Source organism: Daucus carota, chromosome 2, assembly GCF_001625215.2.
Source record: "Daucus carota subsp. sativus chromosome 2, DH1 v3.0, whole genome shotgun sequence".
NCBI classification, from domain to species: Eukaryota; Viridiplantae; Streptophyta; class Magnoliopsida; order Apiales; family Apiaceae; genus Daucus; species Daucus carota.
This window is the reverse complement of record NC_030382.2, coordinates 26,042,520-26,114,608: the sequence shown is the minus strand read 5'-3', so window position 1 is coordinate 26,114,608 and position 72,089 is coordinate 26,042,520. Positions and strand designations below refer to the sequence as shown.

Genomic DNA, 72,089 nt, shown 5'->3' with positions numbered 1-72,089 from the left:
CAAGGTGGTACCTAACAATGACACTTGGAGGAGAACATGAACAATCCCTGCTTCGGCCATTTTCAGTCTCTGCATCGAGCTCTGGTGTGCTAATACCATCAGAATATAAATAGACAACTCTTGGCTTTTCGGCTTATCTTCCCATGTCATAATCTCAATTAAGTTTTCGGGGACCAAAAGATTACTTTCTAAAGCCTTTTTCCCCATTAAGGTCACTACCAAGTTCCCTAGAGTCGCCAGGGCTTTTTCTGATGTTTCTTTGACAGAGGAGTATCTTAGGAGATTGTTTATTACGCCATTCGACACCAAAGTTCCTGCATTGTTTAGCATAGTGGAAAGATTGTACAATGTACCTAAACAGAGTTGTTTTGTTGCAAAATTCGAATCTGATTCAATAATGGAGATCACAAGTGGGACAATCTTCGACAAGTTTATCGGGACTTGGCTGTTGTGTAGGGAAGAGATAGACAAGACTAGTTGTGCAAATTCATGCCTTGTTTGCTCCTCTAAAACACCGATGTTTTCGGGTAGTTTGGATAAGATTCCGGACTCAACCATGAGAGCTTTGTTCCTGGAAAAACAACAAGACAGAAGAGAAATATCTTTAACAATGCCATTCATGTGATTCATAATTTTCCAGTTCTTTGCACAGAATTCTTGAGAATAATAGAAAAAAGAATGAGACATGCAGGTTTATTTTCATGTGGGGTGTTTCCAATTATGTACAAAATGAACTTCTTTATAGCAACTCAGCAGGATTCTTGAAAACAGATTACAGATGTGTTGGAGAATAATACTTTCAAGGTCAACTATTGTACTTATTTGTGAATTGTTTAAAGATTTAGGAGATTTGAACAAGTAGACTAAATCTAATGAAGTCATTACACAAATATTAATTATATTATTTAGTAATTAAGCTGTCTGTTAACTAGTTGTATGCCACCTAAAATTCCTCCTACCCCCATGGAGTTTAGTGGAGCTTGGGGGCATTTTAAAAGTAAGGGTTTGTCTCTACTCATGGTTATGTTCAATTAATATGTGTTTCACATTTCAAATATCAAAATGACATGTTTCACATTTCAAATAACCATATTATCGAGATAATTAAATTTCTGTCTGATTTGATACCCTGGATATTCTACTACTCAAAAAAGAGAGAGGACATATTGCAAAATGATGTAAGAAGTACTAGAAAGGTCATGTTGCACTTATAAGTTATAAGCATTATAGCATGATAATCTTCACATGTTATTGGACCTTCTCCACTTAAAGATGTTCCGCTCTTGAATTTGCTCAAAGTCCCGAGTAGTATAATTATATATAGGGAATTGATAAATAAGCTCCATATCTTACTATTTAAACTCCAATTTCAAAATTTGTACCATATTTATCCATACTTTGTGCGCATGTTTCCATCATATTGTAGGTGTTAATGCAGGAAATTATACAATTGGAGCTTAAATAGTAAAGTTTGGAGCTTATTTATCAATTCCCTTTATATATATAAAAATTATGTTTGCAAGCAGACAATGATGCAAGCTTCACTTCCATAATTTTACCATAAATCTAATTTGCGAAAAATTACATATTACATCAACCAAGTATTTTCTGTGTCGAAAATAAGTTAAGCCAAACGCGACGGAGTTGAGGAGGAAGAACAGATCAGATAAGCAAGTTAAGGACTTAAAAATCTAGTTGCCTGAATGTTTAATGTAATAGCAGATCATATTAATTTTCAGAAAATTTTTTTGCAGGAATATGCAATTTCATTATTATAACATTCGAAATCCATATCAATATTTAAAATTCGTTGCTTCTATTAAAATCCTGAACATGGTAAAGTAAAATAACTTGCTCATTCGAAAAAAATAATAAAAAATAGAATAACATGCACTCACGTGTAAGTCCCATTAGCAAGCTCGATGAGCGCTCGAACCGCCAAGCTTCTTCTTGTCAGCACCTCCGAACCGACCATTTCCACCAACGGCGGAATAACTCCGAGCTCCGCCATCATTTTCCGACGTCTCAAATTGTCTCGTGCCAGTCGAATAATATCCTCCGCCGCCCCCTCCTTCTCTTCGAAATTTCCGAAATGAAGCCTCTTCACTGACCTCTGCAACACTCCACAGCCACCTTCCTCTGCCACCTTCACTACTATCATCGATTCATTTTGTTTTATCGGATCGTGATCGGACGGGGCGGATTGCTTGGGGGAACTTCTCGGCTGCATGAAGCGTCGGATCTTGTTGAAGAATTTCAGCTTTGAGGACCAAGTCGAAGATTGGTGAGACATGTTTGGGAGCTTTTGTTTTGTGGGATATATTTGAGAGAGATGAGCAGCGAGATTTTTATATATAGGGAGGGGGAGAGAGAACAGAGAGCGCACATGTAGCGATTTATGTCAACACATACTCAGTTATTGCATGTTACATGTAAAATACGATGTAAATTCGGTATGGACTTGAGGTTTGAATCTAAACGAGTGTTTTGCCCATACGGACCATGTTTTGTCTTTAGGACAAGTTTTATTGTGCAGAGAAGAAACGAATACTACTCCGTACTCCTACACGTCCGGTTTAATTTTTTGGACGTTAAATTATTCAACTGATATTTATTTATATATATACGTAAAATTGTATAAAATAAAATAATTATACTAATATATGATGTAATTTTCAATTTTTACGTAGAATAAAAGGGTATATTTTAATTTTTCATGGAAAATTAGTCAATTTAATCTTTAAAAATTAAATAAGATAATTAATAAGAAATGTGAGAGTAGAGATAAATTGAATAGAGAATAATTGAAAGATATTTTTTAAAATCATCCAATAGTTAGATTTTTTTTTTTACGTAGGAACCCGCAGCCGCTACACAAATTCTGCTCTCTTCGGGAGTCAAACTTGTGACCAAGACGATACAAATCCTTTCGGGTTAGTTTTATTTAGGGGTTAGATTTTATTTAGGGGTCGTTTGTTTCAGGTTTTCCTAGTATGAGATATGAGTTTTGTTCATTTCAAATCCATACCTAAGGATTGGTTGAGAATTTCATTTCATCAAACAAATTCCTCAAACCCACAAAGTATGAAAAATTCATATTCAAAGAGGAAGGTGGGTATAAAACGTGGGTTTCAAAAATCAAAATTGTTTTCTTTTATTTTCATTATTGTTTATATTATTTCTCGTAAATTTTTAACACAAAATGAAATTAATGACTCAAAAATATATATAAATATTAATTTAATGATTTTTTAAATTAATTAAAATTAATAACTCATAAATATTATAATTCAACCATATTCATTCTACCACTCAACCAAACACCTGACATCAGAAATGATATCTCAACCTCATACCAGCTTAGCCAGATTTCTTATTCAATCTCATACCTCTTTTCCAACCAAACGACGTACCCATGGCTTTCTCTCAAGAGAAAATCGTAAATCGATAGAATACATTGCTAATTCCTGTTCATGTACAGAATTGTAATTATTTTTTTGAGTTAATTATCTAGTGGTCACTGAAGTAGGCCTAATGTATTCACTGACTAAAAACGGTATCAATATGGTCACTAAAGTCACCATAAATATCAAACAAGTATCTCGAAATATAAGTTGAAGTAGTAAAAATATTATTTATAGAGTTTTACACATTATTTTTAAATGTTACTACAACCAACTAAAAAGTTATGACTTCTATTATTGATTGTGATAATATATTTAGATTTTATCAAGTTTATTTATTATTTATTTTTAATTATATACTTATTTTATATGTTTTAATTTGAAACAAATAATAAATAAACTTGATAAAATTTTAATATATTATCATGAATACCGGAAGTCATAACCTTTTACTTGTTACCGGTAACATTCAAGAATTATGTGTAAAACTCTTTAAATAATATTTTTACAACTTCAACTCATATTTCGAGGTATTTGTTTGATATTAATAGTGACTTCAGTGACCAACTTGATATCATTTTCAGTTCAATGACCAACTTGATACATTAATACCACTTCAGTGACCAACTTGATAATTAACTCTTATTTTTTATAGTAATTTCTTTCTTAATACTATCGATTATTCTAAACGTGCCGTTTTAAATTATGATAGATATCATATTATCATCGTTCTATATAGCTTGTCGTCATTGTCTTTAAATTTTATTCAATCACCAGTGTCTGTATATAAATTACTAAATTACCTCTGAATGAAGTGATAAAGCTATTTTAAATATAAAAAAAAGGCACTTGAAAGAGAATCAAGCGACTAATATATTGAAAGAATATCTATTCTTGGTTGTTCACGAACCGACATGTTCGCGAACAATAGCTCGAACTCAACTCGATAAAAATTCGGTTTGGGTTGGTTCGTTAAGAACTTAGCTCGAGCTTTTACTGTTTTCGGCACGAGCTCGGCTCGAACTCGTTCGGCTCGAGTTTAGCTCGTTAAAATTCAAAAAAATATAATATTTTCAGGATATTTTTGTAATATATACATGTTATTGAACTCAGAATTCAACGTATAATATATCAAATCGATTAAGAGTATATTAACCATAATATGGTACCATAAAAACACATTAAAGTTATGTAACCAAAGTTTCACAAAATATTAATTTTATTTATTTACGTTAATAGTCAAGTAGAGGTTTAACTAGTACCTTTAACTAATGTTTAATCGAGTGATGACATAAACACTATTACATTCGATCTTTTTTTCTCTCTGGTATCTCAGAGTTAGTCTTGTTCATGTGACAAGTTATTTTTTCTTTATTTCATCTTTACTTTGAACACATCTAAGAAGGTATATTATGGCGTATGATAAAACAAATCTGGAGAAACTCTATGAAAAGTTAACAATTGATGATGAAGAATCGGAGGGTGTTATTGTTGCGGCTGAAGCAGGTCAGGAACGAAAGGAAAGCTTTGTCCTTGTGGGCAGGTTTTTGACGGAGAAAAATATAAATTTCCAGGCAATGCAAAATGTGTTGGCATCATTGTGGAGGCCTAAGGAGGGGATGGAGATTCATGATATAGGCGGATACAGATACTCATTTGTGTTTTATCAAATCATGGATTTACGGAAAGTCCTTGACGGTGGACCATGGTCTTTTGAGCAAAACATGTTGGTTTATCACCAGATGCTGGATACAGAGGATGCACACCAAGTAATATTGAATGATATAGATATTTGGGTCCAAGTTCATGATATCCCAAAAGGTTTTATTTCTGAAACAGTGTTAAAAAGTATTGGAGATTTCATTGGACAGCATGTTAAATCGGATCCTGTTAACTTTGATGGCACTTGGAAGTCTTTCGTAAGGATTCGAGTTAGGATGAACATCCGGAAACCATTGAAACGCCGAATGAAGATCAAACGTGAAGGGGGAAATTGGAGTTGGGTGAACTTTAAGTATGAAAGACTGGGTAGCTTTTGTTTTGTCTGCGGAATTATAGGTCATACAGAGAGGGAGTGCAATGTTGTTTATGCACATCCTGATAAAGAAGTTGAACGTGCATATGGAGTTTGGCTCAGAGCACCAGGGCGGAGTAGTAAACAATATGTGGGTGCAAGATGGCTGAGGAATGCTGAAGGTGGGGGGAGATGGACGGAATATGGTGGTGGTGTGAAGCGGCAAACGGAGGAAAGTGGTAGCACGGGAGATGTGGCGAGATTCAAGGAACTGAATGGAGTGGTTAGAGAAAATAGCGGAGATAAAGGCGCAATCTTTGTTACTCCAAGAAATCAGGAAGATAAAGAGGAGGGAAATATTTTGAATTTGGAAGACTCTCAAGATCATATAGATGTTATATTAGACTAGTATATCTGGCCCGTGCTTCGCACACGGGAATATTATTTTATTTAATTATATTTGTTTATTTTTTAAATTAGTTTATTTTTATGTTCGTGTTTCTTCTAAATTTTAATATGCGTCCTTTTGTTATAAAAATTATTATAATTATGTACTCAAATATAGTATTATTATTGTTGTTGTTGTTCGAAAAGCTTGAGTTTTACAAAGGAAACAAATTAGAGATGAGGTAAAATGGTTGAAGAAAAAAGTAATGAAAAGTTTAAGACGAAGAATTTCTTAAAAGCTAACACAAAGTTAAAAATAAAATATATATGATTAAAAATAATCCTGACACTAACAAAATATAAAATAAAACAAAATTAATATAATCTAATACAATTAATTTAATGTAAAAACAAAACATAGATATTATGTAGAAATATAATAATTTAAAAATATGATACTCTATTTTCTAAATATTTAAATGGTATTTTTAATTAGATAAAATAAGTTCATATTGGACTTTTAATATTATTAATGTAGTTATAAGTTATTATTAATTACTTATTATTTTATTAATTTATTAAGAATAAGTCAATTTTATATTTTTCTAGTCACGTGTACACTTAGTAAACAAAACAATTTTTTATATTATTTATAAAAAAATGAGCGAAATCTTTATCATTCTAAACACCTTATTTTTCATTTTAAAAAAAAAAAATAGGTAAAAGTATTACATCCATCCATATCAAGAGCATCTCCAAGAGAACAAAATCCTTAGCTAAAATGTCTACATGGCACTTAGGTGTCAATTTTTAGAGAATATGTAAAAGTTTTGGACTCCAACCATATTCCCCTTAGCAAATATTAGCAAATATTATAGATAACCATATTTTGATTGGCTATATTTGTTGAACCAACAAATCTTTTAGGTATAATTTTAGCTATCATATTATACGTAATACCACCATTGGAGTGTCTACCCTTCTTCTTAGGTAAAAATTTACATAATCATTATTTTATTATATTTTAGCTAACAGTTTTTGTTATCACCCAGGTAAAAATTTACATAATCATTATTTTATTATATTTTAGCTAACAGTTTTTGTTATCACCCTTGGAGATGCTCTAAGCCCCTCTGCTAAGATTTAATCATTATATTCTGAAAGACGATTTCATACGGACAACAAAGTTTCTACAAAAAAGTCATGGGAGGATCACTATATTATTATTATTCTATATTGGCAACATAGAGTTGGGTTCAGTGTGGAACAATATAAATCGTAGACTTCGAAGACCATTCTCTACACCCTTAGATCTAAAATAGAATGGACGTCTGTGATTGTTCCGTATATTACAACAGTTTTTTTTAAAAAAAAACAGATATATACGTATCATAGTGCGAGGTACACGGAAGAAGTATCCCGTTGAAGACTCTCCACCCAAAACAGTTACACTTTCAAAATCCTTCCATTAACACCCGAAGATCACTCAAGCTAGCACGATTCTAGCAGAACGACATACATACATTGTATAAACGACTTTGATTGCAGAACAGTAGATCAGCACAAACTTCATCGACATGTTCAGAGGTAATTTGCTGGACCCTCTTTTGTTCAATTGGCTTTGTGAGGAACTAGGGTTTGCTTAACAGTTGAGCATTTTACATTGTATTCAAATCTTGCAACAGTGCCGAATTTGAATTAAAGTTTTCATTCGTACAATGCAGGCCATGTATACGACCCTGTTTTGGGAATTACAGTTGATCGAACCATTAATTTAAGTTGCATGTTGTTCTTTTAAGCTTAATTGTGTTCTGCAATCACTGAAGTTCATTAAAATTAGTCTATTAAGGTCGACTTGTGAGTATAATTGGGGTTTCTTGGCTTGATGATTGATGGGGCTAATTTTAAAATATATATGGTGTAGGTGTTGTTGTTTCTGGGAATTAATGGTTTTAAAATTGGATGTAGTGTACAATGTGTTAAGATTAATTTGGTGAGGATCGATCGTATTTACTTGTGTGAAGGTTAACTTTGTTCTGCAATTCATGTGTTGCTTGTTAATTAGTCTGTTTACTTTCTTTATTTGTCGTAGCTAATGTTTTGTTGTGCTTGTGTAGTATGTTTAAACTGCGTGGAATAAGTGTTTTAGAAAATAGATATAGTGAACCATGTGTTTAGTTTAAGTTTGCGAGGATCAATGGTATGGTATTGTTTGAAGGCTGACATTGTTCTGCAATCCATGTGGTGCTTGTCTATTAGTGTGTTAATTTTGTTTATTTGTCGCGGATAATGACATGTGTTGAATAAGTGTTGTTGTTGCCGGGAATAATTTTATTTTAAAACAGAATTAGGGAACAATCCATGTGTTGTTGTCGTGGCTAATGTTGTTGTACTAGGGAATAATTTAGATTGTGAGGACTAATGTTATGCTATTTTTTGGTTGGATATCTTGAATCTGTGAGGAACAATGTTTTTGTTTCTTTATTAAGGATTTGTTCTTTGTAGTGTTCTGTATAATAATGTTTTGTCTCCTATTCATGTATGCTATGTGAAGTTCATGCGGGCTGATTTTTTTACAGGTCTGAGGCGTAGTAGTAGGCTAATTGACAGTCCATGGCTATATAATTGGGCCAAGAAACCACCTGGATATGTAGATTTAGAGCAAGGGGAGGAAATTGTGGTTGTTAAAGAAATTGATAAACGTAACGAGTTTGAGATAGTGAAGAATATAGAGAAATCAGCTTCTGGGGAAGATGATGCTGAATTTGAGACTCCTGCTGAATGCTTCTCAGAAGGTAGAAGTGGTAGAACCAAGCAGCGAACAAAGGGTGGTTCACTGAGACAAAAAAGTAGAACAAACAGCGGGAAAAAGTTGTTCTGCTCAGGGAATAGAGGTTCACGCAGCATTATACAAATTAGTTCAACAAGTGGAAGGAGGGCACACAATAGGAGGGTATAAATCTTGTTCTGTTGACACATAGTTAAACAATAATGCCTTAAAATAATTATTGTGGTGTTGCTCTTGTGAACAGGTACCCGTGTCAAGGAAACAAATGCTTCGTACTGCAAGCCAAGTGAAAAGCCCAAAAAATCCAGTAAAGAGACGGAGGGAAGTTGGTGGAGGCAATACGGAAAGGGTGAAAGTTCCAATGAAGAGGCCGTATAGGAAAATGGCAGAGCAAGAGGGAAATGGTAATGGAGTAAATCAGGCGAAGGTGAAAAAGCGAAGGACATATGAGAATTACATTCAAAGGAAATTGTCGCCAGGAATTATGACCGATGTACTGTCAAGCCTGTCCAACGAACAAAGAAAATGGGTTTCTCAGACAGGGTTTACAGATATTTTAGATTTTAGAATGGGTGTTTATACACACAACCTTGGGTACAATGTTGTACAGGCATTTGACAATGAGAATTGCTCTTTACATTTGCAAGCAGGGAAAATAGAAATTAATGATAGGACTGTGAGGTGTGTTTTAGGCTTTCCAATGGGAGACAAGTTGATTCAGCGCGGTAAAGACCTTGAACCAATTACATACTGGGGAAAGCAGTTTGAAGGTGCAGGCTGTGAGGTGACAGCAGCGATGGTCAGCAAGCTAATACTTGAAAGCGTGGAAGCTGATAGGAAATTCAAGCTAAATTTCCTCGTCTTGATGTACAACTTTTTCATCGAGGGACAGCAAAATAATTCTCTTAATCGGGATATACTTAAATGTTCCATGGACATCGATAACTGCTGGAGGTATAATTGGTGTCGGTTACTTTTGGAAAAGCTAAGGAAAGCTCATGCATATTGGTCAGCTGAACCAAAACGCTATTTCACTGGATCCTTGCCATTCCTCATTGTAAGTTACGCAGCATATTGAAATTACTTCTTATACAGGCTATTGTAAGATTGTCATATTAAACCATCACTTTGTCAAATGTATTGTAGTATCTATACGTGAGCAAGGTGTGTAGTGATGGGACAACATATATTGCTCCCACATATCCCGCTTATAGAGGGTGGTCGGATCGACTGGTGCGTGAGAGGCAAAAATATGACGCAACAAATGGCAGCTTTGGACTTGGGAAACTAGTAGATTTGAAAGATAAAACAGAGGTGACGGATAACACTAGTCGAACCTAATTAAAATATAGTTTCATATTATGTGCTTGGTCCATACCATTACAAATACAAGTATGTTGAACCGCACATAATCTGGTTACAAAACATGTGCAGGGAAAGAGTGATGATGTGCCTGAACATAATAATTTTGCAATTCAGGGCACTGGAGAGGGCGATACAGAGATGGAAGCACAAGGAGATTGTCAGAATGACAATAATATATTGAATGAGGTATATTCTAAAACCAAACCAAAACGAGTTGTACTGTGAAGTTATATAACTTGAATTTTGTTTTAGGTTGACGAGCAAGACAACAATGCAAGTAGTGATGAAGTAATTGTCGAGGACTCTCTCTGTATGGACGAAGAGGTTGGGAATGATTTGGGTGTGAGCCCGGAAGCAGGAGTATGCGCTGTAAGTGATACAGCAAGAGTGATAAATAGGATTTTTTTTATGTATGTATGTGAATGCTCTAACTGCTAAGCTGTTCTGCAGCCTTGTTTTTCACGTTATAAAGGACATAAATACTAAAAGTACATTTACGTGCAACCTAATCACAGATATACATTTTGAGAAGGGTTTGAGAACATAATTTAAAAGATAGCAGAATCTTAATAAGCTGAAGAACAAGATTGTAATATAACAGGAATATGATTGGTGGCTATACAGAGCATGTGTGAATCGGTTGGATTACTCGATGATCTGGCTGGCTTGTGTTTATTTCAGGCCATCTGTTAGCCTTAGTTTGCGGAATTAGGCTTGCAGGTTCATACATTAACACGAGAATTGATTTACTATTATGATATCTGGTCTGAACTTGTTGTGTAGTCTATAACTCTAAAAGCAAAACAAGTTCTTACATGCAAAAAACCGTAACTCTAAACATTTTTTCTCGGTATTTAAGATCACACAATAATACCAGTCGACTGCTTAAACATGGGGTGGCTGGAAAATGCAAAAATTACGGAACATCATGACATTCTGAAAAGAACTATAAAATGAGTTCCCTGACTTGTGCTATGTATCTGTTCCAAGCATACATAATTCAAATTGTTTATAGTCAATTGTTCTTATCCTGGTGATTATATCAGAAGTTATTCTATTAAAATGACCTACTTTTTGTGTACCTTCCTCCATTCATATACGTACGATAGTATAATGAATTATATTACAAGGCCTAGGATATTTACATTATATTTGACTTGAAAGGAGTCGAAGTGGAGGAACGAACGTGGGTCTTTGAGACTAGATGGTTCCTTGGATGATCAGAACAATGTTGGAGAGAAAGATGTGAGTATGTTTTGCATTGTAGGAAAGCTGAACTTCATTCTGCAATATTTATTTTACATTTTACTGATTAGTCCTTTTTCAATCTGTGCTAAACAGGTAGGTGACCAAAGCGCAAAGATTATATTGGAAGGAGAGCCACGATCAAGACTTGATAATGGTGACACTGGTGTTTCTTTACAGACTCCAGACAACAACGTTCTGCTTCCAAAGGTACTTCTGGATATAAATTCATTTACACACATACCAAATAAAAGATAAAACTACACAACTCTACTAAAATCCTCGAATTGCCATAAAAGATAACAAGTCATTTGGTTGTGTTCCTCTGTAAAGTGTATTGGAAAAGGGAAAAATGCATTGAAGGACACTCAAGCAGTGGTGGACGCAGTAATTGAGGAACATTTTGATGAACATGTAAGGCTTAAGCTAGAGTCCTCTAATTATATGGCTTGTTGCTGTTTTTTGGGTTTCTGGCAAGTAACTTTTTGCAAAAAATAAATGTGTTGCAGACATACGTGCATACCTTCAAAAAAAAATGGAGCAGCTACGCAGCTTGTACGGGGACTGTTTGGATAGTTTTGAAGTGTGCTTTGCTTTATACCCAAACAATGATGTACTACAAGACATGAAGAACGATTTCAACTACTTCTTCAAGCAGTTTCATGATACGAGTCCCCTGTCAAAGAAGCTATTTAAAGCAAAGATAGTGGAAAAGAGCACCAAAAATTCTCCAAACACAAAAGCCACAGATTTCGCTCCAAGCTTCTCCTTAGGACTCTCACAGATGACTCCAAAAAAACTAGTAAATGAGATGGATAACTTGGGAAGTAGGGGGTTAGAGTCCAATAAAGTATGCATGACCACATGTGGATCATCAGTACAAAACCCTTTGGTTAGCACACTTACCAATTTACAAATGATGAGACCACGACGAGAAACGAAAACAACAATGGTGTGTAGGTCACCATATGTAAGCCGAGTCACGGATGTAGCTGCTCACATTGTCGGCGCAGAGGAGAGGAGGATATGGGAATGGCTATTCTCAAACCGAAAAAATAAGAAGTAAGCCATTTAAAACGATTGTACTTCATGTTTAAAATATGTCCTTTGGTTGATAAATTTGAGTAATTTTCCGTACAGAGAAATCATATTTGAATGGAACGGGAGGATGTGTTCAAAAGCACATTTCCAGTCCTTGGAATACAACAAGATGGTGGAAACCACTGTAATTGATGCTTGGACTTATCTGCTCAATTCAAACGAGAGACTGAGGGCTGATTCATCACCACTGAGACTGTTCCTTACTACGGAAACCTCGGTGAGATAATCCAAAATTTTTATTCTACTATTCCTCTAAATTACTATATTGCCTATATTATGTAATCGCCCCGTTACAAACCTCTTTATACTGTGGACAGTACGGGCCCTTGAATATGGAGGTGAACAATGACGATGAACTGAACAAGCGTCATTCAGTGTTCGCTGAAAACATGGACGTAGTGTTAGAAATGGTGAATGGAGTCCACAATAGAATTGTTGATGTTAAGGAGTTTGACATGGTATTTCTGAACTTGTCTTACTATACCATGTGTACTTTGTCATTGTCTAGGACACTACTAATATTTTCTTCTCGAATATTGCAGTTTGTATTTCCAGTTTATAATGCAAGCCATCATTACATTATTTGCTACAACATGAAAAAACCTAGCTGGGAGATAATAGACAATAGGGTGCACAGTGAAAGCTTTGCTAACATGTTTGGGGATCTCCCAAATGATTTGGTAAAATTCTATATCAATGCAGCACGATTTGTTGCTTCATATATATTAATCACCGTTGTTTTAAAATCTATGGATGAATGCAGCACGATTCTTTAAAATTACAAATTGTAGACTCATATATATATATTGTTCCACAATGCTGCAGCACGATTGCTTCTGTGACTGGATCAAGATGTACAATCTCCCAAAGGGTGCAGAAATACCACAGTTGGAGCCGATTGTTGTTAGATTGGGTTGGCAAACAGTAGATAATTGGCTTGATTGTGGTGTCTTTGTAATGAGGCATTTGGAGACATACATGGGCACCTTGCACGGGTGGAGTGCCGGGTTGCGCTCACATCCGGTAAACACTATAAATGCACATATACTATGTAGTATGTTATATCCACTTAGTACTTAGTGTTTAATTGATATAAAAAATGCAGGCTAGAATAAAGGAGTTGTTGAGGAAGCTGAGATTAGTTTACTGCCACAAGATTCTAACATGGAACGGAAACAAGAACCGTCCGATGATTATGAAGAATGTTGCAGCATACACAAAAGGAAAGAGAACTGCCTCAGTTTTTCAGAAAGTTTGAAGTTATGAAGCAACAATATTTCTCATTGTTCAGTAGATTGTCGTAGGCTTTATGGATTTGTGGCTTTTCATGGGTTTTCTGCACATTTGCCTAATTTATATATTGGAATGTGTCTAGTCTAGTACTTAGTAGCGTCTTACTGTTCAGGGCATCTTTGTGGATTTATGGATTTGTGACTTTTAATCAATTTTCTGCGACATTATTAGTCTAATAAAAGTATATCCTATGCCACTATGTTCTCTAATTCTTCCATGTATATCAGTTTCTAATTTCACCTGACTCCTTGATAAAGGCATGCAGTAGTCTACAGTACAATATAAATAAATTGAGTTTTTCAGTATCTATTTTTTCAGATTTGTTCTTCAGTATATGTGTCATACCAGTACATTTCTTTTTTTGTTTGTTGCTACTTGGTGTTCGTTTCTTAACGAAGCACATGCACACTTTACCTAGTGCATAAATTTTAAATGAGGCACTGGATCACAAAGTGAATTATGCATGATAATTGCACTGCCAAGATGGTTGATACCTGCCTCAGTATCCTATTAGTAGGATGACTAAATAAGGAAACAGAACACATCCAAAAGGTCTCAAGAAACAATTCAAGGTTATAAACATCCAACTGTGGAATAACAATGTCACATTTCATAAACCAGCCTTATACATATGAATAAACACATTTCCATTTAAAAGATAGTACTTTCAGAAGAATAGAATCTAAATTAAACAGAACCGTTCTTAATAGGCTCTGGACATGTACGAACATTGTGGCGCACTAACTTATTACAATTCCCACATTTCCTCTTTTTTCTATCTTGAGCAGCTATTTCACGGCTACTCTTCAAACGACTTCCGCAACCTTTGTTCCGACTAACATGTGGATTCTGCACAGAAATTTCTTTATCCGATACTGGTCCATAGAACTTGTCAACTCTATGAGCCTTACCAGCGGAGTCAGATGACCCTAAACCTTCTGACAGTGAAGAGTTGACTGACTCTAAGGCTTGTAAAACCGAGTCCAGCTTACCCTCATCATCACCAGCAAGATTGAGACAATTGTTGAAATCAAACCATGCCCTGGTCCTCTTAAGTTTTGTTCTATCATCTTTGTTGCTCTGATCATTAACATCAGATGAACCTAAAAAAGAAAAATTCTTTAAGGCATCTTTGGTCCATCTTGGCTTCACAAACTCGCGAGGTATTTCTTTTACGCCACAATGATGCAACGCTGCAAATGCGTGTCTACAAAGATAACCTTTACGGAAATAGAAGTTACAGCTACATGTTACATGCTTGTCACTGTGGATCACCATAACCTAGGAACATATATCAAATATTAACAAAGTGCGGAACATATCTATGAAGATGATACTGCTACCAGTTCTAGGAACATGTCTAATTTTATGTCTTGGTATATGTCTGCCCAGCATTACTCACTGAATATAGCATAACTTAAAAAAACAGGTACTATATGACCAGAAATATATATTTAAATGTGGATTACACCTAAGAAATTAAAATGTATTACCTCGAAAATTTTATCATTCAGCAGCATATCTTTGATTTTAAAAGCTGAAAAATCTAGTTCTTTTGTTCTGTCTTCAACAATGCAATGGCAACACCCTGATCTTATTTCCTCCCGCACAAGATAATAAATTTCTAAAGTGTAGATCTTGGAAGCATCTATTTCAATTTGCATTGGCGAATCAGACAATGGAATTTCTTGGGATCTCCTATCATCAGTATCATTTATTAAACGTTGCTTATCCATTGCGCTTTCAAAACTTGAATAGAATTCTACAAGAGTATCCCCGCTCTCATGATAATGTTGGAAAAAAAAGTTAGAACTCTCAGAACGAGAAGTTGTTCTGAGTAAACCAGCCATCTCAATACCAGAGAAATAGGCTGGAATCCATTGATCGCGGATAGCAAACATTTCAGACAACCACGTATTGTCCTCTAATTTGAATTCCTCTATCACCTCTTTCCATTCGGTTTCAAACTCAGTAGGTGCGAGATGATCGGCATATACCACCCCCTTTAGTCTACCAACAAATTTCTTATCCGAGGCCAGTTTTGGACCAACTGTAAGTCTAAATGTAAAGACAACCCTATCTGTTACATAGGGATGATAACTCAACAGTGGACAAGTAAATAACACTACGCCTGCACCGAAATCGGAAGATACGAAGACAAAGGTTGAAGAAGCCATCTACAGTCTTGAAGGAATAAGTTCACTGGAAGAAGTTCATTAATATGTTCATGCCTCAGTGAAGAATAAAGATTGAAGTATTCAAGATTGCGGAAGCAATGAAGATGTTGTCCAAGTACTCGAAAGATTTCAGTGCAACTCTTGAAGCAAGATATTTCTATATATCTTGGTTGGTTATTTATAATCAACAAACTGAAGCATAAACTAACCCGGAACCGACTGATCAATGTTTGCTGACAAAGACGGTACAATGTTTAACTTCAGTATAATTAGATTCCCTAGTACAATTAGATTTGCTTATTTATCTGAATTGTTTGTTAAGGAATTTATTTGTTCTATGAATGAATGTCTACCTTGTGTCAGTAGAACTTTTAGAAATTCATGTTAGATCTAAAACTGACTTAGGTAATAGAGATAGTATAATGCCATATAACAATAGAGTGGGATTAATATGAATTGATAATGTGATTATTAATCTGTTTATGATCATTATGCTTTTAGGAGATTATTGAATATCTGTAATTCTACTTGCTACCTGTTGCACTTGTGTTAATTGGTTTAAATAGAGAATACTGAATCTTCTGAATTGCATAACTGCCTGTCTTGCTCTTGTCTTATCTTTGATTGTTTGCCATGTGTATTCAACATCATGTCTGCTTATTTTCATGTCATGAATGCATGTCTTTGTACTTGCATTGATTTTAGAAAAGCATGTTTGAGAATCACATTAGGGCAATGTCTAAATAAGAATTAGCATGTTAAGGTTGATTCTGTTGTTACCACTGTTAAAGAAAAATCTCTAATCCATCCGGACCCAGTTATGATTGGGGACCATAGAACTCTTTCCATTTGTTACTGCAGGTTACATATGTTTCATATGATTTTTGGTGCACTCTGTTTGCTGAGTAGCTGAAAGCATATGATTCACAAAAAGTACCCTGTTAGCAAATGTGATCATGTGAGCAGTTCCGTCAATAATCTTTGAAAGATGACAACAAATATTCTCTTGCGGGACATGCCTGTTTTCCTGGAATGTCATCATGGAAGCATATCTTTCTTGGAAGAGTCAAAGCACACAAATTCCTAGTATCAGACTGTTCTCTAACAAATGACAGTATGTCGGCTCATGGAATAGTGTTTTATCTCAAATCAGGATGGATGTGAATTTTGCTCGTAGCTAATATGGAACTTCAACTAAAGATGGAGTGAGCTGTTTTGATAGTGAAACTTCATCAGATCAGTGTTAGCTATGGCATCTGAAGCTCTCGCACTTGTATGACAAAACAAGGAGCTCTTTCTATTCGTAAGAAGAGAATTGCTGAGAGGACTACCTCGTCTGGAATTCAAATTGGATGAAGGATATGAGTTATGTCAAAATAGGGAAGTCGAAGGAGCATCGCACAGAAGCAAAGATATGATCAACGTTACTGAGCCGCTTCAGATGATACGTATGGATTTCTACGGATCAGCTAATGTCATGTCTGCAAACAAAGCCAGATATCCTTTTGTGATGATCATTGACTACTCTAGATTCTTTTGTGTTGTTCGTATGTGTTCGAAGGACAAGACGTCACAAATGAAGGTTGATCAAGATGAACCTTGACCATTGATAAATCTAGAAAGACACCATTCTTGTCAATGGCCAATCAGAAGCAAACACTAACTCTTGGTATGTGTTTGGAGGAAAATGCCTCTTTGCAAGTCTTGCATTTGAAGCTCATTGAATATTTTCCTCGGCTACTCAATGGAGTCTACAGTCTACAGGGTGATTGTGATTAATCAACAGAAGGTGATTGTAAGTCTGGACAGGACATTGAACGACACTTTGCTCCAAGCTGTTAATGGTGATATCATTGGTATTATGATGATTCAATCCAAGAAGAATCTCTTTGCAAGGATAAGGATTGTTAAGAAAATCCCAGCAACAGCTTAGGGGGAGCATTTGGTGGATCCACTAGTCAAACTCAACACCACATTGGAGATGAACAAGACAATTCAAGAACGTATCTGCTTAGACAAAGGGTTTGAAGTCAATATCATTCCCGGGTTCTAGTTCTTAAATGTTCCTAATGGTGAAGTGAAGACTGGGAGAGCTACTGTCAGAGAATGTCGTTTCTTTAGGTTTCACTCTGAAGTGAAACTTGAGGAAGATTCAGAAGCTCTTAAAGGGATCCAGATTGAATGATTGCACATCAAGATGATCTCAATCAGTTTGAAAGCAGATAGTGCGGATTATGATACCCTGACCTAATGACAATTCATTACTTAGTACTTGTCGGGTATTTAGATTCCAACTGGATTTTTTTTGGCTCTGCTACGAGGGACAAGCCAATTTTGTTGCTTAGAGTTACTTCAAAAGAGAAGGTTATGATGATGATGGAAATAGAATCTTCAAGTTCAGGACTCTACATCTTAGGGGACTCAACGACCTTCATGATTGAACTAAAGCACCATTGACGAGACTCGGGTTCAGGATATTACAGTGAGCTAGAAGATGAAGCTTCATACAATATTTCAAGGACTTTGCAGTTGCAGATCCAACGGAGTTTGTATTCTCTTACTTCACCATCTCTCTATGAGTTGCTATCCAACACCTGATGATCGTCACGGACATGGTATGACTTCTGACTAGCATATTATTTTAAATATCTGTTTGCTAGAGTCATATTTGGTATTCAAATCATTACCTCTCATGATACAAGGCACACACAATACAACTATCTGTGCTGTGATACCATGATTATATTATATGTGGACTAACGTCACTTGTGCAAGATAATTGCTAAGTGAATGCAGATTAGTGATATGATGAGTTTGTTGGAAAGTTGCAATTCTTTATGGTCTACTAGTTAGCCTAAAGAATGAGGCAATAAAAGAAAGTCAAGGATCTTTTAAATATGCGCATTTTGGAAGATTCTAGACCTGCCAAGACTTATGCCAACAACCACTGGACTTGATCAGTACAAGAAAGGTACATCAACTAAAATGTGGAATGTCAAATCTCAGAGGTATTCAACTCATCACTTTACTCAACTGCAAGTGGATCACATACTATATTTTCTATAAGTTACTACTTCTTTCATGAGCATGTCTATCATATTTCTTAAATGAATTCATGAGTATTAAAATTGTTTATACATAGGACTTGTGAATTTATTTAAAATCCAGTACCTCGTGCTTTTTGCTATTATATGTGATTGCCATGTTTATTGATTTGCATGCTTAGATGGTGATTATATGTTTTAGCATGAGTGTTTGTTATTTCAATTATTTAAATTGTGTTGCATGACAATTAAGTGACTTATTTGTTCATGATTTAAATGATTAGATATGACATGAAACATGATTTAATTATGTTACATTTCTTGAACTATACTTCTTTAACAATTGGTATCTAGTAGAGAACTTTGTCATAATCAAGTTGTGATATATCTGTATTTGTGAACATACTTAGGATTATTTTCTAGGTTGAATTCATTTATATTGGTATATGATCTGTAGCATGACTTATTTGTTTCTAGCCTTATGACTTGTATCAGTAATTGGTATGTGGTTAGAATCTAGTTAGAATTTAGTCATGATATACTATTATTTGTGGAGTTACTTAGATTCTCTCTAGGCTGAATCCATTTATATTAGTGTGTATATATTTGAAGCATAACTATTTGTGTTGGATATTTGATGATTTATTAATTGATATCTTATTTCATGTCTAACTGCATATAGTTGTGATACTTTTAGTGTTAGTGATATTTTGCATGCTTATATGTAGATCACTAATATTAATTGTTAATATTTTTCTGCGAGGAGTTGTGTGAATTCACTTGTGTTTAATGATTACATGTATAGGACTTGTGAACTTTTCTTCAACTTTCCCTCGGGCTTGCGAATATCTTTGTATGATTGTCATGATTTTAGTTGTTATATGCTCATCTGATAATCATATGATATTGCGTAGGTAATTATTATTTTATCTTAGTTAAATTGTGATCCATGACAATTATATGCTTATTTGTTTCCTGATTGACTTTGATAGAATAAAAGAAGCATGATTGATTCATTTTTGAAATATTTAATTGGTATCTATTTTTGATGCTTTATTGATGTTTTATTTTTGAATTGATTGTGATGTATTGGCACTGGTGAAATATTGTTGCATATTTCTTAAATCCACTGGTGCTAATATATTTTAGGTGTTTAATATTCTGAGTACAAGGGAGACAACATAATCTTTATTCTGTCTCATATTTATGTTCTGGAGTGGTGAGTTTCTTCAAAGAAATTTTCTTATCAATTGATTTCAACAATTGGTATCCACTACTCTATTTCATAAATACTTCTTAGAATATTTTGCATCTATACATGTAGCGTCATAAGACGAGATATTGATTATCTTGTATTTGTGTACTTGGTGATCTTTGTCACTTGCAGCGTCTGTTTTGACGATGTGCTAGTATGAGGCCTTTTCACTAATTAGTGTGGCGAGTGCTTTATACACTGTAGCGCATAAATTTTCTTGTTTCCTTTTTAAAATTGTAGTGAGAAACAGGAGTCTGTGTCTTTTTCAAAGACAAGTTCATTTAAACCTTTTATGCATAGATTCAGACTCTTGTACTCAAACCAGTTTTTAATGGAAAACTTCGATTCTTTCATCGGTTGTGATTGTCATTCTTTATGAAAATCATTTTACAGTCACAACTGATTCATTTTTTCTCAAAAGATTAAATGCAATTGCTTTCATTCAAAATCATAGATTTTCTAAAATGCATTTATATCTCCTTCTGTTCTTCGGAACTTAATCAGCCTCTTGGCTTTCCTAGATAGTCATAAGGTTGAAAACCAACAATCTTTATCCCAGACTATAAAACCAAATTCAGAACACATCCCAACTTTCCCCCTGGAGTAATAAGGAACTTATTAGACTAGAGGTCAATGAGGGAGAAACTGTACTCGTTACAGCAAATAAGGATGTGAGGGATAGTGTACCCACAGCTCTACCTCTCAAGGAGAAAAGGTGTTTTCAAACTTGAGGTAACTGTTGCTCATCTGTATTCTCCCAAAAGAATATAGAGCTGAAAAGGCAATTAAACAGTCTCTGGAATCATTCTCTCAAAAGGATGAGTCCATTGAAATTCGCTCGTCAGCCAGAGCATCTTGTATTGAGTCAAGCACATCATCAGTAATCACTCTGATGAAGAGCCTAAACAGAAAATCTTATGGACACAATACAAGAGAGTGCACAGTAAGGTTAAAGGTTTTGTTCCAGAAGCAACTTCTTCATTTATCATTTTACGGTAAATAAGATGGTTGATGCCTTTACAGGTGTAAGGAGGAAACGAGGATCTCAATTGCCAAATCTTCAGGATTCTCGTCTCCCTCCCCAGATAAGAACAGATCTGGATCCAATCGGAATGGATTTCCTATTTATAGGAGATCGGCAACTCTCTGACTATGAGTCAATTTATTGATGAGTTAGTTGAGGATCGGGGATTTACGAAACCCCATTGCACCGCCAGTGACCTCTCTTGAAGGGGCTATGGTGATTTTCTCATGCAGGTACAGAAGACCATACTTTGAGTGCTGAGAGAAACACTGTGAGCCAAACACTGAGAGTTAAAACAATTGGTGAGATTCTGAGAAGAACCAGTGAGATGATCGAATGATAAATATGTGAGCATGAGTGAGTGCAAACACATAGGAAATTGAGAAGAGTGAAACACTTGTGAGGTACATATAATAATTGGTATTGAAAACTCACATGTTGTTGAAAGAATTGACGGAAGCAACTACGGTTCATTCCATTTCACGTTGTGAACTTATGGTTGATGATTCACTTGAATCAAGTGTCTTCACAGACATTGAGGAGGACTTAGGCCTTTGCCATAATTAAGCCTTTGTCTAACCTCCCAGAGCAAACAACTCTGGATCCTTAATTGGATAAGCCACTTAGTGGTTGGCAACTTGTGGACCATGATTCGGATTTATCTGATGAGTCTGCAGGGACTGGGAATTACGAACTCCCATTGCACCACCGGTGACCCCCTTTAAGGGTGGCTAAGGTGATTTTCTTGCAGGTACTCAGCATTTTGGAAGCTCAGTATTTGTGTGGAGGGATACACTTACAGAACTCGTGAGTGACACCCTTACCCAAAAACCGAGAGAAAATTGAGTGTTGAGTGATACACCTGCAGAACATTTTAGTGAGACACCCACTAATTACCAAATTTATACCTAAAGACAAAGTGGATGTTGTTACTGGAATGTCAGTTTTACTCATTACTTTTCCATTTGGAACCTATTCTTTCAGCATAGGGACCAACCCAATCAAAGTAAACCCTTCTTCTGAACTCTATCTTCGACCCCAGCTTTAGCGTTGTTTAGTTCTCTATGGGGAGATTATATTTTGGTACAGGAAGTATTGTACACGTTCCTTGACCTATTTGATACGACATATCCTCGGAGGATTCCACAACTAAGGGGGAGAATATATTTAAGGGGAGAATATATGAAAGGGGGAAGAAAAAGTAAGTTAGCTTTCTTCTGCTGTCTACAACTAAGGGGGAGTAAACTACTCTTTAGCGGTATACTACTGAGGGGAGATTCTTCTTTCAACTAAGGAGGAGCATTGATCTTTCATCTAAAGGGAAGATAACTACTTATAACTAAGGGGAACCTGATCAAGGTAACGGGAGGAGATGTATAAAGTGATACATTTATTCTTCAGTAAGTGGTAGACAGGAACTTATTCATTACCACTGAAGAATTCAATGAAGCTGCTGATTGTTCTTTGCATAATGGAATGTTTTGAATTCTCTTCAAGACAGACTATGAGGATTTTCAGGCAGGTAAGCAAGAACAAGAGAAATAAAGGGTGATATGCACATTTTTTTATTTCTATTCATGAAATCTGGAAATGTATTATATGATCCAGAAACTTTGTAGCATTATTTACTAGTCCAGGGCTTTACTTTTTCTAGTGTTAGTTGAGTTATCCTCCAGAGGATTTGCTTGTTATGATTAACAAACAAATAGGGGGAGATTGTAAGTCTAAATGTAAAGACAACCCTATCTGTTACATAGGGATGATAACTCAACAGTGGACAAGTAAATAACACTACGCCTGCACCGAAATCGGAAGATACGAAGACAAAGGTTGAAGAAGCCATCTACAGTCTTGAAGGAATAAGTTCACTGGAAGAAGTTCATTAATATGTTCATGCCTCAGTGAAGAATAAAGATTGAAGTATTCAAGATTGCGGAAGCAATGAAGATGTTGTCCAAGTACTCGAAAGATTTCAGTGCAACTCTTGAAGCAAGATATTTCTATATATCTTGGTTGGTTATTTATAATCAACAAACTGAAGCATAAACTAACCCGGAACCGACTGATCAATGTTTGCTGACAAAGACGGTACAATGTTTAACTTCAGTGTTAGTCGCTTGTGAACCAGACCAGTGCACTAAGCGTCAGCACGTACGGAGCTTTGCAAAGTATTTATCGATCGAAGAATTGATCCAGTCATATCAAGTCATTTGTTCCAAAGCCAAGCCAAGCCAAATGTCAGCTATGCCAAAGCTTACTGCTCAAATGCCATATGTCAAAGCTTCCACATAAAGCCATATCAGGAAGTGACATTTTATATATGTGTGCACTTATATATTTGTATATGTACAAATATAATTATATATGTATATATGTATATTTAATTAAATATAATATATATAATATATATGTATATATGTTTTTAAACATATGTATATGTATATTTATATGTATATATATTTAAATAAATATATATGTATATAGTATATGTATTTATATTTTACATAAACATTTATATATTTAAGTGTATATATATATATGTATATTTATATGTATAGGTAATTATATATATTCTATATATATATATATATTAATATTTATATTTACATATAATTATATGTATATTATATATATTTAAATATATGAGAATATATTTAAATATATGTATATATATATTACTATATGTTTATATAAATATTAATTATATATATTTATATGTATATCTTTATTTATACATATATTTATATAATATTATGAATATAATATAATATATATAATATATGATTTGTGCCAACTCAAGATTTGAGCTAATTTGGCTAAGTTGGGAGAGGAGCAAACTCAAGTCAATCTCAGTCAAAGGAGTGATAACAAGGAAAGCTTTTACAATGGTGGAGCAACTTTTGACTAAGTCAAAAGACACTATGGTGGAAGCTATATGAGGAGCAACATTTGACCGAAGTCAACAGCTCTTCCTCACTTAGAAAATTCTCTAAGTATCATCACAAGTGAAGACAATGCACTCTTGAGGAGCAAACTTTGACCAAGTCAAAGTTCGTCCCCAAGTGATGAGAGAGAACAAGGAAGCTATATGAGGAGCAACATTTGACCGAAGTCAACAGCTCTTCCTCACTTAGAATATTCTATAAGTATCATCACAAGTGAAGACAATGCACTCTTGAGGAGCAAACTTTGACCAAGTCAAAGTTCGTCCCCAAGTGATGAGAGAGAACAAGGAAGCTATGTGAGGAGCAACATTTGACCAAAAGTCAAAGGCTCTTCCTCACTTAGAAAATTTTCTAAGTACATCACAATGGAGTATCCACACTCTTGAGGAGCAAACTTTGACCAAGTCAAAGTTCGTCCCCAAGAGATGAGAGAGAACAAGGGAGCACATTCAATATGGAGTTTCTTGGAGTTAGATTTATTTTGTTAAATCGAATCCGTCCAGGACGAACTCAAGTCGTCCAGGACGAACTCGTTAACCATGGTTAGTTTATGAAAGCCTATAAATATGTGATTGTGGTTCTCACAATTTACATCATCCTTCGGGATGGATGGCCAAGTGCTATGCACAAACTCTCTCAAATATACACACACCCTAGCCTAGTTTTGTACCATAAATATTTGTAGTGGATAGGGCTTGTAATATTTAAATGAGTGGTCATTGTAGCCAACCTTCGGGTTTGGATTTGTAGCACCTTCGAGGTATTTATCAATATACAGATATACCTTGGAAAATATTGTGTGTTGGTTTAATATTTTCATATCCTCAGAAACCGACCCAATAAATATCCGGAACACGAAACCCATTACAGGACTGCAATTTGTTTATCCGCAAGTTTCGAAAGAATTTTAAATTGTAGTGAGTATCGTATTCAACCCCCCCTTCTACGATACTTTGGACCTAACACCAACCTATACAATAGACAAGAACAAATAATTATACATGAAAACACAAAAAAACGGACTAGAAATATAACAGATAATAAACAGAAGAATGTACTGCAGCACATTAACCAAAAGATATATATATAAGTACCTTCATCGGCAACTTGTTCATAATATGCCACATACACAGACGATGTGTTGAGGAACGCCAACATTTATCCAAGGCCTTCTTTATTGCTTTACATTGGTCTGTAATGACAGTTTTTGGGGCACGACCCATTGCCTTTTGGAAAGTAGTAACGAGCCATTTGAAATTCTTGTAATCTTCCTTAGCTAAAAGAGCTGCAGCGAATGTAACGTTCTTCCAATGATTATTGACTCCAGTGAATGGAACGAACACCATATGATACCTGAAACATGAATAATCCAATTAAGATACAATCTATAGCAATTTAAATAGAAATAAGTTCAACAGCAACACTTTATACCAATTACTTACTTATTTGTTCGGAAAGTAGGATCAAATGACACTATATCGCCAAACACATCATAATTGGCCTGCCCCACAACATCAGTCCAAAAAAGACCAGTCAAGTGCCCTTCAGTGTCAACTTTGTATTCATAATAAAAGCGGTTCTTGGATTTTATTCTCTCCAACTTGAACTTGGACAGTAGCTTGTCACAATCACGCGGGCCAATACGCACTTTCACATCCCGAGAAAAATTCTTGAAATCATCAACTGTCGCTCCAATCTCATCATAAGACCCAGTCATCTCCTTCAATAAACTATGGGCACGTGTAGGACCAATATTGGCTCGAGAACAATCAAGTATGAAGTTCTGATATGGCGTAGACAAATTCCTATTACATCTGAGAAACATTTTCTCTTTACCAGTTGCTAATGGGTGATTGTGTTCCTCTATGAATCCCATAAGCACAAAGCCCCTAAGACCAGCACGCTTCATTATTATCCGTGCTCTACATTCACATCTTTTGGATGTGGTCCTCTTGCACGGTCCTTGGAGGACATGTTCAACAGAGTCACGAAATTTTTTGGTATCAGGCTTGTTACCACGACTACACTGATAATACTTTGCATACAGATTACCCCACCTATCAGATTTCTTTGTTGACGAGATGACATCAAAACCACATTCCTTTCCATATTCTCGATAAAAATCAAATGCCTCATCTAGAGTGGAAAAATGCTGATTCAGTTTTGGCTTCTTTGTTTCATCACATTTAGGCGTCCAATACTTAGTACTATCTGCACCAACCTGACATGTGGGATCAGCTTTATTATTCTCAGAGACTTGTTCTGCACTTATCTCAAATTCTGAATTTTCATTGTCAGAGCCAACAACAGAATCATCAGACTCGGAACTTTCAACATGACGGTGAACATCTGCAAATAAATATCTTTCTCACTGTTAACCAGAATTAATGATACAAAAACATGAATCACCATAATCAAAAGACTTGACATTGCAGAACGCAAACAGAGAAATCGAAAAAACATGAAAAACTAAAAACAATTGGTACAATGAATCGAATATTTGATGATCATAAAGAAATAAGACCACTGATCATGACCAACCTAGAATTTCTTCGATATTCACCATGTTCAGATTATTAGACAACAAAAAAAAACTTTCGACGAAGAACTCAAGGAGTTTGGTGATGATTGGCTGGAGGAATTAAACACTGTTCTGCTAACGATCGTGATGGTGCGTGCAAAATTTGTGCAGAACTACTCCTTAATATGCTCCCTCTGTTGTAACTGCTCCTCTAAAGTAGTAACTAACGTATATTACAGCGTATAAGTGTATGTATTCTCCAAAAATAATTATTAAAAAATTAAAAGTACTGTTAATCAGGTTCATTAGATTAAAGTTAATGAATGGCTAGGATTATGGTCTACGGTACTACGGTAAAAACGTGGACTACACAGAACTTTGTTCTGGCAACATATACTGGTTCACATTTGCAAGAGGCGCAGAATCTCCAGAATTCACAAAACCATCAACTTAGACAACTTTATTAGCTAAATATGTCCCGAACTGAAACTGAATATGTCTCTGAAACTTTGCTAGCTCCTCAACTTAGACTCTTGGAAAGACGCAGGATAAATTTCTCATGAAGTGTTCTCAACACATTGGACGGGACTAATCTCCTTGACCTGCAAAAAAAAAGAAAAAAAAAAGAGTCTCCTGCAGATGGACGGGGCTCTCTGAATTGCATAGTTAACGTCTAAACTATCCATTCTACTTGTAAGAAACAATAAACTTCTTGCTTCTAGAGCATTTTAGACACGGAGAGGACCAAGCTCTGAGTCGACTTGAATAGATATACTACCAGTTGAAACTTCAATGCTTGAAATTTGGCAATCAAATTCAGCATGTCAAGTAATTTTTGCACAGTTGTTGGTAACTATGGGTTCGAGCCTCGAGGTTTGCTAAAGCTCATCAGAAACTTACTGGTGTGGTTATATCCTAACTTTTCTGGCTCTCATCTGGAATCTCAACTAATTTCAAGAAAGAAACTACTCTGATATAGGGGTGTAAATCCAGTAATATTAAAATCAACTCTCAGAACAGAAATACAGGTCAAACAAACTAACTTCAAAGGATATCAGCAAAGATATTATAGGAGCTGATTTTAGAATAAAGAGGAGTCATAATTTAAATTTAAAATAAAGGTTAAAGCAATTAAATTGTGATGCTATATGTTTGTTTACAGGAAAGCTACAGCCAGGGGATTCCAAAAACAGTATAATAGTACTCTTACAGGCATAAAAGATTCCTTGGGGTGGCACCTCACAAAAGAGTCTTCTGGTTAGCACTTTCAAAATGGCATTCCTAAATATCTAAATAAAATTTACCTTGTCTTGCATGAGATTAAGAAGAGCTTTCTTGTTTGGAGCCTCCTTGGTGAAGTTATGCCCTGGATATCCACAACATAAACGATGTAAGCACGTAGAAAACTTGATTTCATGGAAAAAATATAACAAAGTTACTGCCTCAAGCTTCTAGTCTTAAGAAGTTCCATAATCAAACACATTTCTTAAAAAGAACATCCTCCTACCCGAAATTAGAATTTCAGAAAGCCAGGATCATAAACTGAATGAACAGGGTAACTGAATAAAAAATTCCATATTATGGATAATACCTATCTTTGCCTGAAAACCACACAAATAAAATATAAATGAATGCTCAATATATGCACTTGTGAGAGTTCCAAAATATACTGATGAAAGGGACATAGATCAGAAGAAGAGAACACTCTTTATCTAACTGCAGAAAGTGTTTTTCAGTGTATTTATAATTCTTTTATATCAGTTACCAAACCAGGTGATAGGTAGATAATATAAATAATCTGCTTGAAAAAATAACACTCACACGAAAATTTTCTTTGGCTCCAAAAAATACTAACCTAACCTGATCAAAGCCACAACACAACACAAACACGAAAAAAATAAATAGTTAACCGCTGCACAAAACTATAACAATACAAAATATATTTTCAAGTGACACTAAATTTAAACCAGCTTACAAATATATGCATAGTGATTTCTTAGTGATTAACAAAGTTCATAAAGAGCTCAAAAGGTGCACATATTGACAAAAAGCTCAATCACAATTAGCGAGTACCGGGTAATCTACACCAACTCGAACGTAGACCATGGATATGAAGAGGAAAAAATACATAAGCTCTTATGTACAGAAGTTTATCAGAAATGGCAGAAGTCAACCTAATAAAAAAGTGGAAAGGCACATCATCAGAGAGGAAGTCAAATGAACCCAGATCCAATGCATACCACATTCATAATGCAAGCAGGAGGAACTTGGATAAGAGATTATGCATGCAATGATCGTTATTTTCTTAACCATTGATTGATCTCAACATTCCAAAGTATAATTTTGATGCAAACATATTTATTTAAATACCATAAGGTGCAGTACACCACAAACGGATGGAAGATTCATAACACCATAAGAAAGAATAGATAAAACGTTTTTAAGTAACATCATTTATTTACTTCAGAAATATTCATCTCTCTCTTTTATAATTATAGAACAAATTTTTTTTCCCGGGATCCAATACCCGAGCAAATATTATATAGTAAACCATGAAATTGTCATATTCTCATGATTAAGAAGTTAGGAATGATTGACCTGCACGAATGTGGAGACTGAAAGAAGCGATTTCTTTGCCACTCTTTACTGTCTAACCTGATCAATAAAACCAAAGGTTGATACTTACACACAAGATTGCATGCTCCAACAGCTAAACATCCTGATGACTTAATTAATATAACTAAAATACGCAAGTCAAAAATTACATATATAACATCAAAAAAATAAAACCAAAAACCATCCTCCAAAGCCCCAATACCCAACCAGAACTATTAGCAGCAATCCTTACAAACGAAGTAGGAAACAGAAATATTAGCATTGAAAATTTAAAATGAAAACAAACAAACATGACATATAAATATTAGAAGAGAACTGGTATGATTAGTGATTAATACGGTTATAACACTCACTTTCACGGTTAGAAGAAGGCGAGACAGCACACAGAGATGATGGCTTCACGGCGCCTCTCGCTGAGTTAAAGACTGTCTTGTCCCTCTTGCCATTACTTTCAACCACTGGTAACCTACCGAATCCCTCTTGCCTCATCAGTTTAAATGCTTGAAATACTGGTTCATCCTCGTGCACCTTTAAAAGAGAAGGAAAACTGTTAGCACACACGCAATCAATTTTTAATCACAAAGTAATGATTTCATCGAGAGATCAGATATGCATATGAAGTTAAACTATAATAATTAAACAACCTATTTGCAAAATTCATATCAACTATGCATTTAGATTTTACCAGACTTTTCGACCGGAGATGGCATCAACCGAGACGTATTTGACGCTGAGCAAATGGTGTTGAGTTTGATTGGTAGTCTGCCTTTGAATGCTCTGCAGATATATTCGTACAACAATAACTTAATAACATTACAAACAAATTGTCAAACGGACGAAAAACATGAACTCAAATAACAAATACACCTACCAATATTTCCGATACAGGAACTCTGGGTATTGGGATATTTATTCTCACTATTAGATCGATCTTCAATCTCACAAACATTTCCACTGGTGTCATTGTGATCAATATTGCATTCTTCTCTGAAATAAAATTGTAAGAAAAAAACAATTAACAAAGAATAAACACACAATTCTCAGTTCAATGAAATATAACATCCGTAAATGATGATCGACAGAAAATCAATAATAACCTGATTGTTTGAATTTCTCTCATGATTTCTTTATCACTCTTTTCCCTTGACACACTGGATTCAATCAAATACAGAACCAATTAACACTAACAGCAACGAAGACAATGCCAAAAGATCAATATCATAGGGGAAAGAGTAGATGGAGACTAACCACTACCCATGGCCACTGTTAATTTCAGAGAGGGGAATTTTGTTAAAATAGCAAGGCACATGAGAAAGATTCGCCAGCGATATTTTGATATTTGAAGTCGATGGAGAAAACCTCTCCTGAAACTATGGGTCGTTGCAACCGCAGCATAATTTCAAAAGGAGTGATGAGTGATGGGTCGCTCGTTTTTCTTCGGATTCTTCATCAAACGCCGAAGAAAACAGTGGTAAATGTTCTTGGGTCGGAACCCGTTTCGAAGTGGATAGTCCAAGATAAATTGGAAATTACAGATCAGACCCCTGAAGTAGTAAAAGAAAAAAAAGCAGGAAGGACAGAAAATGTAAATTTCCAATTTCTTTGTATTCACAAATTAGGATTATATATAAGTTCTTATGTACAGAAGTTTATCAGAAATGGCAGAAGTCAACCTAATAAAAAAGTGGAAAGGCACATCATCAGAGAGGAAGTCAAATGAACCCAGATCCAATGCATACCACGTTCATAATGCAAGCAGGAGGAACTTGGATAAGAGATTATGCATGCAATGATCGTTATTTTCTTAACCATTGATTGATCTCAACATTCCAAAGTATAATTTTGATGCAAACATATTTATTTAAATACCATAAGGTGCAGTACACCACAAACGGATGGAAGATTCACAACACCATAAGAAAGAATAGATAAAACGTTTTTAAGTAACATCATTTATTTACTTCAGAAATATTCATCTCTCTCTTTTATAATTATAGAACAAATTTTTTTTCCCGGGATCCAATACCCGAGCAAATATTATATAGTAAACCATGAAATTGTCATATTCTCATGATTAAGAAGTTAGGAATGATTGACCTGCACGAATGTGGAGACTGAAAGAAGCGATTTCTTTGCCACTCTTTACTGTCTAACCTGATCAATAAAACCAAAGGTTGATACTTACACACAAGATTGCATGCTCCAACAGCTAAACATCCTGATGACTTAATTAATATAACTAAAATACGCAAGTCAAAAATTACATATATAACATCAAAAAAATAAAACCAAAAACCATCCTCCAAAGCCCCAATACCCAACCAGAACTATTAGCAGCAATCCTTACAAACGAAGTAGGAAACAGAAATATTAGCATTGAAAATTTAAAATGAAAACAAACAAACATGACATATAAATATTAGAAGAGAACTGGTATGATTAGTGATTAATACGGTTATAACACTCACTTTCACGGTTAGAAGAAGGCGAGACAGCACACAGAGATGATGGCTTCACGGCGCCTCTCGCTGAGTTAAAGACTGTCTTGTCCCTCTTGCCATTACTTTCAACCACTGGTAACCTACTGAATCCCTCTTGCCTCATCAGTTTAAATGCTTGAAATACTGGTTCATCCTCGTGCACCTTTAAAAGAGAAGGAAAACTGTTAGCACACACGCAATCAATTTTTAATCACAAAGTAATGATTTCATCGAGAGATCAGATATGCATATGAAGTTAAACTATAATAATTAAACAACCTATTTGCAAAATTCATATCAACTATGCATTTAGATTTTACCAGACTTTTCGACCGGAGATGGCATCAACCGAGACGTATTTGACGCTGAGCAAATGGTGTTGAGTTTGATTGGTAGTCTGCCTTTGAATGCTCTGCGGATATATTCGTACAACAATAACTTAATAACATTACAAACAAATTGTCAAACGGACGAAAAACATGAACTCAAATAACAAATACACCTAGCAATATTTCCGATACAGGAACTCTGGGTATTGGGATATTTATTCTCACTATTAGATCGATCTTCAATCTCACAAACATTTCCACTGGTGTCATTGTGATCAATATTGCATTCTTCTCTGAAATAAAATTGTAAAAAAAAACAATTAACAAAGAATAAACACACAATTCTCAGTTCAATGAAATATAACATCCGTAAATGATGATCGACAGAAAATCAATAATAACCTGATTGTTTGAATTTCTCTCATGATTTCTTTATCACTCTTTTCCCTTGACACACTGGATTCAATCAAATACAGAACCAATTATCACTAACAGCAACGAAGACAATGCCAAAAGATCAATATCATGGGGGAAAGAGTAGATGGAGACTAACCACTACCCATGGCCACTGTTAATTTCAGAGAGGGGAATTTTGTTAAAATAGCAAGGCACATGAGAAAGATTCGCCAGCGATATTTTGAAATTTGAAGTCGATGGAGAAAACCTCTCCTGAAACTATGGGTCGTTGCAACCGCAGCATAATTTCAAAAGGAGTGATGAGTGATGGGTCGCTCGTTTTTCTTCGGATTCTTCATCAAACGCCGAAGAAAACAGTGGTAAATGTTCTTGGGTCGGAACCCGTTTCGCAGTGGATAGTCCAAGATAAATTGGAAATTACAGATCAGACCCCTGAAGTAGTAAAAGAAAAAAAAGCAGGAAGGAAAGAAAATGTAAATTTCCAATTTCTTTGTATTCACAAATTAGGATTATATAGATACGAAAAGAAAAAGGGTTGATGTGGAAATAATTAAGTCGGGTAGTGGGCCTGTGCTTATGCAGATGGATGGGCCTGTACAGAATACTGGGGAAAACACAATTGGATCAATTATTCCAAAAAACTTGCAAGCGGCGGGCTCTAGTTTCCAGGCCCGCCGGGAATTATGAGTTTTTTGGCTTGGAACTGTCGTGGTATGGCCAAATCACGAGCAATTCGATTTCTTAAGGAAATCATTAATCAATTAAGGCCAAATATAATTTTCTTATCGGAGACGTTGGTTCTCAAAAATAAAATTGAGGAGATTCGTAAGGCAATTCATTATGGTGGCTGTTTTGTTGTTGATGCTGTAGGGCAGGGAGGGGGTCTGGCTCTTATTTGGAAGAATGAAGGGGGAGTGGAGATCAAAGGTACTTGTAACCATTATATAGACTGTGAAGTAGTGTGTGAGCATATCGGTCGTTGGAGGTATACCGGATTCTATGGGTGTCCAGAGAGGCAAAGGAGGCAAGAGTCATGGAACTTACTTAAACAACTAGCTCGAGAATCTCAGATTCCATGGTTTGTAATCGGGGACTTCAATGATATGATGTTTGATCATGAAAAACAAGGAGGAAGACCACAACCTCGAGCTTTGTTAGAAGGGTTCAGAGATACAGTTAGTGACTGTGGATTGATGGATATCGGCTTTACTGGCAGTGAATTTACGTGGGAACAGTCACGTGGGACCGGGTTGTGGATCCAGGAGAGACTGGATAGAGGTTTGGCGAATCATGACTGGCGGACTATGTTCCCTATAGCTGAGATCAAAGTGTTAGAAGTTTCGACATCTGACCATCTACCTCTTTTTCTCGATCTAAATAAAAAAGTCTATGCTCCAAGAGTACGAAGATTTAAGTTTGAAAATGTGTGGATCCGCGAGGACCAATGTCGAAAAATAGTGCAAGAAAGCTGGGAGCAAGTAGAAGGGCGAAGTGTAGTGGATAAATTGGAGTTCTGCTGTTTGAAGCTTGAAGAATGGGGAGGGGGAAGTTAAAGGAAATGCGTACTCAAATTCAACAGTATAGAAGAGAGATGGGGAAATATCGATCAAGAAGAGATGCATATGGAATTCAAAAATATAATGAAGCCAGAGATGAGTTCCTCAAGTTATTAGAAAAGCAGGAAGTGTATTGGAAACAACGATCTAAACAGTTCTGGCTTAGGGAAGGGGACCAAAATACAAAATTCTTTCATAAATTCGCATCAGGCAGACGTCGACAAAATCAAGTGCTAAGATTGCAAAATGCGGCTGGGGAATGGAAGGAAGACAAAGATGAGGTTAGGCAGATCATTCAGGGCTATTTTTCAGATTTGTTTCAAAGCTCTAGACAGATGGGAGACTATCAGATATGGACGTGGTAAAACAGATTACAAGGGAGCAAAACCAAAACCTTATAATGCCAGTTACCTATGATGAAGTTAAGTGTGCTGCTTTTGCGATGCACCCGGATAAATCACCGGGAGTTGATGGTTTAAACCCAGGATTTTTTCAAGCATATTGGAGTATAGTGGGAGGGGATGTAGTTCGATTCTGTCAACAATTTTTTAGCACAGGGGAGCTTCCAGAAGGGATTAACCGTACGGTGGTATGTCTCATTCCAAAGGTCAAGCAGCCTCAACAAATGACAGATTTGAGACCAATATCCTTGTGCAACGTTTTGTTTCGTATTTTATCTAAGGTCATGGAAAATCGGCTGAAAGGTTGTCTATCTACTGTGATATCAGAACAACAAAGTGCGTTTGTGGAAGGAAGACTACTGACAGATAATGCACTAATTGCATTTGACATTAATCATTACATTCGCAGACGGACACAAGGTACTAACGGGGTGGTGGGTTTAAAGTTGGATGTGTCTAAGGCATACGATAGACTAGAGTGGAATTTTCTTGAAGCAATAATGGTGAAATTTGGTTTTTATGATATATGGAGGCAGCGTATTATAACTTGTGTTCGATCAGTATCATATAGTTTCATTCATGAAGGTGAAGTCTTTGGTGATGTCCAGCCTCAAAGAGGAATTAGACAGGGAGATCCAATCTCCCCGTACTTATACATTCTATGCGCTGAGGGATTAAGCTCTATGCTTAAGAGGCACGAAGATATGGGTTTGATTCATGGATTATCTGTTGCTCGCGGTGCACCATCTGTTTCACACTTACTTTTTGCTGATGATTGTTACTTATTTTTCAAGGCTACAGCTGCTGAAGCTTTGACTGTAAAAAATTTGCTGCTGAGATATGAGAATCTGTCAGGGCAGGCTGTAAATTTCAGAAAGTCAAGTGTGGTATTCAGTCCTAATACAACAACTCCGACTAGAACTCAAGTGTGTGATGTGCTGCAAGTGAAAGAAATTTCTACACCAGGGAAGTATTTGGGACTGCCAATGCATATAGGAAGGAGGAAACATAATGCTTTTAAATTTTTAAGTGACAGAGTCAGCCAAAAGTTGCAGGGATGGGGGACTAAATCTATATCAAAAGGTGGAAAACTTGTGCTTTTGAAAACTGCAGCGCAAACAATTCCTAATTTCTGGATGAATTTATTCTTACTACCAGCTGAAATTTGTAACGGGATTCAGCGTCAAATGAACTCGTTTTGGTGGGGAAACGGAGGTTCGGGCAAGGGAATTAGGTGGTTGGCATGGGATAAATTGTGTAACGTTAAAGCTGGTGGAGGGCTGGGGTTTAGAGGGTTAAGCAAATTTAACCTCGCAATGTTAGCAAAACAAGGATGTAGGCTGTTGAATAATGCAAATCCTTTAGTTACAAGTATTATGAAAGCAAGGTATTTCCCAGAAACTGATTTTTTGCAAGCCAAGGTGGGTGCCAATCTGAGTTACATGTGGAGAAGTATAGTTGCAGCACAGGATTTAGTCCGTCAAGGCAGTAGAAAACGAATTGGGAATGGAGATACGACGACGGTGTGGAAGATACCGTGGTTACCGTGTCGAGAAAATGGGTATTTAACAACTGAGATGCCTCAACAGTTAGAGCATGCTCGAGTTTCGAGTTTGATGGAAACAGATACAAAGCACTGGGATGATGAGCTACTAAGAGATATATGCAATGAAAGAGATGTTCAGTTGATAAGAAGCATTCCATTGGCACGACAGAGAGAGGAGGATTCATGGTACTGGATTTTAGAGGAGTCGGGACTCTTTTCTGTTAAGAGCTGCTACAGGAGGATTCAAGGGGAACAGAACTGGGAGAATGCTGCGTTTTGGAAAAGAATTTGGAATCTGGAGCTGCCGGGTAAGGTGATTAATTTTATATGGAGAGTATGTCGTTCTGTGTTGCCAACTGCTATGGCTCTTGCAGCAAAAAGAGTGCAAATTGATACCCGTTGTTCTTGGTGTTTAGTCCATAATGAAGATGCAACCCATGTATTATTCGATTGCTCGTTTGCACGGATGGTCTGGGCAAATGTGGGGCTGCAGGAAGTTGATTCAAGTGGATACGAGGGAAGTATCAATGACATATTTCGACAACTGGTCAGTGTTTGTACTCCGGATAAGCTGGCTCTGATTGCTATGATTTGCTAGAATTTGTGGAATAAAAGGAACAGGTGGGTGTGGGATAAGGTCGGCACATCTGAATTCGGGGTTCAAGCAACGACAGTAAATATGTTACAGGAGTGGAGGCACAGTCAACTAGAGAAGCAAAAGCACCACGCAATATCCAATAAAAGTCCGAGAAGATGGCGGAAACCAGATGAAGGGTGGGTAAAAATTAATATTGATGCTGTTGTGTTTATAGAATTTGGTTGTACCGGTGTGGGGAGTGTAATTCGAGACTGGAATGGAGGCTTTATCTGGGCTCGAAACCAAAAGATAGAAGCAGTATATCAGCCTCGGGAGGCTGAAGCGATCGCGTTGAAGGAAGCTCTCTCCTGGGTAAAAGAACTCGGCTACAGAAAGTGTGTTTTTGAAACTGATGCTAAGGCGCTAGCAGATGCATGCAAGACTGTCCACGGACGTACTTATTTCCATTCGATTGTGTCAGGTTGTATTGATTTATTTAAGCACTATGATGAAGTGCTAGTCGAGTTTGTTCATAGGTCTGCGAATGCGGTAGCTCACTCATTAGCAAGGGCTGCTCATTCTATGTCAGGCATCCACGAGTGGGTTGTTACCGCTCCGGAGTTTATTAGCGATGTCTTGATCATTGATTCAGTTTAATGAAAAGCACGTACGTTTACTTCAAAAAAAAAAACTAATGTTCAATCTTGAATTAGTGTTTTGACTTTTTAACAATATTTTGTCATTGATCCAACCGTATGAATGTCGACATTTATATATTTTAGTGATGTAACAAAAATTTCGGGAAGTAATAATTTTATTTAGTTTGCTATTTTAACGATTAATTGATGGTTTGACTAGTAATGCTAACTAGTGTTAACGTATATACATTTTAGTGAAATAACCAGAACTTAAAAAAAAAGTAATTACATTTTGTTTGCAAGTTTAAGAGTCACATAGCGGTTTGACCTTATTTATTTCTATGGCTCAGCTCGTATTTGTTCGTGAAAAAACTCGTGTTGGTCTCTTTAGTTAACGAGTTAGAACTTGAACACGATTTTTTTGATAAAATGATCGGCCCGACTATAGTTCAGCTAGGCTCAGCTCTGTTGGTGAACAGCCTAATAGTCATGTTTTTTGGAAACAAATTGACAAGAGTAATAACAATGTTGAAGTAAAATGAATATTTAGAGGGCGTTTGGGTGAGTTTAAAATAATGTTTCTTTCTTAAAATAAAAAAGTACCTTGAAGTTTGAGGTAAGTTAAAATTTATAAAGCATCTCAAATGGGGCTTTTAAATCACTCTCTAAAATATAATATTATATGTGACTCCTGATGAGTTAAGACAATGAAAAAGATGACAACTTCAATAATCCTCTTTATACTTGCTCCTTATTCATATTTAATTCATATAAATGAAAGGAAAAAGTAAAAAGAGAGAGATATTAGCTAATATTATATTTATAAATAAAACTTAAGAGCTACTAGATGGTCTTTATAAGAGAGGAGAGATGATGAGCTCTTCAATTTTTAAAGAGCTTCTAGGGCTCATTGGAGCTCTTATTTTTGTCTTGGCTTTTTAAATTTGAAATTTAGAGCTTGTTTAGAGAGCCTCTTGGAGGGAGCATCTCCAATGGGCCTCTTAGAGAATCTTCAAAGGCCTCCTAGTTTGCTCCTAAATATAATATAAAAAATATACTCCCTCCGTCCCAGTGAATTGTATACAGTTTCCTTTTTGATACGTCCCATCAATTGTATACATTCCAAAAGTAGTAGATTTTTATAATATAAAATATCATTACACCAAGTACTTTCCTCCACTATCTCTATTTTATAATAATATAAACACTATTACACCCACTACTTTCCTCCACTATCTCAAATTTATTATTAAATATAAATGGGTCCCACCACTATACCCACTTTTCATCTAACTTTACTCATTTCTTACACAATTTTTTGGTCTCCGTGTCCCAGCCATTTGTATACAAATGACTGGGACGGAGGGAGTAACTCTTAGCAAGTTAATTAGTTAAGAGCATGAACTCCAACAATGCTCTCTATATTTCTTCTCTATATCATATTTTACTCATGTTGGGTTCCACTATAACAAATATCCAAATTCAAAAGTGGGGATGAATTGAAGTGAAGTAATTTTTCATTGATAAAAATAAGTTAAGAGCCAACTTTTGACTCCTAAGAGCATCTCCAATAGTCTCTTAAGTCATTCTTCAAATATAATATAAAAAATTCACTTTTAACAACTTATTATAAATTCATCTCCGACAACACTCACTCTTTAGATAATATTTTACTATTAAATTACTTTTATCAAATAGGAGTACGATACAAAAGTGGAGAGAGAAAGTGAGTGCTTGTATTACTTTATAATAAAATATAACTTGAGAGTGAGTGAGAGACTCCTAAAAGAGAGGAGAGGGAAGAGGCTTTTAAGGTTTTGAAGAGCTTTTAAGAGTCTCTTGGAGCTTCAATTTTGTTAGTGCTCTTTGGTCATGTTTGGGAGTTAGAGGTATGGGGCAATATTAGAGGTTTGAGGTGTTTTAGAGGTTTGACCACTAAAATAAGCTAATATTAGTGTTTGGTGGTTAGCAGATTGAAATAGAGGTTTGGATCCAAAAAACTAATTTTGAAAACGCTACTTTGAGGAGATTTTTGGAGTAGCGGTTTTGGTTTGTGTCAGAAAAAGTTAATCAATCAGCTATTTACCAAACAGTTTTACGAGAAACAACTAATATTCAATCCGCTAGTCAAAACATCTAATTAATTAATCAGCTAGTCAAAACAGCTAATTCGATCCGCTAACCGCTAATTCCCAAAAAGGGCCTTATTTTTTAATTTAAAAGTTTGTTTGAAGAACTTGTTGGAGATGCTCTAAAAGAGAGAAGAGAGGGTGAGCTCTTAACTTCTTAAAGAGTCTCTAAGAGTCTCTTGGAGCTTTATTTTGGACATAACTCTTTATTTTTCCACTTAAGAGTTCAATTAGGGAGCCTCTCGGAGATCATCTTAAATCACTCTTTAAAATATATTAAGATGACAACTTCAATGCTCTTCTTTATAGTTGCTCCATATTCATATTTTATCCGGGTTAATTATCAAACTCATCAATGAAGTCGACAAAAGATATCCACTTCATTACTGATCTCGACGAACTCATCAAACTCGTTTACTAGTATAAAAATCATCACTTCCCTTAAGTTTTAAATTAAAACTAACGAAAGTATGGACAGAATGACAGATGAGCTGTTGACGTGGCAAGCTAATAAATAAACCGTGTTATCCCTTTTTCCCACAATATGCAATCTTTTAATTATATTAGCTTTAGGATATAATTATCTAAATAAATGCATGAAACTAAATTTTTACATATATTTATTTTCATGTCTTTGTTTGGTACAAGAAACTCCAAAAAAAATAGAAGTGTTAAAAATCGAAAAAGAATTCTTTCTTAACTACCTCTAGATTTTTCTTATAATTAAAAAAAATTGTGATATAAAAAATTTTGATTTTTTTTTCAACTAAACATAGTCTAATTTTTATTTCAAGTGGACTACTGTAATATTTTATTAGTTCGAACTGATCGGGATTGTAAAAATTTAAAAATATTGTTTGCCAACAATATTATTCACATAAATAAAATTTATTAAAAGAGAAAACATTTCAATATTATTTAAAATATTTATAATCTAATAAAAAAAATAAAAGTTAATCTTGGATGTTTAGTTAATTATATCTTAAAATTTAGTTCCATGCATTTATTTAGATAATTATACCCTAAAATTAATCTAATTAAAAAACTGCATAATGTGGGAGTAAGGGATAACGCTGTTTATTTATTAGCTTGCCAGGTTAATAGCCCATCTGTCATTCCGTCCATACTTCCGTTAGTTTTAATTTAAAAATTAACGGTAGTGCTGATTTTGATACCAGTAAACGAGTTTAATGAGCCATTTGAGATCCCGTGAAGATTGATGATGAAGTTGATATCTTTTGTCGACTTTAATGATGAGTTTGAGAATTAACCCTATTTTATTCATATAAATGAGAGGAAAAAGTAAAAAGAGAGAAATGCTAACTAATTTTATATTCATAAATAAAAATTAAGAGCTACTAAATGGTTTTTATAAGAGAGGAGAGGGGATGAGCTCTTAAATTTTTAAATCGTTTTTAAGAGCCCATTGGATCTCTCATTTTTGTCTTGCCTTTTTAAATTTGAAGTTAAGAGCTTATTTAGAGAGCCCCTAGGAGATGCTCTTGTGATTAAAGTGTCTGTAAAATTAGTAGGAGTCATAAAACAAAAACTATTATTTCCAAAATTGTACAAGTACTTCTCGATTTTTTACGTGAATAGAACCAATAAGTGTTTTTAATTTATAAAACCAGAAGCCGGCTCTCCAAACACCACCTTAATAAAGTAAGGCGCAAGATTTTTTATTTTTTTTTTCATATTTAATATTTGAAAGTACACTAAGTTTGTTATGAATTATGATTATCTAGTAAAATTTTGTTTACCAAATCACGGCTCTTCCATATTGTCATAACAGTAACCCAAACTTACATTTGAACTCAACTGACTACTGAGTCTTAAACTCAGCTGAATCTTAAGTAACATATTTTATTTTGATTCAAAAAAAAAAAGTAACATATTTTATTAATTTTATAAAAACAAAGTATGATTAAAAATAAAAAAAGTATTTCTGTGATAACTCCAAATCTCGTCTAGGGTTCCAATGCACTGTTCCGGGAAGCTTCAGGTAGGACCTAACCTGCAAAACAACGCTACACGGGGGGTGACATCCCGTGAGGCGCCTCCGGCGTGATAATCAGTGAATTGGTTGTGCTTGACAAGTTAGGGAAATCAGAGAGTTTTCACTCTAAAGTATGGCGTGTTTTTGAGAGATAGAGAGAGCTTTTTCTGAGAGAAATTGCACTTACCTTCCACTTTGGCTGGGGAGTCCTTTATATAGGCCCTTGGCCGCCACTGTTGCTACAGTGCGGGAATGGGTCTGCAGACACTCCCCAGCATGGGTGGCCGTTTTGGTGCAACTACTGTCCTTTTTCCTGTCCTTTTGGGATTCGTGCATGCTTGTTATCCTGTTTGCCTTGTACTTAGTAATGATGAGGTCTGACTTTGGGGATCTTCAAGTCCTGTAGCGGGGGCGGGTACTGTTAGCGGTTACTGTAGCGTGGTACCTTATCATTGCCCCCCTTCCATCTGCTTTAGCGGGTGGGGGGAGTAAGTAAAATCCCTCCCGCAAAGGTGCAGTCCCGGGTTGTATTTGTGCGAGTGTGTATTTGTGAGTGGTTGGGCCGAGGCGGCGGGTTATTGGCGTGATGTACCCGGGTTGTGCTTGCTGTGCTATAGATTTCAAAATTTTCAAAAGGTGTGAAGCATTTTGCCGCCTGGTCTTGTCGTTCAGTATGGGGAGTGTACGGTTTTTCCACGTGGCTTACTGTGAGTGGTTGATGCCGTAATTGCATGCAAGATTAATTTGACTGATGGTATTTTGTGCGGATATTTGTGCCAATTAACTACTGGCACAGATACATGTATGAGGCTTTTGACTGGGGTGATGGATGTGTATTTTTGGCGTTTCAACTGCCTAGGGAAGTAACGGCTGAAGCTCAAAGGGCTGGGTAGTGCTGTCTATATAAAGGGAGTTTTCGTCCGGAGAAGAGTGTTCAGTTCATCGTTTGTCTTTGTAAAAGCTTGTCTCTGTAATCTTGGTTAGTGCTCGATTGTAGGCGTTTCCGGCGTAGTGATCATTTATTTCTTGTTTTGTTGTTTGATCGGAACTTTTGATCGGTCGTCTTGTCTTGGTTTGTTTTGTGCAGGTGATATGTCTTCCGGTAGCTCTGCGGCGAGTTCTAGCTTGCACTATGGTCGGTCGATAGAATGGCACCGGCGGCAGGATTTGATCAACCGGATTCGCCGGTTGCCGTCTGAGGCCATCACTGTAAAAATCGTGGAGGCTCTAGAGGACGAGGAGCAGTCCTATGAGTCTGCCTTGGAGATTGTCTATCATGAGCTTCTCTTACCGGGTCGGGCCCGGGATGCTGAGGAGGTGAACGGTCGGTTGATGGTGCCGATCGACAACCCCCCGGTTCCGCCTGGTCCCACGGTGCGGGAGCGGTTGCGGGATGCGGAGGTGGAGAGGGAAGGCCTGCTTGCCAGGCTGGAAGCTGTGGATGACCGCATCGCGGATCTGGAAGCTCAACTTCCCTAAATGTCTTTGATGCGGGATTAGCCCGTGTCCGATTGTACTTTTATTCCTGTCTTAATGCAAAACTGTTGATTGGATTCGCATATCGCCTTGTTTTGTCCTTGTGTTGTGTTTGTTCCTTCGATAAAGTTTTAAAGCAAATAAGACACGTAGTAAAAATGAGGTTGGTGCCCCCCAAATATTGGGCGCGGCCAATAGTGAAGAAATTAAAAATTATGAATAGAATGAAAATGGTGCCCCCCAAGTATTGGACGCGGCCAATAATGAGGGAAGTAAGAAATTTTGAATAAAATGAAAATGTGCCCCCCAAGTATTGGACGCGGCCAATAATGAGGGAAGTAGGAAATTTTGAATAAAATGAAAATGTGCCCCCCAAGTATTGGACGCGGCCAATAATGAGGGAAGTAAAAATTTTTGAATAAAATGAAAATGTGCCCCCCAAGTATTGGACGCGGCCAATAATGAGGGAAGTAAAAAAATTTTTTTGAATAAAATGAAAAGGTGCCCCCCAAGTATTGGACGCAGCCAATAATGAGGGAAGTAAGAAATTTTGAATAAAATGAAAATGTGCCCCCCAAGTGTTGGACGCGGCCAATAATGAGGGAAGTAAGAAATTTTGAATAAAATGAAAATGTGCCCCCCAAGTATTGGACGCGGCCAATAATGAGGGAAGTAAGAAATTTTGAATAAAATGAAAATGTGCCCCCCAAGTATTGGACGCGGCCAATAATGAGGGAAGTAAAAAATTTTGAATAAAATGAAAATGTGCCCCCCAAGTATTGGACGCGGCCAATAATGAGGGAAGTAAAAAAAAAATTTTTTGAATAAAATGAAAAGGTGCCCCCCAAGTATTGGACGCGGCCAATAATGAGGGAAGTAAGAAATTTTGAATAAAATGAAAATGTGCCCCCCAAGTGTTGGACGCGGCCAATAATGAGGGAAGTAAGAAATTTTTGAATAAAATGAAAATGTGCCCCCCAAGTATTGGACGCGGCCAATAATGAGGGAAGTAAAAATTTTTTGAATAAAATGAAAATGTGCCCCCCAAGTATTGGACGCGGCCAATAATGAGGGAAGTAAGAAATTTTGAATAAAATGAAAATGTGCCTCCCAAGGATTGGACGCGGCCAATAATGAGGGAAGGCCTGGCGGGAAGGTTGTGGGAGTGGTGGCGGTACGGTCGTGGGTGTTGGACTTGTGTGGTCTTAAAGTTTGTGGGTGTCTGTGTGCATTAAATGCCCCGCACAGACATTCACTGAGGAGACTGTTGACCGCTGGTTTTCCAGGTGCATTTGAACTGTATCTGGCCTAGGAATCGTCTGTGGGAAGTTTGAACGTCTTGGGAACTGCTGGTTGCTTTTATTGCGGGGGTTGTGGCCTTGGCTATATAAGGGCTGGAGAAGTTCATTTGTGCACTTCATCTGTGCGTTCATCTTCTCTCCTCTCTTCTAATCGTCAAATCGTTCTTTTTCTTGTGTAAATACTGTAAAAAATGTCTGATAATTCTTCGGCGTCTGTGAGCAACGGGAGTGATGTGTCCAGTGGTAGCTACGGGACGCAGATGCGTTGGATGAGAAGGGTTGAACTTCTCACCTTGTTCAACGATTTGCCTACCGATCCGTTTGCTAGGAGGTTGGCTGATATGCTGGAAGATGGCCTTTCCTACGACGACCTCCTTGAGGAGGTGTATGAGAGGATGCTGGTCCCGGGACGCGGGCGAGCGGCGGTGCAGATCAATGGGCGATGGTATGTGCCCATTGATCGGCCGGAACCGGCGGTGGAGGCTACGGTGGCGGAGCGGTTGGAGGCAGCCCGGGAAGAAAGAGCGGAGCTCTTGAAGAGGCTGGAAGATGTCCGCGCCCGCATCGCAGATCTGGAGGCGCAGCTTTAGATAGGATTTGTTTGTCGCGGACTGAGTCCGCATCCATTTGTAATGAAAATCCGAAAAATATATATATATATTTAACTGTTTGGCTTCCTATTGTCTTTTGGCTTGTTTGTATTAATGCTTTTTGTCTTCGACCAATTCATGACTGGTAATAAAGTGGGTAATAAATGGGGAATAAAATTGAATGCGAGAATGTTGTGGGTGAGATTTGATAAGTAGAGTGGCGTATATGTATTTGTGTACATGGGCAATCGAAGAGGCACCGGTTTTCGATGTTGGGGGTTTTTTGGGGATGAAGTACGGTTTATGCGGCTTTTGAGGAGGGGTGGGTGTGATGGTGCAGTTTTTGAGCCAATCGTGTGTGTGCACGTGGCCATGCAGTTAATGCATCTCTTGGTAATTGTGGGGGTATATATGTATGTCTTAAAAACCAGTTCTGAGTATATTTGTCTGAAGCTTTAGTTTTTCCGAAGTGCTCTACTCTTTCATTTGCAAGTTTCGAGAGGTCGATCGGGGGAGTAGCGTGCAACCGTTCTCTTTGTCATTTCCGTTAACAAGTAAGCATCGCCGGCGATCCTTTGTGCTTATGCTCGTCCTTTCTCTTTGTTTTGCTGTTTGAGTTGTACCTTGCATACCTTGCTTTTTTCATCTTGTTTGTTGTCGCTCTTACTGTCCTTTATGTGTTTAGTTGCTCGCCGGCGAGTTTGAGTGTCGTAGTCGTGTTTTTGCGCCGGAGTGTGGGTGGATCGATGTTTTAGGGCTTGTTTTTCGGTTATTTGAAATGTCTGAATGTTTGTGTTTTCGTCTTTGATTTGTGGTGGTGTTGGTGAAGCTTTTGTTGTCGTGGTTGCCGTCCTTACGGTGGCGTTTGTGGTTTGGGGGCGGTGTAGTGACCTTGGGATTGCCGTCTCGGGTTGCTCACCATTAGGGTTAGGGTGGAACTTTAAGGTTTGTAATTTGCGGCGGTTGCACGTGTTTGTACTGTAGGTGTTTGATAATATGTTTGTATGGGGGTCGCGGGTAACAAAAAAGGGGTTGTGTGTGAAATGTGTTTTTGTCTGTCTGTATGCCGATAATGTTGACGGGATGAGGATGATGTATGTAATGGATTCTTCTCTGTGTGGCTACCTTGCAGGTAATTGATGACTGCTGCGGCTGAAGAGGTGCGCCTGGAAGCTATTCACTTGGGTACTGAAGAAGAGATGGCTGCCATGCCCGGGGAAGATTATTTTGATCCCGTGACGCGAGAGGCAAGGCCGCTGATTAGTTTGTCTGGTCGGTGGCGGGATTTTCCGCGGTTTACCATTCCGCTTCCTCCTAAAGATCTGCATTACAGGTTCTTTGAGGATCAGAGTAGTTTCTACCGGGCCGCCAAGATACGCCCGGTGGAGATAAACAATGCCAAGGTGGAGCAAGAATTGGCAGGCTGTGAGCATGTTCAGAGGAGGAGCACGTTCAATGCGGCGGAGTATGGGCCATACATGTCGAAGCTGTTTAGGTTTGGGAGCGACTATAGCTGGCGGCCTGCCCGTGATGAGGAGAGGTTGCACCATCGTGGTGCTGGCGGGTCCATATGCGTGACTCTTGAACAGCTGAAGGCGGGCTTGAGGTTCCCGATGCACCGCTTTATGTGGGACCTTGTCTGCGTGCACTTGAAGTGTTCCATCTCGCAGATCACGCCCAACGCGATCCGGGCTATTAACTGGTTTATAGCGAGTTGTACCGCTCTGGCGAAGCAGCCTACTCTGAAGGCCTTTTTTCACTTGTTTAACATCAAGACTAGCACGGCTAAGCCTTTTGTGGAGCTGCCTTTTGCCAACAAGAGCAGCGTGATTGGTAGAGAGCTTGTGGATTACACTCCTTTTGAGTTTCCGAATAGTATGACGGACTGGCAGTATGAGTTTATGGTGGTGGCGGGTGGAGAATTGGCATGGATGCCTAATATGGTTCTGAAAGTAGAGAAGAGCTATCGCGCGCCGCGGGATCACTTGTCCGCGGTTGATGTGGAGATACTGGTCGGTATCACGAAGGCGTTGGGGAGTACCTGGACCAAGAATGCTTTCTTTGAGAACGGGAGGCTGCAACTATACCTGCGTAAGTTTTTGACTTTACTAAATGTGGGGGGAGTTTGCTTTGTGTTTGGTGGTTTTTTGGCTTTGTAGTGTTGTGATATGTTGTTTGATTTTGCAGTCCTGGACCCGCAATTGACGGAGTTGCCGCCCTTGGAGGGCATGACTGATGAAGAAGAGATAAAATTGCTAACGGGCCTGTTGAACCGAAATCCCCCTAGGTATAGGGGTGCTGCTAGGGTTGAAGGTGAAGGCCGGTCGCAGGCAAGGCGACGCGCGCCGGCTCAAAGCCGGGCGGGTCGGGCGTCTGCCAGGGCGACCCGGGCCGCGGTTGTGCAACCTGCGACGACGGCCATTGGGGCCTCTACATCGGGGACGGCGTCCCGTGGCCGTGTGCTGCTGTTGAGGGATGAAGCAGAGCCCGCGACTGAGCAGGCCGAAAATGTGCCAAGTGAGGAGGTGGAAAACCAAGATGTGTTTGGGGATGCAGAGGATGATGAGGAGGATGTTGAAAGGAGTCCTGAGATCCATGAAATTGCGGACAGCGAAGAAAGAGGAGGTGGCGGTCATATCACCGCGGGCGAGTTTGACGACGGTCTTGGCGGGGAGGGTGAAACCGAGGTCAGTGCACAGGCTGGCGGGAAAGTTGTGGAGGCGGGATCGTCCCGTGCAGCTGGAGAGAAAGAGGGTGTTGAGGTCGGCGGGTCGTCGACTGTGTTGATGCTGGGAAACCTGACAACCGAGGGACAGACTCCCGAGGTTCCTAGGCGGAGAAAACGGGTTCGCAGTGCCGGTAGTGGCCGAAAGTTGACCTTGAGTGCCCAGATTGGGCGCCGCGTGAAGCGCCGCGGCAATGTGGATTTGATGGCGGGTGTTAGTGCTGGGGATGCATCCGGGACCGAGGATGAGGTGGGGCCTGAGGATGCCCGCCGTGCAGGACGAGGCAATTTGTTTGGGGCTGGGCCGCCGGGACAGGTTGGCCTTACTGAAGCTGATCTGGAGAAGCTGGACGGGTTGGGGTGGAAAAAGTTGGTGCGTCGTTCCGAGCTTCATCATAGGAAGGTATGTGTTGTGGAGTTACTCTTGTACTTAGCGTTTGGTTTTGTGTATATGGGTTGTAATGTGTTGTTTGTTAATTGTTGCAGGCTCGCGGGTATGATCTGGCCTTGAGCACCCGTGGAGAGATGTTCCGCCAGGACAACATCGCACTGAGGAAACAGGTTGCTGATCTTGAAGGTCAAAAGAAGACCTTAGTGGAGAACTTCCATGCGATCGAGGACCAAAAGAAGAAGCTTGCCGAAGAAATGGAAACTCTGAAAGCGGACTGGCAGGTGCTTGCGGACCGAAGAGGTCTTGTTGACAAGGAGTTAGAGACCCAAAGGTTGTTTTGGGAGGGGAAGGAGGCGGCCTCTGAGCGGACTTTTACCGAGCTGCGAAAGCGTGCCGAAGAAGCTGAAGCCATGGTTGCGTCGCGGCCTACTGAGGAGATGGCCATCCGGAAATATCAGGCTAGTGTTGAATATCGGGCTGCTTTGGCCAAAGCTTTTGAGGAGGGAGTCTCTTCTGTGAAAGAAAGTGCAGACTATTTGAGTTTAGTTGCGGGCGCGGGTGGTTCTTCTTCCGGTGTGGACGCTTTGGAGAAGCGGGTAGCGGATCTGGCATCTTCCTTGAAGAAAGCAAAATCCAAGGCACACAAGAGGAAGAAGAAGAACAAGAAGCTTGCTGACCGGGTGAGAGAGCTCGAGAGTACGGGTGGTAGCTCTGGCGGCAGTGCTGGGACAAAGAGTCCAAAAATTCTGGAAACCGTGGATGAGAATCCCGCGGCGGAGGAAACAGAGGTGTCCCGCTCCGCAGCTGAGGAAAGGGAAAATCCGGACACGGTCATGGCAGATGCAGAGAAGCAACCCGAGACCGAGGCTGCCACCCCGGAGGGGGATGAAGAGTTTGTTGATGATTCGACCGAGACCCCCACCATTTAGCTCCTTTGTCCCTAAATTGTTGCTTTTTAAGTTACGTTTGAACTTGGCTGGTTAGACTATTTGAACTTATTCTTTTGGGATTGTAATTTGTCGTACAATGGCGGGTGACTTGTACGTTGATTTCGACTGTGCGTTTAATATGCTTTTGTTAGCTTTTTTAGTTGCGTGCATGTGTCTGTGCTTTGTGTTGCTTGCTCGAGTTTACAGGTTGGAGCTTTGCCATTGTCAGGGCATGGTTGCTGATGTGCGGCCATGCCTTGCTATATTTTAGTTGTTGCGTGTGAATATTGCCTAGGGGAGGGATGGCGGTAGTTGTCCTTTCTCCCAGTTTATATGCTTGTTGTATGACAGGTGGTTGCTTGGCATGTGCACGGGAGTGGTATAAATAGCCTGCCTCTGAGACGAAGGTATTATGTTCTTTCACTTCTCTCCCTTTTTTTTTTATCCTTGTGTGCTGCCGAGATTGTGCTAACATGTCCCGTCCTGTAGGCTCCCGCTGTTATTGTGATCGTCCCGTTGTGATGAAGACTATCTGGGGTGGCCGGAATGCTGGGCGGCGTATGGAGGCTTGCGTTGCGGGTGACTGTTATTATGAAGTTTGGATCGACGAGCCGCTTAGCACTCGCGCTCGAGGTGCCATTGAGGAGTTGGTGCAGAAAAACAAGGATTTGCATGAATTTTATCATAAGAAGATGGAGCGGGTTCGTGCCCGTCAGGTGAAGCGTCGAGGTGCGATTTGGGCCCAGTTGCAGCTCATTCATAACGAGCTTTCCGCGGGTGACTCGAGCGAAAAGGATGAGGTGTTTTAGATGTTGCTGCCACCGTGGTAGTTGTTGTATTCCCTAAGTATCCCAGTTGTCTGTGTTTGGGATCCGTTGTTGTTTGTGTTTTCCATGTGCGTATGTTTGTAATGTGCTTGGTGTGCGTTGATGTGGCCCGACCCGGGTGTGTTTGTTCCCGCGGCGGCCATTAGCAGGTCTTTGTAAGTTGTGGACCATATAATATAAGTTGTCCGTTTGTGTTGTGCGAAAATGTGCTTTTATGTGCTTTTTGTTGAAGTGTGCTTTATATATTGTGCTTTTTTATGTGCTCTTGTCGGATGAATCATCAGGATGCCAATTAACGGGAAACATCGTTAATAATATATATAAGTCCAAAAGGGATGCCCGTTTACATGCTATGAATCATTAAGCCACGTCTGCTATTGATAATATTTCTTGAGCTTTTCTGCGTGCCACGTATTGTTGACCTCCGTGCCGTCCAAGTGGGATAGCTTGTAAGAGCCGGGACGGATGACTTGCGCTATTTTATATGGACCCTCCCACTTGGGCATTAGTTTACCCGTGTGGCGTGGGTCTGATGCCTCAGTTGCCCTGTTGACTAAATCTCCCACCTGGAATGCCCGCATTCGGACCCGCTTCCCGAAGAATTCCCTTGTCTTTGCTTTGTAAAGCTCCATTTTTTGGACTGCTTCTGCTCGGACTTCATCCAGTAGCTCCAAGTTAGTCCGCATCCCTTCGATGCTGTCGCTAATGTTGAAGTTTTGCATGCGGAAGGACGGTGATCCTATTTCGACTGGTGCCAATGCTTCCGCGCCGAACGCTAACTTAAACGGTGTTTCACCTGTGCTTGTTTTCTGCGTGGTGCGGTAGGACCATAGTACTTGGGGTAGGTGCTCTGGCCATTTTTTCTTGGATTCCGTGAGGCTTTTCTCTAGCCCGCGAAGAATGATGCGATTGGTGACTTCAACTTGTCCGTTGCTTTGCGGGTGGCAGACTGATGCTTTTTTGTGCTTGATCCCGTGATCAGAGAGGAAGGTGGTGAACTTCTTACCCACGAATTGTGTGCCGTTGTCGGAGATGAGAGTTGTGGGGATACCGAACCGGGTGATTATTTGGTTGCGAACAAATCGGATCGCGTCCTCCTGGGTGATAGTCCTGAGTGCTTTGGCTTCCGCCCACTTAGTCATATAGTCGATGGCTACCATGACAAATTGGAGTTCCCCGCGGGCTTTGGGGAATGGTCCCATAATGTCGATTCCCCACACAGCGAACGGGATAGGGGAGAGTATGGAAACTAGGACTGCGGGGGCTGCGCGCGGGACGTTGCTAAAGAGCTGGCATTGGTGACATGCTCTGACAAATGCTTTACAATCCCTTGCCATGGTTGGCCAGTAGTATCCTTGGCGCAAGATCTTGTGTGTAAGGGCCTTGCCCGCCATGTGATCCCCGCATATGCCCTCGTGAACTTCCCGCATGCAGTATGTCGCTTCATCGTCATCGACGCATTTGAGAATGGGGGAGTCGAAGTTTCGACGGTAGAGAACATCGTCTTGTAGGAAGAATTTGGCTGCGTGTGCCTTGACCTGTCGGGCTTTACTATGCTCGTTTGGCAGAGTTCCGTTCCGAAGGTAAGCGATGAGCGGGGTCATCCAGTTGTCTTCGTTGAGCGTGATGTTGAGCTGTTCCTTGGACTCTGTTGAGGGGTGCGGGAGAGATAGGAAGTATACGGGACCATCCGAGGTCGTGTATTCTCCCTCTAGGAGTTTTGATAGGCTGTCAGCCATTGAGTTGTCTTCTCGGTCTATTTGGTGGAGCTGGTAGCTTTTGAGTGTGGACAAGCGGGTCTGCACTTGTTGTTGGTATTGAGCTAGAATCGAATCTTTGACCGCGTAGTCACCCGTTGTCTGGCGGACTACCAGCTGGGAGTCGCTGTATATGGTAAGATTTTGCAGTTGCAGAGTGATGGCGAGGTCTAAACCTGAAAGTAGGGCCTCATACTCCGCCTGGTTGTTGGTGGCCTTGAAGTTGAGCTGAAGGGCTTGTTTTATACAAAAACCATCCGGGCTAATGAGTATGGCTCCGGCCCCGCATCTGGTGTTGGTGGCGGAGCCGTCCACGTAAAGCTTCCACCCTTCCGCGACTGGGATGGGTTTTTGGTTGTCCGGTGCTTCTTCGTCTGGTTTAGCAAAGTTACACTCCACGACGAAGTCTGCCAGGGCCTGTGCTTTGATCGCGGTTCTCGGGACATAAGTGAGGTGGAATTGGCTGAGCTCGATCGCCCAGTTGATGAGTCATCCTGACAGCTCGGGCTTGTGGAGAATTTTGCGCAAGGGTTGGTTCGTGACGACCCGTATCTCTCGCCCTTGGAAATAGTGACGAAGCTTCCTGCTTTCCATGACAAGGGCTAGGGCTGTTTTCTCTGTATTGGGGTAGCGGGTTTCTGCGTCCTTGAGCGTTTGGCTGACATAGTAGACTGGTCTTTGCACTGTTTCTGCTTCCCTAATAAGCACTGCGCCCACCGCTTTGTCAGAGACTGCCAGGTACAGCGACAATGGTTCGCTTGGGGACGCGGTCGTCAGGAGCGGCGCGGACGCCAGGTACATTTTGAGGTCCTCGAAGGCCTTTTGGCACTCCTCTGTCCATGTGAGTTTTTTGGTTTTGAGTGCTCCTTTGAGGGTGTCGAAGAAAGGGAGGCATCGTTCCGCAAGCTTGGATATGAACCGTCGCAATGCTGCGAGGCGCCCAGTGAGGCGTTGAACGTCCTTGATGGTTTTTGGGGGCTGCATGTCAATGATGGCTTGGATTTTCTCCGGGTTGGCCTCGATCCCGCGTTGGCTTACCAGGAAACCCAAGAATTTTCCCGCCCCCAAGGCGAAAGTGCATTTGTCGGGGTTAAGTTTCATGCTGTGTTTTCTGAGGTTTGCGAAGCATTCTCGCAGGTCGGTCAAGTGCGTCTCTTGTAGCATAGATTTGACAATCATGTCATCGACGTAGACTTCCATGTTGCGTCCTAACTGTGGTGCGAAGATCTTATTCATCATGCGTTGGTAGGTGGCGCCCGCGTTGATGAGGCCGAAAGGCATGACCTTATAGCAGTATACCCCTCTATGAGTGATGAAAGCAGTTTTCTCACAGTCTTCCGGTGCCATCTTGATCTGGTTGTACCCTGAGAATGCGTCCATGAAGCTGAGCATGAGGTGCCCGGCCGTTGCGTCAATGAGTTGGTCTATGCTTGGTAATGGGTACGGGTCCTTAGGGCATGCTGCATTAAGGTCTGTGTAATCGACGCACATGCGCCATTTCCCGTTAGCTTTCTTTACGAGCACAACGTTTGCCACCCAATCCGGGTATGAGACTTCGCAGATTAAATCTGCGTCTAACAGTTTATCTATTTCCGCGTCGATTGCTTTCTGGCGGTCAGGCGCGAAGTTGCGCCGCTTCTGTTTCTTCGGCGCCTTCTTAGGGTTGACGGGATCGCTCTGAGCGCATTTAGGGTTGGTCTCCATAGGATCATGTTGTATGAGGAAACTGCGTTGATGATGTAAAATTTGATTGTCTTGGTGATTTGGTGGGGGGGTGACCCGAAGGTGACCGGCAGATGGGCTACTCCCGCTATGGGCACAGCGTTGTGTCCGAAACCGTATAAAGGTGTCTCTTCTAGGCAGGGTTCGGGAACCGCGTTGTTCAGGCGCAGTCGATCCCAGGTGTGCTGGAAGCAGATGTCCGCAGAGGAGCCATTATCCACCAATATTCTTTTTACCTCATTTTCTGCTATGACCAGGGATACGACTAGTGCTTCGTTGTGATTCGGGTTGATACCCTCGTAGTCTGCATGTGTGAAGTATATGGGGCTGTGCACCTCTCCCTGGGCGATTGCATACACTGAAGGCCCGCTTGGGACAGGGGGCGTGACGGTGCCGCCGAAGACGGGATTGACCACATTTCTACCGTCTCGATGGTCTTGTGGCGGTGGTGGTGGCAAGTCACGAGGGAGGTACTGGTTTAGGTTTCCCGCTTTAGCTTGTCGTTCTATAAAATGTTTGAGTGCGAGGCAACTATCCGTAGAGTGCCCATGGGTTTCGTGATACTCGCAGTGGCGTTCTTTGTTTCGGTCCTCCGGGTTGGTCCACATGGCTGGCGGTGCTTGGTAGAATGGCTTGTTCTTAATGTCCCTCAGTAGAGCCGACCGGGTCAGGCTGAATTTAGTCCAATTGGGCTCGGGGCGTTTCTCGGGGCGGGAACCTACCGCGGGACCCAGACGATCCTTTACGGATACGTTGTTGTTTTTGTTGACGGGAGGTCCATGCGTGGTTTGAACTTGCATTTGCTCCGCGGGTTTTTGGTACGGGGCGTGTCGCTCACGAGGGTAGTGCTTCTGATTGCTGGTGGGAGGTGCTCGTGCCCGTTTTAACACGGCTAGAGATTCCGCTTCCGTGACGGCTTGGGATGCCAGGTCATATGCCTTGGCCAATGTTGTGGGTTGTACTTCCATTAGTTTGACAACGTATTTTTCGCATTCATACGGGTCAAGACCTCTTTTCAAATAGACGAGGGCCTCTATTTCGTTTACACAGATGATCTTATTGACCGCTTCCTTGAAGCGGTTGATGTAGCTCTGTAGGGATTCCCCTTCTCTTTGCCCGATGGTTTGTAAGTAGGAAGTATGCACCTCCTGAGGTTGGTTTGCCCTGAATTTGTTCAGGAATGCCCTTTTAAAGTCGGCCCAAGTGTCTATGCTCCTGGCGGGGACGCGGCTGAACCACCGCTGCGCGCTTCCCCTCAAGGTGGCGGCGAAGAAACGGCATTTAGTGAGGTCGCGGTACTCGTAGTGTAGGGCCAGCTGGTTAAAGTAGCTGAGGTGTTCCTCGGGGTCTCCCATCCCGTCAAAGGGGTTCAGGTTGAGGTGCTTGATGTGCCTTTGCTTCGGTTCGTCCTCCAGCCTTTTTGTAAAAGGGGACTCTCCGACTTCGCCACTGGTGCCGTCTTCGAGGCGCTTTTTTAGGGCCATGAGCGTGTTGAGCATGTCCGCGTTGGAGGGATTGACGCTTCCTGTGTCGTTGCGGACCTCAGGGGTTTCGGTACGACGGCCTTCGAGACGGGCGCGGGCCTTTTCGTACTCCGCTTGCTTGGCTTCGAGCTCTTTTTTCAGATCCCGGATTCTCCTATTTTCCTTCCAGGTTGAGGGGCGGTGTTGTTGGCCACCGTGGTTTTTGTGGTTCGTGTTTTGCGACGGTCCGAGGTGTGACGCTGTAGATTTCTGCGGGTGAGGCTGGCTATGAGCCTCACTTCGCTCCTCCTCGTCCTGGGGTTCATGGTTTCCGCGCGCTTCCCCTCTAGGTTGTGGGAAGGCAGATGCTACTTTCAGCATTATGTCGATCTGTTGCTGTGTGAACTTCGTCAGATCAATGGCCCCCCCATGAGTGAGCGGGGGAGGTACTGCGTTGGTGTTCTGTCCCGCGTTTGGGACGGAGTTCCCGGACGGTGTTAGGTCTTGCAGGAGTACGTCGTCGCCGACTACTTGAACGTTAGGGTTGGTAGGGTCGGGGTTCAGCGGGTTGGTGTTTTGCATGTTTGGGCGAGGGTTTGCCATGTTGCTGGTCTGACTTACTATGAGCCCGGATCGAGTTTGCATAAATTTGCCCGACTTCTAGGGATGCGACTAGGTTTCTCTTAGGGAGAAGGCCCCTTCCTGTCGCGCCAAATGATAACTCCAAATCTCGTCTAGGGTTCCAATGCACTGTTCCGGGAAGCTTCAGGTAGGACCTAACCTGCAAAACAACGCTACACGGGGGGTGACATCCCGTGAGGCGCCTACGGCGTGATAATCATTGAATTGGTTGTGCTTGACAAGTTAGGGAAATCAGAGAGTTTTCACTCTAAAGTATGGCGTGTTTTTGAGAGATAGAGAGAGCTTTTTCTGAGAGAAATTGCACTTACCTTCCACTTTGGCTGGGGAGTCCTTTATATAGGCCCTTGGCCGCCACTGTTGCTACAGTGGCGGGAATGGGTCTGCAGACACTCCCCAGCATGGGTGGCCGTTTTGGTGCAACTACTGTCCTTTTTCCTGTCCTTTTGGGATTCGTGCATGCTTGTTATCCTGTTTGCCTTGTACTTAGTAATGATGAGGTCTGACTTTGGGGATCTTCAAGTCCTGTAGCGGGGACGGGTACTGTTAGCGGTTACTGTAGCGTGGTACCTTATCATTCTGATTTTGCAACTTCTTTCCGAACAGGGGTCCCCCCTATTTCCGCATTTTTTGCATCTCACCTCGTCACCTCGGAAGCTGCTTATCTTACAAGAGTATCTCAATCCATACAAAACATCAATATACTTATATAAAGGAGAAGCGAGGGGCGTGTAGGTGGCGCCTCTCACATCGCTCCGTTCGATTTTTTTAATTTTCTGGAATTTTTGGATGAAAAATATCAAAAATTAGAATTACCTTTTTTAGTTTCGGGTATATTGGAAGCAAGTTTCAGAATCTGATTTTGTTTCAAATTATTTATGGAATATAATAGCTTAAAAGTTTTAATATGATTTTGTTTCAGATTATCTAATTATGGGAAAGACAGATTATTTATGGAATATAGTACCTTGAAAGTTTTAATCTGATTTTGTTTCAGATTATGTAATTATGGGAAAGAGTAGCACACAAGTCTCTCACACCTATAAATACCCCTATAGATTGTAGGGTTTTGAACACAACCCCCTCTCTCTTAATACCACTACCCTACATCTCTCTGTTGATAGTTCTTTTGCTCGATTTTTAACTCGGAGGTGCCATTCTTCTTCAACGATAAGTGAAGGCTGTTTATACAGTATTAGAAAATTAAAGATTGTTGCAAGCAAAGGTAGTTATAGACGTTATATTGGAGTCGACAGATCCAAACACCGGAAAAAAATATAGTCTTGACATAATATTGATGGTTGATATCAATAAATTAATTATTAGTGATGTATGTTTGTTGGTTATTCTTTTATAATATTTGTTTTGTTAATGTGACATGTTTGTTGTTGTTAATTTCTATATGATTTACTTTGTATACATGAAAAAATTATTCATGCATTATCTGTTTGCTCCGTTCAAGTAACTTTTAAGATGGTAGTTATAGACCGCTATCTCACAGATTTAAGTCAGATTTTTTTGCAAAATCAATCCAAAAAAATTGGAGGTAGGTGACAATGCAAGAACATGATTACTTTTCAAAAAAAAAAAACAAATAAAATTAAGATTCGTCATGCTTTAAATTGCTAATTACGTGTATAAATTTATTTTCATTTTTTCACCATGAATTATAGTCCAATTTTGCAATTTTATATATTAGTATTGGTATTACATCAAGATTTTTATAATATAAATTTATTTTATCCTACAAATATTAATTTTGAAACATTAATATACCTTTTATAGACAGTCACAAAATTATTTTATTCTACAAATATTAATATTGAATCATTAATATAATTTTTGTAGGCCGTCGCAACGCGCGGCTTCTCAACTAGTTTAGCTAAAAGGTGAGTTGACATGTCAAATATAAAAAAATTTAGCTAATTTATTGAAAAAATACCACTCCAACCATATCTATCTGTTGTCTATAATTTTAGTCAATCTTCTATTGATGACTATATTTGTCGATCTGCTACAGGTCTGTAAGAAATCTGTAGAAAGATTACACATCATTTATTATCATATTGAACTGATATATTCTTACAGGTCCAATTTAACAACGATTATAACCAATGCCATTAGAATTCTCGATTAGTTCTCAAACCCCACCTGAATCGGCGAATTCGTATGAAGCTAGACTCTGCGGTTTCGATTTTCACGTGCACCATTGAACACACGGATAATAAAACTAATGGACAGTTGGACACTCCACTCAATCATTTTGTTTTATAAATCCGGCCCACATTAGTGTGTAAAAGTTCCACCCAATATCAATACAGCCCACCAAGTTTTTATCAGAGCATTTATATAATAAATAAATTAATTTCTTACGGATTTCGCCGCTAATAAATATTAGTTTCACACTTTTTTACGTGTTTCTTGCCATCGCAGTTTACCCCAGTTTCTATGGCATATATAAAACAAGATTGAATATTTTGGTCACTCAACTGACAAGAAACTTGAAATTGGACCATTTTATATATCTTTTGGTCATTGTGGAAAAATCGAATCGAAGATAAGAGATAAAGAAAGATTAAGTTTTTGTGGGTGAAACTATTGATTTTATGTGTGATTATTTGTTTCATTTGTTAATAAGTTTCGAAATTCTTAAGAGAGAAAAAAGGTACTGCATGATAGCTTTTAATTCAATTTTTTTTCAATTTTTAACGGATATTATGGTAAGTGACCTAAATGAAAAATTTTTGAGTTTGATGACCCGATTGAAAGTTTGTACTCAGTTGAGTGACCAAAATGTCGATTCAGCTGATTGTACATGTCACAATGGATTTATTTAAGCCAGGTCACGACCCTTAGTCAACTTTCCGTCAAATTTTTAACAGAGTGTAACAGCCACTGACCTAAATGAAAATTTTAAAGAGTATAATGATGTGACTGAAAGTTATTTGAGTTGGATGACCCAATTGTAAGTTTCCGGTCAATTGAGTAGCCAAAACGCCATTTAACCCATAAATTAAAAAGAAACCAGAATTCGGTTTTTTTATAATTATTTCTAAAATATAAAAGTCTCGGGTTGAGAATAATATTTATTCAAAAACAAAAATATCATATATCTTATATTTTTTATACATGTAAATATATTCATCATGTGTATAATTATTTATCATTATTGTTTTTTAGAAAAGTTCTCTTTATTTGTACTAAATGATTTCTTATATATAACCTTTTTTTTTGTTTTCTCATGCTTGCTATCTCATTTGTACTAAAAAAATTCTCGTCCAGTTCCTTTTTAATTTTTAAGGGATGTATTGGTCAGTGACCTAAATTATAATTTACTCAGTTTGATGACCTAATTGCAAGTTTTTAGTTAGTTCGGTGAATTCCAGCCAACTCAGAAAGCCTAGTCAACTTTCCGTTCAATTTTTAACGGAGTTTAACGACAAATGACTTGAATGAAAATTTTTAAGAGTAAAATGATGTGATTGCAAGTTTTTTGAGTTCGATTACTCAATTACAAGTCTCTTGTTAGTTGAGTGACCAAAATGTCATTTAACCCAAAGAGAAAATCAACTCTAAAGACATGCTTCTTATGAACATAATTTTATCTAATCTACCGAGATTATAAATATTTGTCAAACTTCTAGACTTTTAACACAATTTCACATTATTTCTCAAGGTACTAGGATACATAATCTATAACCTATAATAAATTATTTTAAAATATAATTGGTACTTCTCGAAACACAATATACACGGATTAAGCAAATTTTACCTAATTAATATATTTAATTATTTTATTTAATCCCATAGAAGATGCTCTTGTTTTAATTATACTACTAGCCCTAAAATCCGTGCCAGGCACGAGTACAGTTTCTAGTTTAATTTTTTCCTTTTGAAGAATTTAATGCGACCGGTTTAATATTATAAAATTTAAAATGATTGTTGATATATATATATATATATATATATATATATATATATATATATATATATATTATGAACATTTAATTAATTTATCATCTTAATTATCGCTCTAATTTTCTAATATTATCGTGTTATAACCATAACATGCATGCCATTTTTTACCTTAATTTTAAGAATTTTACTCATTTTGAACAATTTTATTTGGCTTGAATATTCTATATATATTTCTCCATCCATGCTACAAAAGGTTCAAGTTTGAAATCCCGATAACAACATATCACAATACATTATTAATTCAAACACATATAAGAAAATTACAAACTATTATAATACACGCGTTCATCGCACAGGTTATAGGCCAAAGTATTATTAAAGGTACACATGAAAAAATAAAATATCAAATATTCTTTTCTTTACACGACTGATATATATATATATATATATATATATATATATATATATATATATATATATATATATATATGCATGGTATTAAAAAAGCTAGCGTAGTGGTTAAAAGAAGTGGATGTTAGTTGATGCACTCAAGTTTGATTCCACAAAACCACAAATTTATTAACAAACATTATAAGACAAAAGGATAAATCAGTTTTTTCACACGAATAAAAAGTCTTTAGTAATTTGATTTATAAATAGATTAATTTTTATTTTTGAAGAATTTGATGCGACCAATTTAATATTATAAAATTTAAATGATTGTTGATATTTATATTTTATGAACATTTAGTTAATTTATCATATTGACTATCGCTCTTACTTTCTAATATTATCGTGTTCTAATTAACCATAACATGCTGGCTGTTTTTTACATCAATTTTAAGAATTTTACTCGTTTGAACAATTTTATTTGGCTTAAATTTTCTATATTTCTCCATCCATGCTACAGAAGGTTCAAGTTTTGAATCTTGTTAACAACATATCATAATAAGTTATTAATTCAAACGCATATAAGAAAATTAATAACTATTATAATACACACGTGCATCGGGTTATAGGCTAGTATATTATTAAAGCTAAACATAAAAATAAAATAAAATATCAATTTTTATTTTGTTCACACGACACATACATATTATATGGATGGTCTTAAAACACAAATGACAAGTTAGCGTAATGGAATGAAAGAAGTGTATGTTAGTGAATGCACTCAAGTTCAATTCTACCAAAACAGAAATAGATAAATAGATAGATTTTGACTTGACATATATGAAACAAAGTAATATTTAATTTTGACACAGAGTTCACGAATTCAAGTTGTCAAATTTTGATTAATTTGACAAAATCAACTGCAAAACAATATTATTTGAGATGGAGGGGCTATATTTTTAGCACAAATTGACTTGGATCGTTTTTTCGTATAAACAAAACTTCGATTTAATGTAATTAATTCAATAATTCTCGAATTGAATTGAATTTTTTATTATTATTACTCCACATCTCGACGTAGGCCTGAGCATAATTATCCGAAACCGGTCCAAACCGACCGATCCAAACCGTTCAAACCGAATATTTCAGTTTCTTAATGGTTTGGTTTGGTTTCGGTTTTGGTAATTAGAAAACTGAAAATTTTCGGTTTGGTTTCGGTTTTCGCCTTCAAACCTACCGAAATATTTGAACCGAACCGTTAACACATATGTTATATAACTAATATTTTTATAAATTTAATTTAGGTATTCATTTAATTGTTGATCAATGTTATGAATATTTCTTACTTTTGAAATTATTATTTTCTTTTTTTCTCCATCCTTATTTTATCTTCTCATCATTAATAATCAACCTTTCTTCCGTTCACTACTAGAAAAAGTGGAATAGACATCACACATTTAACATCAGTTAGAATTGTCACTGATGTTAAAAATGCTATTAACATCATTTTCATCTAAACTGATGTGTGAAAGTACTTTAGACATCGGTTAATTATGCAACTGATGTGTAAGGCATGTGTCAAAAAAAAATTCCACCATTTCCACCCCCATTTCCCCCTTATCAAAAATTTCCCTGCCTTATAAAACTTCAACTTCCCTCCCCTAAAAAAATTTCATCTCACTCCAATATTCATAAAAAAAAACTTTAAAATAAAACCATTCAACTACAAACACATACATATAAATATTTATATTAAAATCATTATAATACACAAATCATATATATTATAACTTTAAAATATTAAAATTATAATTATTCAACTAAATTAAAATATTAAACTAATTAAAACTACTCACAAACACATAAATTAGAATCACCCTACACATTACAAGTTGTAATTTACAACCCAAACACATTACAAATATAAAACAAAAAAACATAACATTACATAAAAACAAAATTAAAATATAAAACATACAAAAGCATTCAAACAAACTAACACACAGCAGACAGCACACACTCAAATTAAAACAAAAAAATGTCTAGACACACACTCTCCGCTCAAGAACCCTAGAAATCGCCTGACATTGAATCCACCAGCGTTCATCATCTCCGTCCTAGTTTAGGCGCTCCAAGAGCTGTACACCCTCGATTCCGCCCCTACTTCTTCAGTACCGAGGTCTTTCCCGTGCATCTTGCTACTAGCTGCTCTATTTCGAGTGCTCGAAGCTTGAGCTTAATCAGTTGATTAAGAGCGTATTTCTTGAGTTGGTAAGCTTTGATTGGTGTATACATGCTATATTGTGTTGCTTTTTGGGTTAATATTGTGCTATTGTGTGTGTGTGTGTGTGTGTGTATATATATATATATATATAGGGTAGCACTCCATAGCATACCCTCTTATATGGAGTTACGTAGCACACCATTATAAATATATAAATAATATATATTCTATTATATTTTTTATGAAATATAATTACAAATTTTGATTATTAAACCGAAAACGAAGTTATACAATTTTTTTATTCCAAAGATCATCTTAAATTATGCAATATCTCAACATGAATCTATAACAGAATAATAATCATCCAGAATTATTCTGTTGTAGAATCAGTTTCGAAAATATACCTTTTTAATCAAGTTTTAAGTGTTAAATTAATTAATATAGATTTATTCTATAGTATTCTATATTAGAATCATGTTTTATATGTATTCTATAACAGAATTTATAATAAAATTGATGATTTATAGTGGCGCACTATGTAACTCCATATAAGGAGTCCCTCTCTGGAATGTTGGGCCTATATATATATATATATATATATATATATATATATATGAAGATTATTGATCTGGGTGTTCTTGTATATATACGAAGGCTACTGATTTTTAGGGCTATTTGGGTTAATATTGTGCTACTGTGCTATTGTGCTTGTGATTTGTATCTCTGGTATATTGGGGTCCTTGTTTAGGGGGCTGTTTGATTATATTGAATATTTGTTTAGTTTTTTCAAGTTATGTAAATTATTTGGGGGCTTATTAATTATGTGGATTGTTTGTATTTTACTTGATTAGTTGTGATTTGATTAGTTATAATGATTGTATCTTACTTCATGATAGTAGATATGTTCTTGTGGTTGCTCATACTGCTATTAACCAGGCTCTTATTGCTACATCAATGGGTACTTGTCATCTCTTTTGTGGATTGGCACTGAAATTTATGAATACTAAGAACCATATCTCCTTGTCATATTTTTGGTTTCAGGATTAAGAACTGAGTACTTCAGGGTTTTGCTTCAGAGTAACTGTCGTGTAAGTGTCTGTATTTCTCCCCACGACTTGGTTATGATTGTATACTACCTCCTATGTGCTTAATAGATTATAGAGTAGTTTATTATCTGAAACCTTGTTAAGCACATGATTAAGGAATGAAGTCTTCAAGTAATTTCGCTTAATACGTTTCTCAAATATTTTCCTTATTCAACAAAAAATAGTCAAGAGTGTTTCTGTGAATATACAAAAATTTCTCAAGAGCAGATTGGTTTATGATATTGGTATAGAGAAATTTTTTGTATTAGGCTTCTTAACTTTGTGTAGATAATTTGTCTACAGGAGAGAAGTGACATTGGTACTAACTGTTGCAGTACTCAAGCTCGACAAGTTTAAAACATTGTGTTTGTGAAGGTTCTTACAGTAGGAGGTTTGGTTATACTCACGTGGCCAATCTTATTTCTCGTCAATCCTACAGCTTATATTACCATAGTTTTACATTTTCTTTTGCAACGAAGGCAATCCTATTGACCCCATTTTTATTGAAAGAAAGTATAAGTGCTACTTGACATGCCTTCCAGACCAATAAAGTTGCATCTTTTGGCCAATTAATATTCTTAAATATTAAGTGCACTTGTGCAATACTTTTCTTCATCCCTAACCAATGTGGTATACTCCAGTGTTGCTTTATCGTGACTAAAGCCAGTCACAGTGACTCCTTTGGCAGGTTTACAAGTCAGGTTCCTTTGGGCGATCACTGGATATAGAAAAGTTCAGCAGCTATAATGAGCTGCGTAGTGAACTCGCTCACATGTTTGGTGTTGAGGGCCAATTAGAGGATCCTTTGAAATCAGGCTGGCGCTTGTATTTATTGACAAGCAGAATGATGTTCTCCTTCTTGACGATGACCTATGGCCGTAAGTTTTCTGGTTTAGTCATATATATATATATATATATATATATATATATATATATTTAGAAGTTGTAATATCTACTTTTAAACTTTTTATATTTTACAGTTTCATTATAAAACTAACACAATAGAAATAATGAAATCTAGTAATGCATAACATATGCAACTGATTAAGATGCAGATGTTGGGCACTATCTTAGGACACCATTTATATAGCACTTAATACATGGTTGGATTTCAAGTTTCCAGGCAATTTCAGTTGTCCATAGTATTTCATATTAGCTGTTGTGACCTTAGTGCATCAATTTTGGTTCAAGTCTTTTATTGGACCCAATTTTTATTGGTGTTGTAAAGTCGTGCATGAGGCAAATAAGCATTAATTAGATTCTTGCTATAGCATTGATGGACATTAACAATAATTATTAGAAGTAATAAACAGTTCTTGCATACAGTCCTGTTGTATAGTCTGTTTGGAAAATAACAGCTGCAAGGTAGTAAGATCGAGAACAAAGTTGCAGTTTAGTATGCTAGAGGATGATAGATTCATTAAACATCAACCTGAGGCTGAGTAGTAGTTTATTCAAATAGCACGGTGACTCCTTTGCTAGATCTGTGTTTTTTTGAGTTTCAGTTGAATATGGATTTGCTGAAAATAAGTATATAGATTAAGTTAATGACTTGTATATGTAATTTCAGGTTTGCTTCCCTGCGATACAAGATACTTCTTCAATGGAATCAGGTCAAATTATTAACGTTGCAAGCTGCTTTGTTGGTGCACTTTGTTTTATAAACTTCGTGTGGGTGGAGAGTCTTTTTTTGAATTTATTAAAACAAGTCTCAGACCGATGCTTTAAATTAGTCCTGGTGCACTAGTAGTTGAGTTAATTATTTCCTGTATAGTAGAGGCTTAGTATTCAGATGTCACTCGGAACACTTGTTTTGGTAATGAGGAGTGTGGATGTTAGTATAAGCAATCATACTTATTTCTATATTTTATCATTGTGTTTTGTGCTTGATGCCTAATATATACTGTTTCTTTTCCCTTGATGTTTGGGTGATTTGCTGTAGTAGACATGTTAATTAACACCAACAGCTTGACATTGCTCTTGAAAATTTTCAGGATAACAAATAAGAAATTTCTGCGAAGCTGTAGAACAATATGCTCAATTGGGTTTGAGGGCATTATGTGTGGCTTGGCGTGAATCAACAGAGTATATATATGAAGAGTTCAAAGGCATATGTTTAGCCTATTGAAGGAATAGCAAATATTGTTGAAGGAATCCGTACGAAGAACGTCAAATGATTTATTGAAATTATATGTTTGAAGAATTTCAGGATGATGCTGCACACCACTGGAAGAAGTTCATTAATATGTTCAAGCCTCAGTGTACAAATAATCTTTTGTAGCACGTCCAGAAGTCCAGAAGGTATAAAGTTTTAATACTTTACTTATTCAGAAGATTCCATACTATTGTTACTTATGAAGAAGAATTACGAAGACATAGACTCGACGAACAAGCCACGTCCCAAATGTTTATTTGATAAAGAATATTTAATTCAGCTAGATACAGATGAACCAGACAGTACATTTGTGTGTCTGCTACTCAGATTAAGTGTTCTGCATCAACTACAAGTGGCCGTTCAATCAAGACCGAGATCTACAATGTTTAATCATGTCAGAAGTCTCTGCTGCTGAAGAAATATAATTTTATAAGTATTTATTTAATTATTTCACTTATCAAAATAATTAAATTAGTTGTATAATTTATTTATTAAATTGATTCACCTTCGAATTAATTTAATTTATGAATTTATATAATTAATATAATTAAGTGAGTAATTATATAATATTTATATAATTATTTAAAACTGAAATTATGCATTAAAAGACTCGGTATGACATTATCAGAAAATGTCATACCGTGTCCTGTTATGCGACTTTCCCAGGAATGACTTGTAAAAGTCATTCTGATGCTGTTTAATTGTTTATTTCAGTCGGTATGAATTTCTGATTATAAGTCATACCGTGAGCTTGATTCAGACTTACACTGGTATGACATAAAAATGTCATACCGTGTCCTCTATCCAGGCATTCTTGTTATGTGCGTATGACTTGCATGTTTATGACTTAAAAAGTCATACAAGCTCAACCGAATGACTTTCTTTGGTTAAGTCATGCCAAATGAAGAGTAGTGGCCAAGGAATAATGTCATACTGCCCCTGGCAGTATGACATTCCTTATATAAGTCATTCCTTCTTTGTTTTGTGGCATGGCTTTGTATTTAAATGTCATATCTTTCATTGTAATGTCATTCCTAAGCTAGAAAGTCATTTCTTTCTTTGTCATACCTAGATCCAAGTGATTTGCCTATAAATATGGCTTCACTTCTTCATTGGTAAGTGTTCAAGCATTGTAAAAGCTTTCAAGTTGTTTGTAACTTGCAATTGTTATATCCACTGTTTTCTGTGCTTTGATCACTCGGTTGTTTTAATCACTAAACTAGAATACATCCTATCGAATTTATTCTACGAACTTTAGTGGACATTAAAACGAACCATATTAATTATATAACGACTTAAAACATTGTTATATTAATTAATATAATCTGATTAACAAGTTTAATTAAAATCAGATTATTCCGCCGCGATTTTTAGTGACGATTGTATTCAACCCCCCCCCCCTTTTACAATCGTTTCAGGACCTAACAATTGGCATTAGAGCGGTTGATACCATTTTTCCGTATTAGATCCTATACACACTCTGTAACGTCCAAATATTTTTTATTCGAATTAATTTTATTCCAAAAATTAATTCTGGTTTAAAATATTTTTCTTTCAAAAATCCAAATCTCATCCAAACACTATTCACTTCAAATCCTTAAACATGACTACATGAGTACACAAAAGATCAGTAGCATCAAAATCTCATCATTCAGCAAGGAACACTTTAGCCTATGGAAGAGGCATATGTTATTATTCCTCCGCACCGCCAACAGAAAATATATTGGGATATTAAACAAAGGTGTTTCTACTCCGATGAAGCTTATATTAGCACACGAAGAGCATGGTGTGTTAATACCTCATAAAACTGTTCCGAAAGAACTTTCTGAGTACACAGATGAAGAGAGTGAACAGATGAACTTAGATGACGCTCTTCAACTGATTTTGGTTGAATCTCTAGATCCGGTGATGTACAATGTTGTTGTTAATTGTACGAACGCAAAGCAAATCTGGGATACACTAGAGATTATAAACGAAGGCTCAGATGAAGTCAGAGAGAACAAGAAAGAGATACTGATGGCTCAGTATGAACAGTTTGGTTCCAATCCTTGAGAAGGGATTTCAGAAGTGTTTATCAGACTTAATAACCTGATTAATAATTTAAATCTGAATGGGAAATACTACGACAAGAAGGAGGTCAACATGAAGTTTCTATTAACACTTCCTGAACATCAGGAACACAGAATCACTACAATCAGGGAAAGCAGAGATCTGAATGAGATTACTCTGGAAAGACTCTACGGAGTTTTGAAAACTTATGAACTCGAACAAGTCCAGAGTAAACAGAGATATGGCTGGGGTAAAACACTGAGTAACTCGAGAGCTCTAGTTGTTGAATCACCTGCACCAGAAGAAAAGAAGGATGTTGTTGTTCCTTCTAAGACCACTCAGGAATTTGTTGTACCTGAGATGGGTCAGACTGCTTCTTCCAGTGGTGATGATGAGTTCTATACAATGGAAGAGCTAGAATAGTTAGAAGATCAATCTTTATCACTGTTTGCCAAGAAATTTGGAAACGTGAGATTCAGAAAGAACTCCTCCTACAAGTACAAACCTACTGCCAACAGGTTTCAAAAAGGAGGTTATTCATCTTCTACGAGCAAAGGAGGATACAAGACTGGGATGGTGGACAGAAGCAAGTTTAAATGTTTCAACTGTGGTGAACCGGGACACTTTGCAACTGAATGCAAATAGCCCAAGGTTCAAGGAAAGAGAAAAGATTCCAACGACGAGCTGAAGCAGAAGTATGATGCATTAGTGAGAAAGCATCAGGGTACTTCTGGAAGTCAAAGTTTCAAGAGCAAGTCTTATCTGGCAGAAGGGAAAAGCTGGGATGATACAGACAGTGATGAAGAAGAGCAGATTGGGAATGTTGCTCTAAATGCTAATGCTGGATCATCTTCACCTCCTCCTGCTGGAAGCTTTCAGGGTGCCAGTGGAATTGTACGAGTTACTTGGGTGCTTGACAGTGGAGCGTCAATGCACATGACTGGCAATAGATCCCTGCTGGAAGTCATAAGAGAAGGAGCTGGCCCAACAGTCAGTTTTGCTGATAATAGCAAAGGTCGTACTGTGGGATATGGCAAGTACAAAATCGGAAGGATCATCATAGAAGATATTGCAATAGTTGAAGGACTTCAACATAATCTCCTGAGTGTCAGTCATTTTTGTGACAAAGGATATTATGTTCACTTTGAAAAGGAGATATGTATCATTAAACATATCAAGGATAAGCGTCCTTCACTATGTGGCATAAGGAAAGGCAATATATTCGTAGCTGATTTGTCTTCAGGACCAGGAAACGAAGTTCACTGTTTCTACGCCAAAGCGTCTGCTGAAGATAGTTGGTTATGGCATAAGAAGCTCTCACATCTCAACTTCAAAACCATGAACTCTCTAGTCAAGAGAGATCTAGTGAGAGGTTTACCTTCCCTAGAATTCTCAACTGATGATCTCTGTGAAGCTTGTCAGAAAGGAAAAGCGAAGAGAGCATCTCACAAAGGCAAGACCATCAATACCATTACAAGTCCACTTCACTTACTACATATGGATTTGTTTGGTCCCGTGAATGTTGCATCAATTGATGGAGGAAGATATGCCTTGGTTATTGTGGATGACTTCTCGAAATTTACTTGGGTTTACTTCCTGGCTTCTAAGGATGAAACCCCGATGACAGTGATTGATCATATTAAGTCAGTTGAATTGGATAAGGGTGTGCCAATGAAAGCTGTAAGGTCAGATAATGGCATGGAATTCAAGAATCAAACTCTAATCAACTTTTACTCTGAAAAGGGAATTAGAAGGCAGTATTCAGCACTAAGGACTCCTCAGCAGAATGGAGTCGTCGAAAGAAAGAATCGTACACTGATTGAAGCTGTAAGGACTATGATTCCTGAAGCAAAGCTTCCACTGTACTTTTGGGCTGAAGCTGTGTCTACTGCCTGCTATACCCAGAATAGAACTTTGATCAACAAGGATCATATGAAAACTCCATTTCATCTGTATAACAACAAGAAACCATATGTCAAACATCTTCATGTCTTTGGAGCCAAGTGTTATGTTCTCAAGGATGGAGAAGAGAACTTGAACAAGTTTGAGCCAAAGGCATCTGAAGCAATTTTTGTTGGTTATACAAATAATGCTTATAGAGTTTTTGTAATTGATACTCTGTCAGTGAAAGCTAGTGTCAACGTTACATTTGATGACACTAAACTACCAAGTTTACAATCTGCTAATCCATTTGAATCTCTGAAGTTTGACAACTATCCAGATTCTGATTCAGATGATGATGTGCCACCTGAGGTTGCAACAGGTGATGACAACAATGATAATGATCCAGGCAATGGTGGAGGAAATGGCAATAATGCTGGAGATTCCACTGATGCTAGTGGTGGATCATCAAGTCAACCTGGCAACAACTCAGGGGGAGCTGGTGGATAAACTAGTCATACACATCAGCTTAATGATAATACTGCTGAATCATCAAGGACACAACTTCCCAGGGAAAGGATTTGGAGCATAGATCATCCCTTTGATCTGATTATTGGTGATCCTGATGTTGGTGTAAGGACTAGAAGTGCTACGACAAATGAATGTCTATTCTATGGTTTTCTATCACAACTAGAACCAAAGAAAGTGGATGACTTGCTGATCCTGATTGGGTTCTTGCCATGCAAGAAGAACTCAATCAATTTGAGAGACAAGAAGTCTGGGCCCTGGTTCCAAGGCCTAAGGGTAAATTTATAATGGGAACTAGATGGGTCTACCGGAACAAATTAGATGGTGATGGCATTATTGTGAGAAACAAAGCCAGACTGGTTGCAAAAGGTTATTCTCCGGAAGAAGGAATTGATTACGATGAAACCTATGCTCCAGTTGCTCGTCTTGAAGCCATCAGAATATTCATTGCATTTGCTGCACACTCCAACTTCAAAGTTTATTAAATGGATGTGAAAAGTGCATTTCTGAATGGAAAGCTGGAAGAAGAAGTATATCTGGAACAGCCCCTGGCTTTGAAAATCCAGAATTTGCTGATTTTGTATACTTCATATTCAAAGTTGTCTATGGGCTCAAGCAGTCACCAAGGACATGGTATGACACCCTCTCTGAGTTTTTAATTGAAAATAATTTTACTAGAGGTGTCATAGACAAAACTCTCTTTTACAAATTGCATGATAATGATATGATATTTGTTCAAATATATGTTGATGATATTATATTTGGTTCTACTAACGATAACTTGCGCAAGGGATTTGCTAAGTTAATGCAGAGTAATTACGAGATGAGTATGATCGGTGAGCTATCCAACTTTCTTGGTCTTCAAGTAAGCCAAAAGGAAGATGGAATCTTCATTTGCCAGTCAAAGTATGTCAGAGATCTTCTAAGAAAGTACAATCTAGAAGACTATTAACCGGCAAAGACACCCATGGCCACTGCCACTAAGCTTGACCAGGATAAATCTGGTAAGAAAGTTGATATCTCAAGCTATCGAGGTACGATTGGCTCATTACTCTATCTCACTGCTAGTAGACCAGATATTATGTTTGCAACATGTTTGTGTGCTAGGTTTCAGGCTGATCCTAAACAATCACATCTTATAGCCGTCAAAAGAATCTTTAGATATCTTAAGGGTACACCTGGTTTACGTATTTGGTACCCTAAGAATACTGGTTTTGACTTAACCAGCTATACAGATTCTGATTATGCAGGTTGCAGGATTGATAGAAGGAGTACGTCTAGAAGCTGTCAATTTCTAGGACGTCGGTTGGTTTCCTGCTACAGCATGAAGCAACACTCAGTGTCCACTTTTACTGCTGAAGCTGAGTACATAGCTGCTGGCAGTTGCTGTGCTCAGATTCTCTGGATCAGGAATCAATTGAATGATTATGGTATCTCTGTCGACAAAATTCCAATATTTTGTGACAACACCAGTGCCATAGCCATTTCCAACAATCCAGTGCAACACTCCAGGAACAAGCACATAGATATCAGGTATCATTTTATTCGAGAACATGTCATGAATGGTACTGTAGTGTTACATTTCGTACTCACGGCTGATCAGATTGCTGACATCTCCACTAAACCACTTGATGAATCTACTTTCTCTAAGTTGGTGTGTGAGCTAGGGATGTTAAATATGCCATGATTCTCTTTGTATATATTTTATATGTATTCTATATATTATTATATATTTTTGTGAATTTTCAGTATAATTATATCTATTTTATTAGATTTTATATAATTGTTTGTAAATTATCTGATAATTTTCTATGTAATTATGCATGTTTATATAGTTTTCTATAATTTTATAAGTGCTGCTTACTCCCCCGTAATATTCTCTGTGCATTTAGATAATCATATGTGTTTATTTTGTATTTTTCAAAATTAATTAAGCATAAATATTTGTTTTTAAGTTAATTCATTTTAATGAATTAAAGTTAAATTCATAAGTATTTATATTTAATTAAAGTTAAATTTTACAAAATATATGTGTAATATATTATATATTATGGGTATTAGATTTTTGATTAAATGTGCAAAAGGATTTATTGTTTTCAATTAATCAAAAATCATAATATTCTATTTTATTTTATTACAAAAATCTGTTTTAAAAGTGCGGTATGACTTTTTCAAAAAAAGCCATACCGCCTGTAGCTTATTCAGTACACTTCAAAACGCGGTATGACATTTCTCTAAAATGTCATACCGAGTTCTTTTTTATTTTTCATTTTTGCCTCACCAACTCAGTCGGTATGACATTCCATAGAAATGTCATACTGAACACTCCATAATATGTCATAATCCATGTCTCGTTATGACTTTCCTTTAATAAGTCATACCGACCATTCAAAAGTCGTATGACTTATCAAAAGAAAGCCATACCTCCCCACTTCATCTCCTTCACTTCGTTTTTCACACACACAACCACTGCCATTGATCTTTCACCGAATTTTTCAAGTTTTTGCTTCAAATAACTTGCTAGTTACATATTTCAAGCCTAAAAATCTTGCTGGTTACGATTTTTAATCCAAAACAAGTAGAATTGCTGCCGGATTTTCACCGAGTTTCAAACCCTTTTCGTGAGTTGGACTGAGTCGAACGAGTTGCACGATTTTTCACCGATTCTGACCGAGTTTGTGACCGTGTTGTGCTCCTGTTACTCTAAATCGTTGGTTTCAATCAGTTTGTGGTGGATTGACTCATTTGATTTCGAAACCCTTGTTCTTGGATTTCGAATTTTAGGGTTTTT

General features: G+C 37.7%; 3 protein-coding genes across 3 annotated transcripts in view; 1 reads left to right on the top strand and 2 right to left on the bottom strand.

The window, feature by feature from the left end:
• The window catches only part of LOC108208579 (uncharacterized), a 2,927-nt gene extending 459 nt beyond the window's left edge, over positions 1–2,468 (bottom strand). The window contains exons 1-2 of the mRNA XM_017379112.2: positions 1,899–2,468; positions 1–571 (exon numbers count right to left, since the gene is read on the bottom strand). The exon at positions 1–571 is cut by the window's left edge and continues 459 nt beyond it. Coding sequence (XP_017234601.2) covers positions 1–571; positions 1,899–2,293 — 966 coding nt within the window. The 5' untranslated portion in view covers positions 2,294–2,468. The remainder of the gene's footprint in view (positions 572–1,898) is intronic.
• An 11,816-nt stretch (positions 2,469–14,284) lies between these two features.
• Positions 14,285–32,413, bottom strand: LOC108207249 (protein FAR1-RELATED SEQUENCE 6-like). The gene is made up of 10 exons (XM_017377710.2): positions 32,391–32,413; positions 32,162–32,281; positions 31,648–31,841; positions 30,051–30,166; positions 29,865–29,956; positions 29,533–29,726; positions 25,485–26,391; positions 25,172–25,395; positions 15,091–15,677; positions 14,285–14,878 (listed from the first exon to the last, which is right to left on the bottom strand). The coding sequence occupies exons 1-10, from the start codon at positions 32,411–32,413 to the stop codon at positions 14,285–14,287; spliced, it is 3,051 nt and encodes a 1,016-aa protein (XP_017233199.2).
• Positions 32,414–33,088: 675 nt separating this feature from the next.
• On the top strand, positions 33,089–33,958 carry LOC108207248 (uncharacterized). Its single transcript, XM_017377709.1, has one exon. It carries the CDS (start codon positions 33,089–33,091, stop codon positions 33,956–33,958), a length of 870 nt encoding a protein of 289 aa, XP_017233198.1.
• The last annotated feature ends 38,131 nt before the right edge of the window (positions 33,959–72,089 follow it).

Coding starts and splice junctions, on each gene's coding strand:
- LOC108207249 (XM_017377710.2), bottom strand. CDS start 32,413: ATGAGAGAAATTCAAACAATCAG. Junction 25,396..25,484: donor CCTACTTTCCGAACAAATAA/GTAAGTAATTGG, acceptor TTCATGTTTCAG/GTATCATATGGTGTTCGTTC. Junction 14,879..15,090: donor TGAATGATAAAATTTTCGAG/GTAATACATTTT, acceptor ATATGTTCCTAG/GTTATGGTGATCCACAGTGA.
- LOC108207248 (XM_017377709.1), top strand. CDS start 33,089: ATGAGTTTTTTGGCTTGGAACTGTCGTGGTATGGCCAAATCACGAGCA.